Consider the following 60,510-nt stretch of genomic DNA (forward strand, 5'->3'; position numbering starts at 1 on the left):
CTAGCACTTGCACTTACAAAAAATGTCAGGAAAGACAACAGTGACATTCAATGACCGGAACTGTCGCGTGGCACAAAAAAACATTTAAAAAAAAAAATTTGTTCTATTAAAAGTGCATCTCTAATAGAATTCATTTATTACATGCTTTGTCATTAAAACTATGATTTATTTTGTCCATGGATACACCTGTCATTTACACAAGCGCATACATGGTTCTTCGTAATCATGTACATAAATTGCATCATTCCTAAGCTCTCATCTAGTGTATTTACATGTTATCTGTTCCTTCATACATATATCAATTATTAAAACAACCGGGCTGGCAGATATCAAGATTATTTGACAACAGTAGCGAATGACGAATCGCATGAATAGTTTGGTGCGGTCGTCTTTGACTTTGGAGATGAAAACGCTGTATTTGAGACGTATGTTTAAATTTCAAAAAAAGTAGTCATGTCATAAAGTGTAAAGCATAATGCAGCTCTCCACGAATCTGATCACTTTGAGTTCATGAACTTACTGAATTATTAAAATGGGAAGACAACAATAAATAACATGTATACACATCACAACTGGTGACAATTAATTTTTTTTGACGACTGCCCTCTAGAGGGAAACCAGGATACAACACAAGAAATAGCTTGGTAATATTTTTTTAACTGATGACTGTTCTAGAAACAAACCAGGATAAAACAAGACTTTGCACAGGGTATTATTTTTAGCTGATGACTGCCCTCTAGAGGCAAACCAGGTTACGGCACAAGAATTTGCCCAGGGTAATAGGCATGCAAAATTAGCAGTTGCAGAAGACGCATAATTATTGTAGTAGGGCAAAGAGCAACTTTCTCACTCATATTTCATAATTTCGGAATTTCCGCAGTGTTTCACTCGGTGGTTCATTGTTCCAGTGTTCTACACCAGAAGTACCTACAGACAAACAAAAACATTCTGAAATATTATAATAGTGACACACACATATGCAAATTACCAACAATAAATGTGCAGTAAATTAGACCAAAATAATGGTGAATGAAGTTGTAGGAGACCAATGCACAGATGATCAAAAAATTGTCATTTTCAAATGTGATTTCAATTTTGTGAAAAATAAGTTAAGAAAGAAACTATGGTATTAAATTTATGCATTTCAAATGTGATTAAAGCAAAGCAGCATAACTAACACATTGACATCCCCATGCCACCTAAAGAAAAATTCCAGCTATTGACTTATGAACCAGTAAATTAATTACATGTATAACAAAAAAACTTGAAGAGCCATCATATTTGATATAATTTTGATCATAAAATATCTTCATATTCTTTGAATACACAAACAGTTTCACTAGTTCTAGAAGGAATATATTTCTACACCACTGTCACAATGGTTGTAACGCTTTGTGACATTAATCCTCACTCTGGGCTTCGGACAAACCATCGCTCCTCACCATAGGGGAAGTAATTAGAATTGGTTACAACAAATCGTGTTTCTTGCCAATGGCTAAGCCTAATTTCAAACCATGAATTATATTTTAGAAACATCCTCCACAGAGAAATAAATTAAACATCAGGATAATAGTCTCGTGGTGTAATGTTACGGTAGCCTATTTTAATTTACAGCATAAATTAAAAAAAAATTGTAGAATACTGTCTCTCTCTCTATTTGCAAAGTACCTAACCAATTTTGTTATGTAGTATTATGCACAACGCTAAAATTATTTTATCCTTAAAATTAGAAACTAATGCTATTATATACATACATGTACTATCAAGGACTTGTAAGATAAAGGTTTGCAACTTGTACAATATGCAACAAAGCTTTCTTTTTTAATGATGATCAAAAAATCATAAGACAAACATTTCTAGAAATATTAATGTTTTGAGAGTCATCTCAGGTAGTGTCTGTGTGTTTTTTGTCTTTATTTTTTTCAAACCTTTTCAAGTGTACATTGTGCTCTGTGTTGCCAAATGAAATGGTTTGATTGATGTGTGTGGAACTCCCACAGAATGGATTCTTCATCACAAATTACCCACCATGCATTGCAAAGTAATATTGCATACGATTATGTAAGAAACCGATAGTATTATATTTGCCATACCTCGATATGAACTAAATGCACTGGACGGTCCACTCCATGAAAATCTATCAGGATTTGATCGACTTGCATTATCATCCCGCAGACTGGTATCCATGGATACAGAAGCACCCTCTGGTTGCATTCTGTCTTCCAGCATTGGTTGTGAGTTTGTCTTCACTGCCCAGTGCATTGACTGAAATGAGTGAAAATCCTGTGTTTTTACCAGTATTTGAATACAAATTATTTACATGTACAGATTTATTTGTCTGCAATAACTTAGGGAGTCCACAATAACAGCAGCCAACCCTGATAATATTGAAAAAGTTGTATAAGCATGTATTAAAGCTGGTTAACATGGACAGATTTATCTATTCAAATTACAAAATTGATTACTACGTACAACTGTCCAATTTTCAAAAAATCTGATCGAACATGATATTAATAATAAATAAATAAATATAAATAATATTCTGTGGTTTGATCTTGTAACTTGGTCTTCCCTGGGTTTTTTATTTTAAAAATGTTCTGACACAAATGCATTCTACAGCTCAAAGTAATTTTGAACATAAAGTAGGCTAAATTCAAGCAATTTTACTGCAATCTGCATACATAAATACCTTCCAGTGTTATCCCATGTTGTTTAAACAGAGCAACTTTACTGTACTTGGCCATAGAAATGCAATGTTCGAACTTGAAAAATTAATATGAGTCATTGATATGTTGATTAGCTTTATTGTTACAAATTGTATTATTATGTAATTAGCCTGTGTATTCACCTTTCCAACAGTGTTGTAACTCATCTCGTAAAAACTCTGACAAGCAGCAACCAATGGTAAATAATCAGACAGAAAATGTACTTTCAAAAAGTGCTTTTTAGGTAAAATAAACTGAGTCTGTTGTCATTTTATATCATTTGGTAATTCAAAAACTCAGGCTATAATTCATATTTGTAAACAGTAACTCTTTCACAGAACATAAGGACATATTAGTGCTTCGATATATTAAGCAACTTATGTAATGTTAACAAACAAACAAACATGAAAGTACAAGTATGCCAGAAAGTGTTTACCCCGATGCATGATGAAGTGATGGTCAAGTCATATTTCATGATTTAAACTAAGGTGTTTCCATCATGGATTCACAAGATGAGAATATGCAACATGTGCGAAATGTGGTTAAGATTTAAATTCAAAGTAATACGAAATACAAGATGATCACAAACTGCAATACACATCTTAGAATTAATGTGCGAGTCTGAAACTGATTAGTTTTTGTATTGGGGTATTTTTATCTGGACCCCTTCATTTACAATGCCTGTATGGCATTGTGTTTTCTGTTTCTGCAATCAAACCTTTCCAAGCGTCTACTGTGTTCTGTGATGCTACTGCTTACATATATGTCTGATTGTTGCAAGATCTTCAACGTCTATCACCAAACATGGATATCTAAGTTGAGTACCATAGTTAGTACCTTATGTTCCATTCAGAATTATTTATTATTACCCACTGTTTAATAAAAACACTGTTTATGATTCAAAGTAAGATGTACATACCAAACGAACAGATTTCTTCATTGTAATCCACTGTTTATAAGATACTGCAAGTCCACTATTCCTCCACATATCGTAAAACTTCCGACTTTCATCGTCAGTCAAAACATCACGTGCCTTCTGTAGTAAATGGAATTTTTCAACTGTGAAAAAAGAAGCCCCACACAAATACTGGTAAGACCAAACTCTGAGATGAACCATATCTTGGGTATGCGTCACATCACACATAGTGCTTTATTAATTTGTTTCAGACTTCTACATTTATTTTTTTATGTAGAAACTCACCATATGCACTTATTATAATATAAACCACACAACAATCATGTGAACATTTACCATATGTACTCACAAACCACACAGTATGTGGAAATTCACCATATGCACTCACAAACCACACACATTCTGTGGAAATTCACCATATGCACTCACAAACCACACATTATGCGGAAATTCACCATATGTACTCATAAACCACGCACAACAATCATGTGGAAATTCACCATATGCACTCATAAACCACACAGTATGTGGAAATTCACCATATGCACTCACAAACCACACACAACACATTATGTGGAAATTCACCATATGCACTCACAAACCACACATGCGGAAATTCACCATATGTACTAATAAACCACGTACAACAATCATGTGGGAATTCACCATATGCACTCACAAACCACACACAACACATTATGTGGCAATTCACCATATGCACTCACAAACTACACATTATGTGTAAATTCACCATATGCACTCACAAACCACACATTATCTGGAAATTCACTATATGCACTCATAAACCGCACACAATAATTATGTGGAACCTCACCATATGCACTCATAAACCACGCACAACAATCATGTGGAAATTCACCATATGCACTCATTATAAATCACACACCACACTCAATGTAAATTTGTATTCTAAAAACTTGTTGCATTATTACCATATTAACTTGCTTTTCTAGTAGTAAAATAAATGAATGATTATCATCTCTTTCATGCAACAGGCAAAAGAAACTACACAGCGTGTAAACAAACATACCTGCAGCTGGACTGGTTGGATTTTTATCAGGATGCACTGCAAGTACCCTTGCTTTATACTCTGCAATTATCTGTTCAGTCTACAAATAAAATAAACAGAAAAATGACTGGTAATTAAAAGTTATGATGCGGTGAATTCATTAACATAAACTGCAGGAATTAAAAACATTTTCCATACAAATGCCTGGGGGGGGGACCTGATTCACACTTAATAATTACGTTTGTTTTGTTGAAAGGTTGTGGTTATCTCAAATGTTCATCAACCTCTACCATATAGCAATATGCATGCATTTTTGTAGTAATTAAAATGTAATTAATAATTGGTGGTTTTGCTGTGTTTACATTTCATTTTAAGTGGTGTCTCAACACATGTTTAATAGTACCCAAGGAGTGGATACATCAACTCCGGTTTAAGGATCTGTCTGTGAATTAGTAGAGTGTTACCTACATATAACATATCAAAGTAATTCGGTAAATAGTTTTCAAAAAGAGCTCAATAATTGAGCCTGTAGTTTTCAAGAAAAAGTTGAAGATGTCATTTTTTACCAAAAATGGCAAAAATACTCGCTAAAAAAAGATTATAGATTATAGATTGGCGTCTGGAGATATACAAAACCACATGAGATACTATTTAATTTTTCATTATTTTTATTTTTCCTGAACATATACTAGATTCAGGTAGAACGATCAGGAAATCAAACAAGCAGCCTGGTATAAATAGTATCAAAGCAATCGGACTTGCTGTTTTTAACAAGAATTCGAAAATATAAATGTTCACCAAAAATGACAAAAATATTTATCAAAATTAGAGAATTGAATATATCATCATGAAATGAACAAATCTGAGAGAAGTCCACATGTAGTAACCATATATGTAATATCAAAGCAATTGGACTTGCTGTTTTCAGTAAGAAGTTAAAAATATTACTTTTCACCAAAAATGACAAAAATACTCATCCAAATTAGAGAGTTGAAGATATCATGAAATGAACAAATCTAGAAGAGGTCTACCCAAGGTACATATACACCAAGTATTAAAACATCCCGGCATTAGTTTTCACGAAGAAGTTGAAAAAATAAAACATAGACACAGGCGACGGACGCCGAGAGCTAATCACTCATATGATAAGTCTGCATAAATACAAAAGTTTCAAATAATGACTTGTTCAATTTTGTAAAATTTTCTTACAAATAATAAAAGTAGTAGAACCATGCGAATCAGACGATGACCATTTTGAATCAGAACATAGAACAAATCACATGAATGTAAGAGAGTACAGCTGTGAAGTTTGATTGCGATCAAGGATGGACGCATGAGGTCAATCCATATGTCCCCATTTACTGACTCTGTCCGAATTGGGACTGACAATGATCATTTTGGTGCGGCGTCTTCGGGACATGAGGGCAGTCGACATATAACACTTATTTTTTTGGCCTTGAGTGGTAGTTAAACACTTTTGATGAATTGATCATTTGAGGAACTGGTCTTTCAATGCACGAATAGACAAACTTTCATATCACATTCGTCCTAAAATGATTTGCCCTTCAGGTTGATTCATTCCAAAGTCAATTTGACCAGATTCTAACTCAGCAGAAAAATATAGCCGAATTCAGCCAGATGTAATCGCCCTAGTGTGAAGTGGTCAATAATTATCATATCTGTTTTGCAAGTTTACAAAAAAATACAGACATTACATCAGAACATGAAGGTTTTCAAAGACTAAATATTTAATAAACCACTTTTTTATACCAAATTTTTCTGGGTAAGAGCCCACACCGGGCAAACGCCCACACCCCAATTTTGATACAATAAAGAAATTGTGGTCATGCCTAAAAAAAAAATATTTTTTGTTCGTTGTATTAACAGTTTACTTCCTTTAAGCAGAAACGGTAGTTCTCTTTTTGAAATATGTCATAGCCCTGAAAAAGGCCTTTTGGTTTGTGCTTCCTTAGAAACAATTCAAGCAAATCTTACAGTATCGAGAGCCACGAAGCAAGTGTTGCACTCATTAGACTTTAGTGTCATCAACAATGAAATCAATGTTGCAATATTGTAGCAACCCGTACCTGGATGAGTAGTTAAAATCACATTGTTTTGGCTTCATAAAATATTTGGTAGCAGCTTGTGAATCCATAACTGGGGGCCAGCAATTTTGCAATGTCACGCCAAAGACTGCCAACTTATTTTTACCATCTTTCATCACAGCTATTGCATTTCTTTCATGAAAATTATTCTTCTATTGTTGAAGATAAAAAAAAATTTCTATTTCAAGCCCACTGCGATATCCATATAGTGAGACATTCCAACCACCGGAACTTGCTGAATGGTAACTTTCACCATGGTTGATGAACGCCTAGTCTGATAAGAAAGCGATATTGACTTGACACCTATGGTAAAACACTAGTAGTGATGTCATTCTTAGCCAATCAGTAAAGCAGATGATTGAAAGACTGTAAACAAAATTGTGTGCCATTGTAGCAGAGTCTTTTGCCGCGAACCCATTTTCCTTTTTTGTGATTAGACATGAACTAAAAGTGCCAAGCTGACAGATAGCGAAATCCGTGGATTAAAAGTGCTAAATCCAACTTGTGTGTGTTGCGACATCGACGAACTTCAGGATGAAGCTGTAGGGATTTACGTTTTATTTCAACAACAATTAACTTTCATAATTTTTACTGTGTAAATTGGTAAACTATTATTGATGATCTTGTACAATGTATCAAGGGATTTTCCAGAAAAAAAATGCAAGAGGGAGCTCTGCAATTCAGCGGTGCCACCAAATGGAGGAGATAGGGTTCTCCCTACCAGAGTTTTTGATAATTCTAAGTTAAAATGGAGCATTCTATGGCTTCCTTGAAGCCAAAATTACTATCAGACAGGTCACAGTTGAAGACTGTGGCCACATGTGATCCCTGGTCAATCAGAGAATCTGCTTCCCAGGGTAAGGGGCACATGGCCATGGCATGAGGGCGCTGCGCCCCTGTTCCCCTGTTCAAAAAAATCCCTGATGTACGACTGCTGATCCGAAATTTATCAAAACCCGGAAATAATTTTACCCTGGACATTTTAGTTTATTTTGAGTTCATGCATAATGGTCATGTTTGTTGATGGGGAAATCCTAATTCAAATGATTACCTCCAATTTTTATTATTTCTGGTTTATTTGTCACATTATAAGCAATAGATTATTTTTATTATACTTCTAATGTTGCATATTGTTCATTTATTTTCGTTATAAATTTCCCATTCTATTCCCTGCTGCAGTTCGATCTGCATGTTGTCAATTTTTCGCAAATTTTCTTTTTTTTTTTTACAGGGGATATTCGGGTAAGGCCCACCCCTATTTTTTTTTCAATTTTCCATATTCTGGCCCCCGGGCTTTTACCCAGATAAATATGGTATAAAAATAATTTTATGTTACGTTGAAATAAACTATAATGGCATAGTTTTAGTAATATTCACGGGCAATCGTACTTGCCCATTTAAATTTTGAACTTAGCATCTTGATACTACAGGTTAGTTTTGTTAATAATCAAAACATGTAGGTCGTGTAACATTGCCGCCATCTTTACAGCGCTTATGTGTCACTGAAATCAAACACACTGGCAGACCATTAACACCCATTCACAAACCATTAACACATAACCTGGCTGATTTCAACCGCTGGCCGAGTTCTACCGCTGGCCGAGTTCTACTGCTGACGAGTTCGGTGGTCACCCACAAATCGATTCGTCCCGCCGGTAAAGACCGGTCGATTCAGTAGAAATCAACAACACCTTTCACACATACGTCATGGAACGAATCGACTCGTGGGACGAATGTGAATTAGAGCGAATTGGCTGTGAATCAAAATAAAGAATCAACTTAGACTTCCGGGGTGCCTAGTCCCAGATTTTTAAACATATTCCCTGACGTGACTCCGGTCACTGTCGCTGCTACTGCAGACGATCACTGAAAACCAACACAACTCCTCTCATCGACCAAGTGCTACAAGACAAAACCAAATCATTTACCGTTGAACGCTCATCGCATCCTAAAATGTTATAAAAATCTTCTTCATCCGACCTCTTATAGTTGAAAATGTCATCCATTCCTATCCATCAGCAGCATCTAAGCTCGACGTTGCGGGCCGGAAGTATCGGTGGCAGTGTAATTTCTCCCTCCGCCAATCAAATCATTTGTTACAGATTCGAGGTCATATAGAGGTCACCGCATATTTGCTTTGCTGTGTGCTTGTATTGTGGCCGGGGGAGGGGGTTCTTATTTGGGAAGAGGTATAGAACGGTAAAAGAAATACCCACTTTTAGACAATTTTGCGAGAAATGTATTGTTCTATTTTGACATTTATACGGTTTTAACTATTATATTTATTATTTCAGAACAGAATGATGAAATTGTAGACGCCTTTTCACATACTTTTCCTCAAATGAGACCCCTTTTCAGACAATTTTGCGACACATGGTAATTTCTGTTGAAACCGTATCTCAGTGTGGGGTCTTGGTAGGAAATACAACATAGTAACACTTACAAAATTAAAAAAAAAAAACAATAAAAATTATGTGTCGGTTGATGTTTAGTATATTTTAAACACGTACCATTCCTCGGAAGGATTTAATTGATTAGGTTAGAGACAAGTCATGGTCGTCATCAATTCATTGTTGTTACTGCATATATTTACAAACCAGGAATCAACGTTTTATATTCTTTATTTATATTTATAGGATTTATATACAAACAATTGTGTTTCCTATATAATCAGAGAAGTGTGTAATATTATTTACATATTATGCAGTAAAATGCGTTATTTATAAATAAATACCATTATATTTAAGTAAGTATTTGTAAATAATAATACAGACTCGTGTATTTATTATTTCATTGCCAGATAAATGTGAATAAGCGCATTGAATGTAAATAACGAAGCGCGAACATCAAAGTGTAAGAATAATTGCAACTCGACAAAGATAACTTTATTTGCAAACCATAGACGTTGGTGGCGTTTTCATGATTAATAAAAACAATGAGGTTCTCAGTTTGTTTATAAATAAATAAATAAATAAATAATGCATACCAGATTTGCACAGAGTCTTTGTATACAAATAATACCAATATTGACACGGTTTACAAGTTATATATACCGGAATTATGATAACTAAATAATGCAAATTGACATTTTTTGGATACTCAGCGCGACTAAAATCATTGTATAGCAAAAACGGTGAAACGCCGTGTGTTTGATTCATAAATAAATGTCTTGGAATACACATATAGGCATTCGAGTATGTATATTGCAGCACAGTTGTTCATATTATAATCATATTAAAATCTCCGCAGATTAAACTGAAACACGACGGAACTTGTTTTCTACGCATTAAACAGAATAAATCGGAAATACTCTTTCACTTCAATTAATATGCTATGTTTGTTTTACTTTTTCCTAACGTTGTTTTGTGTTACGACACGTCGGTGTAATGCCGATCCGTGGCTAAATCTGTTGCTGACACGTAGTATTGGCCCCGCGTGTAACGTCAGTATAAACTTAGGGTCAGTTTGTTAGAGGGTATTAGACTACAAGAACCCTGGCAAGTTGAGTACTGCGGCCGTAAATCGTTACAATCGAACCTGCTCATTTTAGTAACAATGTCATTTTTTCGTGTGTTTATATTGGCCTGCCTTGTTGGATGTTTCTATGGAGCACCCGGAGTGGACAGAGAAGCTGATCGAGCATCGATGGTAACAATCCATGAAAAACAAGTTAGTATGATGAAGGATATGGCAAAAATGGTGAGTAAAATCTTTGTTGATGTAACTTACAATTGCTAGCTAGCTCCGAAAACTTTTCTGATATGTGTGTGTGCTTTGTCCCTCGAAATCTATTTTTCTAATATACATTCTGTACAGGGTTCCGTATATACGCACCTACGGCTGAAAATAATCCTTGCAAATAAGAAGCGTTCTTCGGACATAAAAAAAAGCATTAGATTAGGCAGGAAAAACAACATAAAGCTGGGGGGTATCATGGCCTGTGCTACACAACACGAACATACTAAAATAAAATATATTTTTCAAAGAGTATTAATTTTTTGAAAATTGTCGCATATTTTTTGTTTACGAGACGGAGGGATGTGATTCTGGTATGGGTGGCACACTTCTATCATATTGCTAGGAGTGTACACCTCGCTAATATTATATGTCTGGTTCTATATCATTGACGTGTCTACGAATTCCACCAGGGAAGACGCTCATTGAACACATATGACACAATTCACTTCAAAATGAGTAACCACGTTATTGTATCTTCAGTATTAAAGGGTAAACAACATTTGTTTAACAGGATAAATTACAGGTTTAAAATTACATAAAATTAAATGTAAAATAGGTTTGTAGCCGCATAAACAACAAAAACAATGGTGTCCAAAGATTGCATTGTTTGTACACACATTCCTCTGGGCACGTTTAACCACATGATATAGGATGGTTTTCTGCTTAGTATAACAAAAAACACTTTTCTAGGTAATCTTTCGACAACATTAGTTTAGTTTTATGAAATCAACTTCTTATACTATGAGAGAAGTATTGTTGTATCCGTTTTCCATCCGACGTAGTTAGGGACGACGTCAAAAGATCGATGTCGGATTTGACCTCAAAAAGTTTCCATCCTACAAAAACGATTTTATTTTTTAATGAAGTCAAAAAAATCTGTGAGTATTTGTAGTTCGTTTTTTTTCTATCCAATCATGGACAGAAATAACCGAAAAGGGGAAAAAAACAGAAAAATGGTTTGGTTCGAGTGTAAATCTGTGCGTCAAATGAGGTGCATTTGTAAAATCTTTTTACACCCACCCGACAACCAACTGCTATGCAATACTACTGTCCGATTATCAATTTGTATTTAATGGTGAATGTAGTCTGACGCCATGACCAATATTTATCAACTAAGTTTCAGTGGGGGGTAGGGGGGTTTGGAAAAAAACGTTATGAACTTCCTATTAAGAGAAGAACATGTCGCCTATATACTGTTTAATTTCAGCAATTGAATAATCCTCGAAGTTGTGTTAGTCTAATTTGGTGCGGTGAATGCAACATTGTACACGATTTATGATAAATTATAATCAAACTTTTCACAGAACGGCGAACACCGAAAATGAGTGCAAGTGACAATTGAATTCCTAATATTTTGTTGGGAAATGTACATAATTGCTTGTTTCATGTACAAACATATACATATTGAGTAACTTTGGTTTCATTCAGATTTGTACATAACTGTCAACACACAGACATGGAACACAATGTTTGCTCATTGCAACATGTACTGGCATGTTACTAGATATTTCAATTTGTACCAAGCATTGATTGGTTGCAGGTCTGCCGATATGTGTTTGTTTCTTATTGGTTGAAACATTATTCAATTCGACCAGCAAACACTGATTTGAAAACGTGCTGGTTTTTAACAGGTTGAAACTATATCAAAAATGCTATTTAAACACGATAAAAAAAATTCCTTATTGGTAATAAGTGCGTAGTTTTTTTAGTTTATCACAATACAATATTATATTATAAATGCAAGCAACATTACGTTTATATATGGTTGCGAACGGTATATTTTAAGTTGGATACAATCCTGTTTGTTTTTTCAATTAAATAAAATGTGAAATTCGTGTTACTGTAAAAGCCGATCTTTTCGGTAACCCGGCTTTCGTCACGGTCTTTTATACACTCACGTAATATTTGTTGTTATTGATATATGACTAAACAAAAAAAAAGCATGTAAGTAAGTCTGGATAAAACCCGCATACTCGGGCGTTATCATATACTTACGCAAAGCGTCTGGATGCCATACATTTTCCCTCCACGACATATCCTTTTTAATTTTTGATGATCAAGTGTACATTATTTAAGGCTCAATCGAAACATTTTTCATATATGATTTTATTAAGGCTAATCACTCAAGGCAGTAGAATGTCAGTTAACGCAACAATAATAAATTTATTGGACGCGTAATTAACGAAAATGCGTTTACTTCTAACAGTATTCCTTCGATTGATATCGTTTGCGCTATTTCGTTTTTATTTTTTCAGGCCGGCCTCCCACAAGACAAGATGGAGGAATTAACTAAGGAACTTACACAACACAAACAAAAACTCGACATGCTGCAAAAAAATGACCGTGATTTGAATGACGTCGAAGAAAGAAAAATAGAAATCAAGTTACGACGTGATCTCCATGGCGAGTTTGAATATAATATAATACAAGAGCTGCGAATTTTAATAACGTTTGATGTATTAAAAAAAAAAAAAACAATTGCTAAAAATAATATTTGACTTATTGTTTCTGTTTCTTGTTCCCATAACAGATATAGCTACCAAATATAAATTAATAGACGAGAAAGCACCCGCACCAGCAGTCCCAATCGGGGAAGGCATGTTTAAGGATAATAGATTGAATAAAATATGGAACAGGGCATCCAAATGTAAGTAATATTTCGAACGGATCTTACATATGTAGAAAAATGAGAGTAAATATGAAAGGTACTGTAGAATGAGCCCACGCTCAATGCTATGCTCGTGAATATACCTTTTTTTTTTACCAACATATGCCCATCCTGCTCTTATTCACAACATCTCGTTTTGCTCATTCCGCGCTTAGCAACCTTGACCAAATCGCGCGTGTTTTCTATCACTGGTATCAAAATGATCGTGACAATTATTACCCCGTGTGTTTGATGTCAAATTTAGTAGAAAAGAATATTTTTATTTTCAGTTTATGAGGCAAATAATATCAAATACAATATAATATATTATATTATGCAGATGAATAACATTTCATATGTTTTATGGTCACGGTACATGTATTTGCACAACGATATAGTTTTTACGGCTAACAAAAAACCGCTCTTCGACACTTAAACTTCAAAGAAAATTCCAAAAAATGTGCAGGACTTGTTGCTTTAAAAGTTAGATCCATGATATTTACACTGGAAATTAAATTACCAAGCGTACTAGAGATTTGCACGGTAAAGTAGCCATTGAGCATATACTTATTTCGCGCGGGAAGCCACACTCCTGAGTTATTTAACGGCGCTCATATAAATATATCAAACTATTCTGTGCATAGAGCCGGAAAAATTATTAATATTATACAAGTTGTCGAAAAAGATAACTTCAATACACCATTTTACTATATCCTTGATGACGAAAAGCGACGAAACAAAACATAACTGTAGATCTAAACGACATTGCTGTCACCCACTACGTCATTTTGACGTCACAGAAACACCTGTCACTTATGGGCGCGATTTAAAGGAATGTTATGTTAAAGGCACATATGCTGCCTGGGAACTAGAACGCAGTACTTTTGGATGTGTACATGTGTAATTACATAATGTAATTGCAAACCTCTGTTTTTGTTTTATTCCTCTCAGCTGGACAGTTCTCTGACTTGGAGTTGGATAGTTTGAAATATGAATTAACTGAACACGAAGAAAGAATCGATGAGTATCGTGAAACGTTGGAACAGTTTGCAACAGAACATCGTAAATATATCATCGACTTCTTAGCCCCCCCCCCCTCCGCTCCTAGAACCTACATATCATTGTCATGGCGACACTTCCGCTTCAATGGTGTGGACGTATGAAAGAGTCGTTCACATGTTACCATTTATGATAACACATTTTAAGGAAGCTCTCAACTTGAACAGTTTTCTGAAACATTCTGCATTCACGCACTTGGTCATTAATATTCCACATCCAGGAACCTGAAAAATCTCACATCAAGGCACCTGGGACATTCCACATCCAGGCACTTAAAACTTCCCACCTCCAGGCATCTGAAACATTCCATTTTCAGGTATCTCAGAGGGGGATTGGTACGAGAGGGCGCCGTCCGATCTGGATGGAACGTTTCGAAGTCAGTCGTCTCTCGGCCACCGTCGAAGCAGCAACGTCCCTTTTACGAATAGATGGAATCATTTCTGTACGAAATAATTCTCAACAAAACATTACATAGGAATATTCAGGCCCTAAAATTATGTCTATTGCAAAACTAGTTAACCGAAAACCAGTTTAACGCTACTAGTTTTTTGCAGCAGTGGGTTACATGCGTGATGCACACGAAATGCGTGATTTTTCGAAATAAATACTAATTATGTAACTTGTCACTAATAATAGTTATTGAAAACATTATGCGCAATTTTGAGCAATAGTACTAGAGTGAAATATCGACGAGCTTCTGCATTCTCCTTGAATTTCCTTGAAAAACGTGTTATAATAAATACCTGAAACCTCACCTATTGTGCGCCCAGGCACCTGAAAATTCCATATCCAGGCACCTGAAACATTCTACTTACAGGCACGTGACAAACTTCACAACCAGAATGCCTGTAAGCCTATTCTACATATATTGTATACAGTCAAAATTACATGGCAACAACAACGCCGTAATAGAATAAATTTATCTCGATATTGTTTATCAATTTGTATTCCTGTATTTGTTTTGTCTCGAAAATTCCACGACTCATGACATCAAGTCCAATGATGTGCATTTCACCCTGAAACCCAAGACTTCCGGGGTGTGCATGGGATGACATGACTTTTGTTTACTTTTATAACTTAAGGTGCTCATTTCTTCACAGCGCCCTCAGCGGAGCAGACAGACGATGACTCTTCTGTGATACTCAGGAAAATAGATATGAAATTGCAATATGATTCTCTCAATAATGAGTTGAAAAGACTGGAGATGCGAGCAATTCCACACAATGAGAAAAGCGGATTTATCGAACCCAGGGTACATCAAATGTGGGTCGAAGCGATTCGAAGCAATTTTACGGACGAAGAATTACAATCACTCAGGGTGAGATTTTGGATCTAATTTCAGTCTCACTTGAACAATACTGTATATTTTTAATATTTTAAATGTATAATTTTTAACATTGTTGTCTTGGTACTATGTTGATGACCAAATTGCATCGTGACTTATAATAAACAAATAACGTTGTTTTTGTAGCACGCTGTGTGAGTTATTCGTCCCATAGAAAATGAAAAACATTACTACGCATATGCAGTGATGTACATACGAAAACGATCAGCACACTACTTTCGTATTAGAGAATTTCATTGTTTCATCGAACGAATACTCAGTTGCGTGCTACGTTTTTAGTTCGTGATTAATCATAATTCAATGCATTCATAAACATTACACTATCAAAAACATTATCGTTCATATTTAATCTTTAAAAAAAAACCTCCCGGGTTGGTGTTTAAAGCTGAGTGGTTGACGTTTGTTTGTAAATAACGCCACGTTATGGTCCTGTGTGGCATGCGCACGTGACGACCGTGACTCCCCCGCTTTAGGACATTGTCACATGTTATTATGAGATTTATGGGAAAAGCTATTTCTTTGTATGGATTACTTTTTACTACCCCTCCACGATACTATTTACGTAACCTAAACATTATTTTGGAAGCGCACACAACATTATATTGTTTTACATATATTGCATGCAACACGTACGCATGGTTCTTGGATTATTAGTACGTACAATGAATGACAGCATTGCGGCTTGTGATTTTTTGCATTAATGAGAGACAAGCCATGGCCACAATTCCCCGTTACATCAGTCTCTGAATAATATAGCAGACTGTTAATCGGATTATGCTAATTTTTTGAACGATGAATGGCAGTTATACGCCCCCTCGTGATATCCATTGATGGGCTTCCCATTCTTTGTGACGTCATAAAGTAGGCATTCTGAATTTATAAATTAATAGCATTATATTTGCTCATGCAGGAAGAGCTGGTTCATTTCGAAGGCAAGATACAACAACATGTGGATCTGAGAGACCAAGCGCACATAGCGGCAATGAAATACCATGCTGATAAATCTGTCGGCGAAAAGGTTGACCCAAAAGCACACGAGGAATTGAAAGACGAGGCTGACAACTTAGGATATTATGTAAGTGTGTAATTTGCCTGAGACTTATTTAATGTAAAAACGCACCGCCTGAGTTAACGCATAACTGTTCGGTGTACAAGTTGTTAATACTACATGTAGTTAATACCAAATTATATCTTAATTCAACAGATGAGCTAAATAATTGTTATTCTGAGGACTTCTTGCTTTCTTTCCTTAGATTGCACAAAACAACATGTTGCTTCGTTTATTTATTCTAAGTTCTGTTACCTCCACAGATCAAAGACTTTGTCGGGGATATGCGATCACGTTTCTCCTCCCGTCGACACACCGAGCTGTAGGGTCAAGCCATCTTACGATATGATTTTTTAAAGTGTCATGAGCTGCGTTTTTGACAAATTTGTTTGTATTTTTATTCATACTACCGGGCCAAATGACTTTTATGTGCGTTTCGTGGTACCAATACAATTACTCGCAAATTACGAACATACAAAAACGTGAGATTCAAACTCGTCGCTGTGGGCAACCGCGCACACTACTGCGCACACTCACCCGTCTCGAAAAGACCATTATCATATAGCGTGTGGTGAACGCGGTCGTACAGTCACTAGATGGTCCTTGGAGAGGCGGGGCCTTGGCGTTGCATAAAACTATATACAGCGCTGTACAAAGCAGAATATACATGTTCAATAAGACCTATTAAGTTAAGATTGCCCTCGGGACAACTACATCAACAGTGACACAAATATAATTGCAACTTTTTTTAAGTACAGTACAGTCAAATGAGAAATTGAGGGTAATCAGACCACATGGCCTATACATATGGTTTTAGCACGCAGATAGCTGGAAATGATAATACACTGTATAGATGTTATTCGCTTGTTATTACCTGGACAATCTAGCCTATAATCCCAAAAAGTTGTCTGTTGATGTTTCACCGATTGTCTGCCTCCATTATTTCAGTGCATTACAATGCACAAGCCTGAATGTAAGAGCCGCCATGCTATTAGATTTTAGACTGATTCACTACTCTCATTCACTACTGATTTTTTGAAGACTCGCGATAATAGATCTAGTCAGAGGTACATTACTTGGGGTTTGCAACTACGGTGACATGATACCAAGATCCCGTTTCAATCTCGCTCTCGCATAAGCGTTCCAACTCAGAAAAATGAGAATGCGCATGCCCGAGGTAACTAGAATACTGGGATGTCCAGGTGGGTCAAAATAGCTGCTCACGATATGACCGATTACGATAACTATACTTTCTGTAGATTTTCGATGTATTACATTTTTTCACTATGAATGTGGTAATACATGTTTTATTGATTATTACAAACCGCCTATGTCATGTCAGAAGGTCGTAGCATCAGTCTCGCTTGAGACTTGAATGGATCTTGACATGATGTCATCATACAGTACTATGCGTGTTGCAAACCCCAAGTAATGTACCTCTGATCTAGTGTACAAGTATCTATAAATCTAACATGTTACCAATGTATACTACGAACACAACAAACCCATTCCTTCAGTATTATAAAATAAATATTCATAAATTGTAACGGTAGTAGAATACAACCAGCCAATCAATGAGCGCAATGGCGTTGGAAGATGTTTAATGTTAATCAATTGTCCAATATGAACCTGTTGTTCCAGTTTGAGTTGTATAAATATTTATTGGAATAAAGAAAATGGATTTGTTGTGTCAATAGTATTGAAACAAAAAATGGCAAAAACGCAGCTTATAGTTATATGTATTAAGGGATTTTTTGCTTAGAAAAGTTTAGGTGTTTTATTTAATTAATAGCGTTGTTGTCATATCGTCACAGTGTTTGCTTAATAAAATATAAGCCAGTCATCATTAACTTGTCTCATATTTAATACTATCACCAGGTAAAATTGGCCACGTTAGGCTACTTACATTAAAAATGTTTAGGGGGAGTCTGAAGAGAATGTTTTTTATTCCTAATTCTTTTCGGGTACCCCAAAACCAGTTGTAGAATAAGCCCCCCCCCCCGTACATGTTTCGAATAAATTCAGGGCCCCCCAACACACATAAGATATCATGCTTAGGACAATAATTCGACTATTTGAGAGCCCTTTTTCAAACATTCTACTATTTGTTTCGAAAAGACAACCACTTAGTTCAAATTTAGTTACTTTGCACGCCATTTCTTATTTCTCACCGTTGTACGTCTAGCTCGTATGACTGTCTAGCAATATATATGAAGCTTTCAATTTGACAATGTTTTCTAAATTTTACCTGTTGGCAATCAGCATTTTAACATTTGGTGCGACGATTAAAGCCATCATTGCCGACTACAATCAACAATAACGGGCGCAAGAAATCAAAACCATTTTTAAAATCAAAATGAAATTACAAATGTAAATTCATTTTCAAAAGTAATAAGATTGCAAATATAAATATATTTTTAAAGTGAAGTGAAATTACAAATGTATAATTGCATTTCAAGGCTTTTAGGTTTGATGACGATTTACATTGTAAAATCTGCAGATATAACAGGAATCCTTCTGCTAGCATTCTTTAACTATGGTTATTCATATAACTGGGAAACCAGGACAGCAAAGAACCATGCAAGCTATACATGCTAAGATTATGTATTGCAAGTTACTCTGTCAAATATCTGATGAAAATCAAGGTAAAGTATATCTGTTTGGCATCTAATTTATAATTTAATAGTTACTTCTAAAACACTTCCAGAGTTGAGATAATGTAGATCAGCCATAAAAGAATACGTGCTAAAGTTGGTGAATCAATGACTTAACTTATACGAAACATCAATTCAAACAACATAATGACCCCTAAAGAAAAAGCTCCACAATTGTAGGAGAATGCAACAGTTTTTTTTATATCACTTTTCATTCTCTAGATATTCAACTTTATATCAGTATTATGTAGTCAGTCACTCGATTCTCAAGCAAAGGATTATGGGTAAAGTATGACATCATGGAATCTGTTGTCAGAAATTGAGAAAATTATTTCATCTATAACTTCAAAAGTTGAACTTCAAATTGGCTGAAAGTTTAGAACATGGTAGCGTACATGTACTGGTGGCAAACATGCTTATAAAATAGTTTGCATGTGTCAGATGGCCATGAGCCTTTGCGTTTAAGCGTGTGTTGTTATCATCGCTTGGGACTCAATTCCCGCGCGTGCACAGGTGACGACCCTCCCGCTTTAACTTTTACAGACTTTATACAACCTGGGGACTGTAACCCGAGGACTCTCAGTAGACACGTGGAATTGGAACGTGGTTCAGTCATATTCTAAAAACATGCCGCTATCAGATTTTGTGATTTTGGTAAAATGTTCACTGTTTACCATTTTTTTTATTTGTTATTACACACAGTGTGCATGTCGCTGATTTGTCGATAATACACTCGCCTCGATTTGTCGATAATACACTCGCCTCGCTTTTTTACCTCTGACTTAAAAAATGTGTGGTTTCGTGAAGGCTATTTGGCATTATGACATTATAACCCAGTTTTTGAACGTGGCTACAGAGTTACAACTTGTTGTGTCGGACAATGACTAATATACTTTTAATCTGCAACTAGTCCTCTCTCGATTGACATAAAATATTCGAAATATATTTTGTGTCAACTCTGTAAACTGATAATACTGATGAAAAGTTGAATATCTAGAGAATGGAAAGTGATATAAAAAATGTAAATTGCATTCTTCTACATTTGTGGAGCTTTTTCTTTAGAGGTCCTTATGTTGTTTGGATTGATGTTTCCTTTAAATTGAAAACGAACGAAGCAGTTATTGTTTGATGAAACTGGCAGCCAAGTGCAGTGCACTTGTATGGCTTCGTTGTATTTTCGTTGAAAATCGTGCCAAAGAGGGAATTCGGCTCGCAAATACCCCATTTTGGATTATTTTAGTCACACCACCACTATGCACGACAAAAAACGCCAGGTTACGGAACTATTTTATTGTTTATTTTTATTGCGTGCCAGCTTCTATTACGCGCTCTTATTGCGTGCCAACTTCACACTGGCAGTTCCGGGAAACGCGCATTTGAGTTTCAGGGCTCATACCACTAATTGAATTTCCATAGACGACAATGTTAACATATGACGAGATTGCTATATGAAAATGACGAAGAAAGTTGAAAATATGGCTCAAAAATGGGAAATCAACATGCCAATAATCAATCATATGAAAAAAAACTAACATGTTGGCCAGCTCAAACTCTTGCAAATCTCAGGTAAACAAGACACACCTACTGTATTTGGATTGCACCAAGATAAATCACTGGAAAAACACCAAGATTAGAACATCCAAATACACACAGAACAAACCCACAGGTACACAGCCGCTAAGTAGTAAACAAAAGACCACAAGTTGGTCTCACCTCTGACCCAGGTGATTACGCCCTCAAACAGGGAGCACCTGAGAAAAAAAAAATTTATAATATTTCATTGGTTCTTGCTAAGCATTTAAATTGACGAGCAGCCATTGGTTGATTAGTGGCATGAGACCTTCACAAGTTGTGTATTGCTTTTCACATACTTACATACAGTAATTATGCGTCTATGTGACACAAGTCGTCCGTGACTACTCGCCTTGTCGCTTAAACATGGCATTTAATTTAAGAAATTTGATTCTGTTCGTATTTTGTTCGGTCGTTTTAGTCTTTAGCTGCAGAGTGATAACTTGTTTGCCGGACAGTGACTAATACACTTTTAATTACTATTAGTCTTCTCTCGATTGACATAAAACATTCAAATATATATTTGTGTTTGATGTGAATGCAGCCGATTTGATTGAATGGTTAACGCATTGTTTGTGCCAAAAACGAGAGAAGTTTTGGACGTGGCTACAGAGTGACAACTTGTTGTGCTGGACAGTGACTAATATATTTTCAATATACTTTCAATACTCCGTCGATTGATATATAACATTCGAAAATAAAGTTGTGTTTAATGCGACAGCAGCCGATTTGATTAAATTAATTAACGTCTATGTTTGTGCCAAAAGCGTAAAATACTAGTATAGGCCAAATTTAGGGCGTGACCACAGAGTGACAACATGTTGTGCCGGACAATGATTGAGACACTTTTAATCTACTGTTAATTCCCAATCGATTGATACATAACATTCGAAAATAAATTTGATTTTGAAGTGGCTGCAGCCGATTTAAATTATAAATAACATAGCATATTTGTTGCGCGAAAAAAAGAAAGAAATATTGCTCGTACATGGCATCGAAATTCAATATATATATATATATATATATATATATATATATATATATATGTTTTGTTTTGTTTTTGTTCGCCTTCAATTGGTTTATAGTGCGTAAAACTAGAATTGTCTTTTGATATTGAACGAGCAGTTTAAGTTGAAAACAAACGAGGCAGTGCGATTGGGTTTAGCATTTGTATGGCTTCGTCGCATTTTCGTTGAAATTTAATGCCAAAAGGGGAATTCAGCTCGCAAGTACCCCATTTTGGATTATTTTAGTCACACCACCACTATACACGACAAAAACGCCGGTTTACGGCACTTTGTATTGTTGATTCTTATTGCGTGCCAGCTTATATTGCTTGCTCTTATTGCGTGCTAACCTCACACTGGTCATTGCACCACAAGCAGTTCCGGAAACGCGCAGTCGAGTTTCGCAAGTTGCGCTTGTCACATTTTTACATACAGTAATATTGCGTCTGTGTGACACAAGTCGCCTGTGACTGCTCGGCTTGTCGCTTAAATATGGCATTTAATTTAAGAAATGTGGCTGTGTTCGTATTTTGTTCGGTCGTTTTAGTCGTTCTGGCTTCAGCTGGAAAATACAACGAGGACGCGCAACAGAAACCTGATCATGGGCAAAAGGAATGGAAGTATCGACAGAGAAGAACGAACCAAGTCTGGGAAAAGGCAGAACGTGTAAGTGTATATTTCTACGTTGTACACTGTATCAACAAAGTCACATTTCAATGTGTGGTGTCACAACTCCTCTGACTATATAGTAGAACACGTGCATTTACCATTTCAACCTATAGGAACAAAACGCAGGGCTTGGCTTAGCCCTGTGTCCATGAAACTGACTTGTACACAGGGCTAGGCTTGGCCATCTAATTTTACGTTTGATTGCCGAAGCGTAAAGTGTTGCTTTAGAAATGATACAAATTGTGGCTAATAAGATTTATGTATAATACTGCGGTAAAAAGAAAGTCAGAATCGATCAGCGAGCGTGAACGTAGTGTATATTTACATGAGTCCGAAAGTTCTGAAATTTAAGGAAAGTTCGGGCAGAACTGAAACAGTAATTTGACACTGGCCTTTCAATTTGGTAGTGGTGTGCGACCGGGAAATAAAACGTACCCCAGACCCCATCATAGACCATTTTCGCCTCAAAAACCATACCCCATTATATAGACCAAATAGTAATTTTGTATCCCATCAAAGACCAAATTGTTACAACATTTATTCAGTTATAGGTTGAATTGTTGATGACTTCACCATGCATGCACTACGCATTTTAGACCAAACAACTCAAAATGACGACCCCCAAAGGGCGACACGTCCCCACAATGTGATATGCACTAAGTGCCCCTCCCCGGAGTTTACATTGGATTTCCTGAAGTAAATACAATTCTTTCCACATTTTGTCCCCAATATAAAACAAAGATTGCTAATACGTTACGCCTCAAGGAGGTACAAAATAGGATGCAGACAGCAATCTGCATAATTTCCTACAATTCATGCCGCTCGAAGGAGCAAACTTATTTTCAATAAACATACCAATTGGTAGTTCTGGTCTAACACAAAACGATTTACATGACTTCCATTCTGCCGGCAGAGATGAAAGTAATCCTTGATAATATCCTTGTTATAGTTCTGTGCGTTGAAGATACCCACTAGCATCATACAAGTCGGCAATATAGGTAGTACTTTTATAAACTGCTGTCATTTATGAGTATTTTAGATTTGTTCTAAAGTACAATACTTTCTACTGACTGAGTTTGCCTTTGGAACATATGAAACTTTGACCAACTGAACAGAAAGCTCTTATAAAAATATTGCAGTGAGGTAGACAGTAGAGAAATTTGATAATTACTTCTGAAGATAATGCTACCTCCAAGGGATCAAGAAAGAAAGAAAGAAAGAAAGAAAGAAAGAAAGAAAGAAAGAGAAAGAGAATTTTTTTCAAAGGATGGGTGACAGTTGTGTCTAGGAAGCATTAAGTCAACTTGATCCTAAAAGCGTGATACAGAGCGAAAATATCTAATAAATCAATTTCCCTCTAAGCAATATTGGTAGTCATAGTATTTCTTGCCACCCTGTCTGGCCCAATCGAAATAAATTTGTGGATAAATTTGTTTATTGATTTAATATCGTCAATTTTACAACTATAAGATTAAATTATAAATAAAGAAATTTTGGAAGAAGCAGTGATTTGACTATTTGAGTTTTACCATTGAATGACAGTTTTCGAACAGACCAAGATTTATATTAATATTTAGACAGGACAGGGGAATCATTGTCTCATTCATAAACCATGACATTATATTTGAACCTGTGTAATTTGAAAGGGCAATGGAGTGTATGTTTTTGTAGAGTGCCATACTTACTAAACTTGTTCTAATCAATAACAACAACAGTATGCCATGAACATCATTCAAAACTAAAATCTTGTGTCATCCAATCACAATCTCTCAACCTTAGGGACTGTGATCCAATCAGAATCTGACAAGTGGTTATAACTATTTTTGTGCCTAAGGATTTAGGGGTTTGCCTTAAGAAGGGGGGGGGTTATGGAAGAAAGATTATTCAATTATTCAAAGTTACAATGTAGTTCTATCATTCCACCCCTACGGTAGTATTTCTAATAATCAACCCCTTAAGGTATAAGCCTGTTCATGTATTCAATTACCTAGAATTTATCCGTTTTCCAAAAATTATACTTCAGGGTAATTTAAGAATATTGACTTAAAAAGTTGGGGCCACAAGCTTAACTTTCGAAAAAATGATAGTTGTATTTTAGTGGATAGTGGCTATTTTGGCAGTATTATACTGCTTTTACCATAGGTTCCCATTGAATCGTTGCTGGACAAGACTCAGTACTTTACAGATATGTGGAAGTACAAAATGTGATATGCACAAATTAATTTCATAGACATCGAGGTGTTGTTTGCATTTAAGTACATGAACATTCAAACATTTTTGTCCCATTTCAGACTCAGTATTACAGTACAGTCCAATTACATGTATAACATAAAATGTAAACCGAGCTTACTTAGTTTGCTTTCAAAACTACCACATATCTAAATTGGGAAGAGTAATCTGTATAAACATATCTCGTATAAATAACATAGGTACTGGTAAATACTAAAAAGAATATGTTGAAATGGATGACAATAATACTCACTTTAAAAATTGTAAGTTTTTTTGAGAAGGCAAAGCCATCTGGTAGCAAACAAGCATGGAAACTAAGCCTAGTAAGTAGTGTACATTTACATTAATAAAAAAAAAATGACAAAAAAAGGAGACTATGGCAGGGTTTGCGCTAGTGTCTTAGCAAGTCGAGTCCCACTTACAAAATTTTAAGAAATTGAAATTTAACCCTGGATAACTTTATTAGAGATTGCCTGAAAAACTGGGTCCCTCTTCAATTATTGGAGTCCAGGATGCAAAATATGGGGTTAACGCAATCTCTGGACTATGGCCCTTTTGAGAGAGTACAATTCCATAGAATTGTTAGCTACATTTTGAAATATGCATCTTGAAATATGCATTACAAATGTTTCTGCTACTACACAATACGTTTCATTTTCCCCAAGGACAGTAAGGACTATCTGAATATTTAAGGTAGAGTATTGTTAACGTATTAATTATTCACTGTGTTATAATTTTTCTATTTTTTGCTGATAAGTATAATCTGCTGATTAAAATCCTCATGAACATGCAAAATAACAATAAAACTAATTTCTTTTCATGGCTAGTTCACTAATTTGAAACCCAGTGAATATATGATTAAAACATCATAATAATGAAAATAAATGTTGGTGAAAATAAATTTTACACTATCGTGACAATTAGTTGAATATATCAACAGTTCTTAAGCCATCGATATTGGATAAATTCAAGACCTGGTGAAAATCAGTCATTCCTGTGGGATTTTAAACTACAAGAAAATATGGTGCTGGGATTATGTGTGAAATCTGTTTTCTAACCAGTTTTTCCTCTACTTGTACACTGCATACTGTTATTGAAGAAATACAGTAAATTATTTTTTTCGTGGATCAAATTATGCGTGCAATTACGAGTAAATTAGTTGTGATTATAAAGGAAATGAAATACCTTATTTAATAATTCATAAAAGTTCCACATAACGCAGTCCACGATAATAGCTCACATGTGTACCAATTTGATTGGCTGATTTTTCTATTCATTAAACATTAAATACGTAGTTCCAAATTAAAACATATTCTTTGTGTTTGCATTATGCTTTATTTTCAATAGACTTTTTTAATTTACCCAAATAATTACCCTTTTGCACAAACATATACTTCATTATAAGGCCATACATACTGCTACTAAAATTTCAGTGCTATATGGTATTGTTCTCATTAATAGTGTCAAGCTAACCATATTGTGAATCCGTAATTTATTGCACATCGGTAGAAAGTCGCCCAACTCGCACAGAATTAAATGCAAAAAAAAATTTAAATGTGAAATTTTTTCTAGATGTAAAATCATCACGTTTTCATGAAAAGAACTGAAGCATTTTATATTAAGTTTTTAGCTCCGCTGTCGACTTTGTCATATGAGTGATTGTCCCTTGTCGTCTGTCGTCCGTCGTCCATGTCAATGTTTTGGTGTATATGTACCTTTGGTAGATCTCTCTTAGATTTGTTCATTTCATGATGATATCTTCAATTCTCTAATTTTGGTGAATATTTTTGTCATTTTTGGTAAGAAGTGATATTTTCGACTTCTTGTTAAAAAGCACAAGTCCAATTGCTTTGATATTACATATATAGGTACTACATGGGGACCTCTCTCAGATTTGTTAATTTCGTGGTGATATCTTCAATTATCTAATTCTGATGATTATTTTTTCATTTTTTGTGAAAAGTGTTATTTTCGAATTCTTGTTGAAAACGGCAAGTCCTGTTGCTTTGATACTATACATATTGTTCATTTTCTAGTGATATCTTCTGTTCTTTAATTGAAATGTGCATTGCTAACAGCGGAGCTATCTCAGCCGACAGGCTGCTTGTTTAAGGCATATTATTTGTTATAACAGGACTGAGTAGGGATGTTAAAATAAAATCCCAAAAATCAAGCTCTGTCAGATTGTTGACTGCTGGAGAATCTTCAAAAAAAAAAAAATTCCATGCAGCTTTGTTAGTGACTTGTGGCACATATTGAAATGTCCTCTTTCTCTTTTTTCACTTATTTTGTTTACAAAAAGTCAGTTTCATTTTTATCAAATTACAAATTCTATAAGTCTAGTAAGTATAGTATAATATATCAGTGTTCAATTTTCTGTTGCTTCAATAAGGTGCCAGTGAATTAGCATAATTAGTTGGGTCACAGCAAGTCTCTGTACAATAATGGTGCATCATATCAGCAATGAGGGAACACTATACACAAATTCTAACAGTCTCCATTGTCAAGCAATGTACCTAAAATTCGGCCAAGGAGCTCCATGGTGACCATGGACCATTATTTTAATCTCTACATTTGTTTTTCATCTATTTAGATTGGAATGAGTCCTAAAAGACTGGATCAATTAGAGAAGGAACTTAAATTGTATGATGAGAGTGCTATGCGATGGAAAAAAACAAAACGAGATGGTGGAGATCCTACTGGTGAAAAGGAAGCAAGTTTAAGGCGAGAACTTTCAGGTAATTTTTAGAACCAGAAACTAACAGTTGGAGCATCTCAAAGGATGAAATAAGATTGTTCAAATCATTGTCACAAAGTAATGTAAAATGACAAAAATTCACTGGGTTTAAATTTCGCTGATATACCATTTCAGGAATATTCAGTGGGTTTTAAATTCATGGTTTTATCATTTAGATAATGTGTTCTATGCTAAATTTTACATATTCACTGGGTTTTAATTTAGCGCATTTTTCAGTCAGCGAAATAAGCTAAATTAAAACCCAGTGAATAATTAACCCTTTTACAGTATTAAAAAGTTTTCAATACTTTGTGAAAAGATTGGTCATTGCTGTGTATGTATTGATATGGTTACATTGAATATAAAATGAGGTAATTGATTGTTGTGCCCTGGAACTGCATAAGAGTGGTGTATAGAGGTTGTCACTAATGCATATTTAGCTGTACATCTGAGATGGTGTACACATACATTGAAGAAAGCAATACTGGAAACGCATTAATTATTTGCTAGTTTTTAATCTCTTTTAATAATTTTTAAGTAAATTTCGCTAAATAAAATTCTTGTGAAAATGTAGAATAACAATAGAACTCATCATGAACTTTTAAAACCCAGTGAAATTGTTCAAAATAGTGAAATTAAATACCAGTGAAAATGAATGGTTTTACAGTATTCAGGCATTAGGGTAAGATTATGAAAGAAAGGGATCGAGGGCGAAAAAAACACAAAATAGAGCGCGAATCCATAAACAATGGAGGGCAGACACATTAACACAATAGTGTGCGGTTGGGACAAAAAATCAGAAGAATGACTTCCAAAAAAAAAACTTGACTGACTTAAATTACTGTTCAAAACCGCAGAATACAACTTGAAGCTCATGATAAAATTAAAAATGGGGATTGACTAGCGAGTGCTCTTTAAGAAATGACAATGAGCCGTAAAACATCGACTGAAATTACTAAAAAATAACCAAATGCACGTCATTTTTTACGAAGCAGTCTTGTAGACAACATTGTAGCATGCAAGTATTTCTGAGCTTGATTTTGCAATGCAATGCCAGTGTATGTAGAGATTGTCATTTTATGTTGTTTGTGGTTGTTGTTACTACAATACACATGTATGTGTCAAACGTGTGTAGTAAGTAGACAATTAAATAATGAAATAAAGTGTACCAGAGTGTTTTATTGCTCCAAATAAAATAAAATCTCTTTTTAGGACTTTGAAGTAATAAATCTATTTAAAATGCTTTCGTTGTTTAGAGTGAAGTATGTAAGTGTCCTAGGTTTTTTTTAAGTTACTGCGATTATAATTGCTTAGATATAGATCTGTGTTGCGATGCGTCTTTTGTTGAAGTGTGAAACTTGTTTGTGGAACCGTCTGTCATGTGTTTATCATGATGACAATCTGTCCGTTCATCCGTCAGTCCGTGTGTGCGGCCGTCCGGATCTTTACCTTAGACATGCCTAGACCAATCACAATCAAACTTCACACATACATCATACATAATATTATACATATGCACATATATTTGTTTCACGATCTGATTCAAGATGGCTAAATTGTGGCCATTTTTGTGCTAAAAATCATCAAAATCAAGCATTTATTTATGGATTTTGTTCAAACTTGGTACATACATTGGACATTGAGACCTTGATGCACGTTTTTTATTTTTCAAATCAGATTTAAAATGGCCGACTGGCAGCCATTTTGTTTTAATGAATGCATTTCTAGTGCCATATCTCTGCAATGCTTTGACTATGTTCAAATTGTATATATTCATTATACATCATGACATAGATATATTGGTTTTACTATCTAATTCAAAATGGCCAAATGGCAGCCATTTTTGTGCTAAAAAATCTTCAAAAATCAAGCATTTCTGGCATTCCAGAACTGGATCTTGGCCTTTGTAAATGGATTTTGTTCAAACTTGATACATACATTGGACATTATGGGACCTTGATGCACATCATTTTATTTTTTGAGATTGAATTCAAAATGGCTGACTGGTGGCCATTTTGTTTTAATGAATGGGTTTCCAGACCCATATGTCTGACTTGTTTTGACTGATTATGTTCAAATTTTTAATATTCATTATACATCATGTCATAGATATACGGATATGTTGGTTTAACGATCCTTTTCAAAGTGGCCAAATGGTGGCTATTTTTGTGCTAAAAAATCCTCAAATATCAAGCATTTCTTGCATTTATGAATGGATTTTGTTCAAACTTAAAACATACATTAGACATTACAGGTTCCTGATGCACGTCATTTTATTTTTCAGATTGGATTCAAAATGGCTGACTGGCGGCCATTTTGTTTTAATGATTGGGTCTCTAGAGCCATATCTCTTAAATGCTTTGACTGATTATATTCAAATTTTATATATTCGTTATACATCATGTTTATATATATATATATATATATATATATATGTATATAATATGTATTCAAAATGGACAAGTACTTGTTTGACGATCAGATACAAATGTCAATCATTTTAATGTTAAAAAAATCATTTTCCTAACATGGTTATATTCCAGCTATATTGCTATAAACAAAACTATATATCTTAAATTTGATAACGGGGACTGTGCCATGCATGGCTAGTTTATTTTAAATTCTGTCATTTATTGTAGTTTGTATTTACACCTGGCTATTTTTCTTGTCAGTCATACTATAGCCTGCTTTTAATTCTTTTAATTTTATCATTGGCTTGTAGTCTGTGTTTTGACCGTCCATTTTGCAAATCAGTCACCACCTGCGTTCAATTTATTGACTGACCATTTGTTAAATAATTGTTTTTTTGTGAAGAATTATGATAATAAATTATAAATATATATGTATACCTGGAGCTTATTTTGTTGTAGAAAGAAAATAAATTAATTTATTGAACATAAAATATTTATTTGTTGTATTATAATATACTTTTCTGAAATTTTTATGATTAAAACATTAAGGTGTCCATTGTATATTTAGTAGATCGTTTAAATTAAAATTTCATGAGCAATAAATTGCCTAGATGACAAGAAAATAGCTATACTTAATAGTTGTAAACAGTCCCTGGTCCACTGTTGAACACATTTCGTTAAATATGTACATTAATTTTTTCATTTCAGTGTGCTCAGTTTTCAAAATTCTACAAAAATCCACCACTGTTAAATATTAATAAATCTGTCAAATATAATAATCCCAAGCTACCAATTCGCCCGGTATTCACTCAGTGATGATAATATCACACTCGTTATGAATATGGAGAGGATTAAATATAAATATCGCCTATCTAAACAGTAGAAAGAAGGATATAATGCTGGTGACCAAGCTGTTTGGGTTTCATACTCACTACATGTTCCTTGAATGGGTCTCAGACCTTCAATTTCCCAATATTTTTGTCATTTTTGTTAAAATTTGCGAGCAAATTTGCTTCTTTACTTTTATTATATGTATGCAAGTACATTGGGTACATTTCTGTCAGGTTTATTGTTTTCGTGATGAATGTATTACCGGTATTCAGTAAAAGTCCATTTTTGACTTCTTATTAAAAATTACTAGCCATAGGTTTGATATTTCACATCTAGGTGCCTTTAGTGGACATTCATCAGATAGTTTTTTTTTGGTGACATTAACTTCATTAATTTGAATATTTTTTAATAATAATTCTGACGTGTTTTTGAAAACTAATAACCCAATTGTTTTAAATTTTGATACTATTATGTAGGTACTTTAGATTGACAACTGTCAGACTGATGAGCTTCATTCCTTAATCGGAATAATCATTTAGTATTGATAACTTCATTTTAGTGAATAGATTGAACAAGACCTTACACAGGGTCTATGATTGGCCAGATTGATAATTTGTTTTAGCCAACTGCTCACACCAGAGAAGCTATGGATTTGATAACCTCAGCCAACTGCTTACATGAAGGAAGCAATGAGTTTGATCACCTCAGCCAACTGCTCACATCAAGGAAGCTATGGGTTTGATAACCTCAGCCAACTGCTCACATCAAGGAAGCTATGGGTTTGATCACCTCAGCCAACTGCTCACATCAAGGAAGCTATGGATTTGATAACCTCAGCCAACTGCTCACATCAAGGAAGCTATGGGTTTGATAACCTCAGCCAACTGCTCACATCAAGGAAGCTATGGGTTTGATAACCTCAGCCAACTGCTCACATCAAGGAAGCTATGGGTTTGATAACCTCAGCCAACTGCTCACATCAAGGAAGCTATGGGTTTGATAACCTCAGCCAACTGCTCACATCAAGGAAGCTATGGGTTTGATAACCTCAGCCAACTGCTCACATCAAGGAAGCTATGGGTTTGATAACCTCAGCCAACTGCTCACATCAAGGAAGCTATGGGTTTGATAACCTCAGCCAACTGCTCACATCAAGGAAGCTATGGGTTTGATAACCTCAGCCAACTGCTTACATGAAGGAAGCTATGGGTTTGATAACCTCAGCCAACTGCTCACATCAAGGAAGTTATGGGTTTGATAACACCAGCCAACTGCTCACATCAAGGAAGCTATGGGTTTGATAACCTCAGCCAACTGCTCACATCAAGGAAGCTATGGGTTTGATAACCTCGGCCAACTGCTCACATCAAGGAAGCTATGGGTTTGATAACCTCAGCCAACTGCTCACATCAAGGAAGCTATGGGTTTGATAACCTCAGCCAACTGCTCACATCAAGGAAGCTATGGGTTTGATAACCTCAGCCAACTGCTCACATCAAGGAAGCTATGGGTTTGATAACCTCAGCCAACTGCTCACATCAAGGAAGCTATGGGTTTGATAACCTCAGCCAACTGCTCACATCAAGGAAGCTATGGGTTTGATAACCTCAGCCAACTGCTCACATCAAGGAAGCTATGGGTTTGATAACCTCAGCCAACTGCTCACATCAAGGAAGCTATGGTTTGATAACCTCAGCCAACTGCTCACATCAAGGAAGCTATGGGTTTGATAACCTCAGCCAACTGCTCACATTGCGAAAGCTATAGGTTTGATAACCTCAGCCAACTGCTTACATGAAGGAAGCTATGGATTTGATAACCTCAGCCAACTGCTTACATGAAGAAAGCTATGGGTTTGATAACCTCAGCCAACTGCTCACATCAAGGAAGCTATGGGTTTGATCACCTCAGCCAACTGCTCACATCAAGGAAGCTATGGGTTTGATCACCTCAGCCAACTGCTCACATCAAGGAAGCTATGGGTTTGATAACCTCGGCCAACTGCTCACATCAAGGAAGCTATGGGTTTGATAACCTCAGCCAACTGCTTACATGAAGGAAGCTATGGGTTTGATAACCTCAGCCAACTGCTCACATCAAGGAAGCTATGGGTTTGATAACCTCAGCCAACTGCTTACATGAAGGAAGCTATGGGTTTGATAACCTCAGCCAACTGCTCACATCAGGGAAGCTATAGGTTTGATTACCTTAGCCAACTGCTCACATCAGGGAAGCTATGGGTTTGAACACCTCAACCAACTGCTCACATCAAGGAAGCTATGGGTTTGATAACCTCAGCCAACTGCTCACATCAAGGAAGCTATGGGTTTGATAACCTCAGCCAACTGCTCACATCAAGGAAGCTATGGTTTGATAACCTTAGCCAACTGCTCACATCAATGAAGCTATGGGTTTGATAACCTCAGCCAACTGCTCACATCAAGGAAGCTATGGGTTTGATAACCTCAGCCAACTGCTCACATCAAGGAAGCTATGGGTTTGATAACCTCAGCCAACTGCTCACATCAAGGAAGCTATGGGTTTGATAACCTCAGCCAACTGCTCACATCAAGGAAGCTATGGGTTTGATAACCTCAGCCAACTGCTTACATGAAGGAAGCTATGGGTTTGATAACCTCAGCCAACTGCTCACATCAAGGAAGCTATGGGTTTGATAACCTCGGCCAACTGCTCACATCAAGGAAGCTATGGGTTTGATAACCTCAGCTAACTGCTCACATCAAGGAAGCTATGGGTTTGATAACCTCAGCCAACTGCTTACAGCTACTAATTCATGAATGTTGGTTGTTCAACACCTACTATAGTTACTCGTGAATTAAAATATTGTTGATTAAAAAAATAAGTATTTTTAATTGTTTTTAATGATTTTATTGTATATAAATACTGAGCCAAATAAACAGTATATTTCATCCGGGCATATACCTACATACTTATGACAAAAAGTGAAAAAAAAACATTAATCTTGTGTGTATATGGGTGCTGTTACCTTTTGCATAGACTGTTACATGTATAACTGTTAAATTTTACACAATGTTCATATTTATAATATTTATTAACTCTCAATATACATACCCTTGTCATACAATAATAAAACAAAGAAACAACAATTAAAGCTCCAAACTCATTCAAAACAGTTACTGTCTGGTATTTAGACTGACCTTACAGTAATGAATCGAGCTATGGGAAGTGTTGTGCATTTTTGTGTATTTTCATCAGGTAGATCAGTGTTTTTTTTATATATAGACCAGTCTTACCCGTAGTAAAAAATTCCCCCAAATCCAAAAAATGATCTCCAATACCTTTTAATTCAAAGTACTAAAAAACAATTGCATCGAACAAATTAATGCATGCCTCTAAAATGATTATAGTTTATGATAATTTAATGATACAATAATGTAATAATGTACAATAATGCCAATATTGGAAAATTAATATAATTTTTTTGATTGCAGAAATTATGAAGAGATATGGAATGGGGAAAGATGCTCTAGCTGAGGAGGGTCTGGCTGCCACTGGCTCTTTTAAAGGAGATCGTATATTTGAAGATATGAGACTTAATAAATTATGGTCAAAGTCTTTAGCATGTGAGTTATTTTTAGTCCATGTTTCAGTTTGTATTGAGATTTGATTCAAACAGATGTCCTTGTTGGTTTTTCAGACATACTTTGACCTATTTTGTTAAAAAAAGTTGTCTGTATTCAGTCAGTAGCCCATTTTCATGCTGATTATATATTCTCTTCTAATATTTAATCATAATCTACGTCTTTAAAAAAACAATTTTGAATTTGACTGTGCCCTTACTTGTCTCTGGCCATCTGTCCTTCAGTCCAGCTGGATGGGTGAATGACTTGACTTAGTCCTTAGTGTGTAGCTGCAATGAAAAGGATACAGGAATTTGTCCATGAAAAGGATATAGGAATTTGTCCATGAAAAGGATATAGGAATTTGTCCATGAAAAGGATATAGGAATTTGTCCATGAAAAGGACATAGGAACTTGTCCATGAGAAGGACATAGGAACTTGTCCATGAGGAGGACATAGGAAATTGTCCATGAGGAGGACATAGGAACTTGTCCATGAGGACATAGGAACTTGTCCATGAGGACATAGGAACTTGTCCATGAGGAGGACATAGGAACTTGTCCATGAGGAGGACATGGGAACTTGTCCATGAAAAGAACATAGGAACTTGTTCATGAGGAGGACATAGGAACTTGTCCACGAGGAGGACATAGGAACTTGTCCATGAGGAGGACATAGGAACTTGTCCATGAGGAGGACATAGGAACTTGTCCATGAGGAGGACATAGGAACTTGTCCATGAAAAGGAAATAGGAACTTGTCCATGAGGAGGACATAGGAACTTGTCCATGAGGAGGACATAGGAACTTGTCCATGAGAAGGACATAGGAACTTGTCCATGAGAAGAACATAGGAACTTGTCCATGAGAAGGACATAGGAACTTGTCCATGAGGAGGACATAGGAGCTTGTCCATGAGGAGGACATAGGAACTTGTCCATGAGGAGGACATAGGAACTTGTCCATGAGAAGGACATAGGAACTTGTCCATGAGGAGGACATAAGAACTTGTCCATGAGGAGGACATAGGAACTTGTCCATGAGAAGGACATAGGAACTTGTCCATGAGGAGGACATAGGAACTTGTCCATGAGGAGGACATAGGAACTTGTCCATGAGGAGGACATAGGAACTTGTCCATGAGGAGGACATAGGAACTTGTCCATGAGGAGGACATAGGAACTTGTCCATGAGGAGGACATAGGAACTTGTCCATGAGGAGGACATAGGAACTTGTCCATGAGGAGGACATAGGAACTTGTCCATGAGGAGGACATAGGAACTTGTCCATGAGGAGGACATAGGAACTTGTCCATGAGGAGGACATATAGGCCTATATGCCCTTCTCATGGACAAGTTCCCATGAGGAGGACATAGGAACTTGTCCATGAGGAGGACATAGGAACTTGTCCATGAGGAGGACACAGGAACTTGTCCATGAGGAGGACATAGGAACTTGTCCATGAGAAGCTAATCTCTCCAATACTATGCAAATGAGCTCACAAAACTATATAAACATTTTTTAGTTTTAATATTAAAACTAATTTATTTAGACCAGGTTAGTCCGTACAGAGTGCATTACCCAAAGAGTAAGATCGGATATATTGGCTACGAGTTAAATAATTTCCCAAATTACTAGTTGATAATGTTGGTAGTTGTATTCTATTCTTTTCTATTTCATTTCATTTCATTTCGCTTCGTCACGTTACGTCACTTCACGTCACGTCACGTCACGTCACGTCACGTCCCGTCCCGTCCCGTCCCGTCCCGTCCCGTCAATAATTAATATATAATAGCTAATGTATATCACCTTTCAATTTATTTATAGCTGGCCAATTCTCTGACGAGGAACTCAAGGAATTAAGAAGAGAATTTGAGCATCATCAAGACAAAGTCAGTGAATATAGATTATTAATGGATGAAATACAGGGCACAGATGGTAGGTTGTTTTGTCATTGAAATTCTTTGTTTCAAATTAAACACCAAGTATTTTTCAAAATTATAAGAGTCTTTGAATTTTTCATAAGTTCTCAGTGTTGTTTTTTTGACTTGTACTTTTTCTCCACAAATTTATGTATTTTTGTTTGACAACTTTGCCAGTTTGTTGTATATGTTTTGTTAGATCGTGGTAGTCTGTATAACTCAGTGACTGTGCTCGACTGGTGTCTGGGTATTTTCATTGCAGTAGGGTATGACTGGTGTCTGGGTATTTTCATTGCAGTAGGGTATGACTGGTGTCTGGGTATTTTCATTGCAGTAGAGTGTGATCGGTGTCTGGGTATTTTCATTGCAGTAGGGTGTGATCGGTGTCTGGGTATTTTCATTGCAGTAGGGTGTGACCGGTGTCTGGGTATTTTCATTGCAGTAGGGTGTGATCGGTGTCTGGGTATTTTCATTGCAGTAGGGTGTGATCGGTGTCTGGGTATTTTCATTGCAGTAGGGTGTGATCGGTGTTTGGGTATTTTCATTGCAGTAGGGTGTGACCGGTGTCTGGGTATTTTCATTGCAGTAGGGTGTGACCGGTGTCTGGGTATTTTCATTGCAGTAGGGTGTGATCGGTGTCTGGGTATTTTCATTGCAGTAGGGTGTGACCGGTGTCTGGGTATTTTCATTGCAGTAGGGTGTGACCAGTGTCTGGGTATTTTCATTGCAGTAGGGTGTGACCGGTGTCTGGGTATTTTCATTGCAGTAGGGTGTGACCGGTGTCTGGGTATTTTCATTGCAGTAGGGTGTGACCGGTGTCTGGGTATTTTCATTGCAGTAGGGTATGACCGGTGTCTGGGTATTTTCATTGCAGTAGGGTATGACTGGTGTCTGGGTATTTTCATTGCAGTAGGGTGTGACCGGTGTCTGGGTATTTTCATTGCAGTAGGGTGTGATCGGTGTTTGGGTATTTTCATTGCAGTAGGGTGTGACCGGTGTCTGGGTATTTTCATTGCAGTAGGGTGTGACCGGTGTCTGGGTATTTTCATTGCAGTAGGGTGTGATCGGTGTCTGGGTATTTTCATTGCAGTAGGGTGTGACCGGTGTCTGGGTATTTTCATTGCAGTAGGGTGTGACCAGTGTCTGGGTATTTTCATTGCAGTAGGGTGTGACCGGTGTCTGGGTATTTTCATTGCAGTAGGGTGTGACCGGTGTCTGGGTATTTTCATTGCAGTAGGGTGTGACCGGTGTCTGGGTATTTTCATTGCAGTAGGGTATGACCGGTGTCTGGGTATTTTCATTGCAGTAGGGTATGACTGGTGTCTGGGTATTTTCATTGCAGTAGGGTGTGATCGGTGTCTGGGTATTTTCATTGCAGTAGGGTGTGATCGGTGTCTGGGTATTTTCATTGCAGTAGGGTGTGACCGGTGTCTGGGTATTTTCATTGCAGTAGGGTGTGATCGGTGTCTGGGTATTTTCATTGCAGTAGGGTGTGATCGGTGTCTGGGTATTTTCATTGCAGTAGGGTGTGATCGGTGTCTGGGTATTTTCATTGCAGTAGGGTGTGATCGGTGTCTGGGTATTTTCATTGCAGTAGGGTGTGATCGGTGTCTGGGTATTTTCATTGCAGTAGGGTGTGATCGGTGTCTGGGTATTTTCATTGCAGTGGGGTGTGATTGGTGTCTGGGTATTTTCATTGCAGTAGGGTGTGACCGGTGTCTGGGTATTTTCATTGCAGTAGGGTGTGACCGGTGTCTGGGTATTTTCATTGCAGTAGGGTGTGATCGGTGTCTGGGTATTTTCATTGCAGTAGGGTGTGACCGGTGTCTGGGTATTTTCATTGCAGTAGGGTGTGACCAGTGTCTGGGTATTTTCATTGCAGTAGGGTGTGACCGGTGTCTGGGTATTTTCATTGCAGTAGGGTGTGACCGGTGTCTGGGTATTTTCATTGCAGTAGGGTGTGACCGGTGTCTGGGTATTTTCATTGCAGTAGGGTATGACCGGTGTCTGGGTATTTTCATTGCAGTAGGGTATGACTGGTGTCTGGGTATTTTCATTGCAGTAGGGTGTGATCGGTGTCTGGGTATTTTCATTGCAGTAGGGTGTGATCGGTGTCTGGGTATTTTCATTGCAGTAGGGTGTGACCGGTGTCTGGGTATTTTCATTGCAGTAGGGTGTGATCGGTGTCTGGGTATTTTCATTGCAGTAGGGTGTGATCGGTGTCTGGGTATTTTCATTGCAGTAGGGTGTGATCGGTGTCTGGGTATTTTCATTGCAGTAGGGTGTGATCGGTGTCTGGGTATTTTCATTGCAGTAGGGTGTGATCGGTGTCTGGGTATTTTCATTGCAGTAGGGTGTGATCGGTGTCTGGGTATTTTCATTGCAGTGGGGTGTGATTGGTGTCTGGGTATTTTCATTGCAGTAGGGTGTGATCGGTGTCTGGGTATTTTCATTGCAGTAGGGTGTGACCGGTGTCTGGGTATTTTCATTGCAGTAGGGTGTGACCGGTGTCTGGGTATTTTCATTGCAGTAGGGTGTGACCGGTGTCTGGGTATTTTCATTGCAGTAGGGTGTGATCGGTGTCTGGGTATTTTCATTGCAGTAGGGTGTGACCGGTGTCTGGGTATTTTCATTGCAGTAGGGTATGACTGGTGTCTGGGTATTTTCATTGCAGTAGGGTATGACCGGTGTCTGGGTATTTTCATTGCAGTAGGGTATGACTGGTGTCTGGGTATTTTCATTGCAGTAGGGTGTGATCGGTGTCTGGGTATTTTCATTGCAGTAGGGAGGTATGTAAGGGTGCATAAATACGCCAGTTGCGAGTGGTGAGTTGCGAGTAGCAAGTAGCAAAATGTGTCAGTTGCGAGCGCTCGAAAGTGGCAGTTGCGAGCGCTCGAAAGTGGCAGTTGCGAGCGCTCGAAAATGGCAGTTGCTAGCGCTAAAAATAGCAGTTGCTAGTGGCGATTTGTATGTAGTTGCGAGTGCTAGCTACCTCGGCATTGTGTGAAATAAAATTAAGTCCAATGTCCTACCCACTTGTTTTCGAGTTACATGTGTTGAAAGATAGCGAAATGTTGAATGTCTACGAGACTACACTAAGCCAGTGCGAGCGAGTCTGGCCGCTAGATCAATCGGAACTATGTGTGGTACGTACACTAAACCACCGTCCCTCATGTGTTGAGGGACGGTGACTAAACGTAGCAGTTGCGAGCGAGTCGGGCCGCTAGAACTGTGTGAATAATAAAAATAACCCCTCGCCTCCGATGTCTTAGCGGCATATTTTCTTGTTGCGAGGATTTAAAGCGGACTTGTCTGAGATTGTTTGTGGGAAAAACAAATCTTCACTCGAGATCTTTGTACTCTCGTTCCCGTAATCGCCGTTTTTTAACCGAGAAAAATACAAAATCACTGTAAACAGTGTCATATCGTCGGTTCATTCGAAATATCAAATTGACCTTTGTTTGAGTTTTATGTACAGCAGACGGTACAATGCTCTGATTTTAGGTAACAGTGATATTTGTTAGTACATCCATGTTCTCACTAACAGTCTTATTTTGCGTTAAAGTGACTGTGGTCGAATGTCATTTTTATGTCAGAAACGAATCATTGGAATGCAATTTTATGGCGGCCCTGTTACACATTCAGAACGTACAGATAGGTGTCATGTTCGGGAAAATATAACAGATAAAACTGATCCCATGCTAGTCCCTTGGTGTGGTATTAAACGCATCCTGGTCTGAGGTCGCGAAACAACGAGACCGACGGCATTTTATCTTGGACCAGCATGCACATTATTGATGAAGCCGCTATATTGGTCTTTATTGTTTGTCACCAGTTGACGCCTTCACAAAAGATTAAAGTGGCAATCGGTTAAATGCTGAATAAAGCTAATTCTAAACAGCACAACAATAACAAACGCGATGTGCTGTCAATCTCCACCCGCGCTTCGCCTGCAAAATTTTGCATGAAGTGACAGACGACTCATCAAACTTTAGGAATAAACATTAAACTCCAATTGTTGCAGTAAAAATAACGCGAGGTGTTTTTGAATACAATTTATATACATACATGCATATTTATCATACACAATTTTGCTTTTGGGAGTGAACCTACCACAACGGGAAACAATCGTTCCACATTGCGTTTTTTTAATGTATGCCCTTTTTGTAATGAAATGCTTTGTCACATTAGTACAGTGTATGTAAACAAAGAATATTATTTTGACACACTTGAAGTAAAACGTCAAAGAGCGACATACTCTAAACAACGACAGTGGGTGACTTGATTACGCTTCATTGCGTTCAATATATATTTTTCGCCGGTCATTGTATTCAATCATGGTCCTACATATTTTTGTGACAACATTATTTTCTGTTAACGAGTTGAACTTGCCATATTCCATTGTATCCAGTCGATAATTATTCTCTTTCAACAACTGAAGCCGCCCACGCCCCATTGTATTTATTCGACAAGTGCTTTCTGTCAACATGTGTGTATTCTCACACACTTATTAAATGCTTTAAAGTTTCCATTAAACCACGGAAAAAACGTGCATTATTTCATTGATATTACTGTCATCCTACCGACGACCCACTTGGACTTGGCAACATCGACGCAAATCGCACGGACTAAACGCATTTATTTATTATTCATTGTCTGTTTCTGTCCTATAGACAGGTCGTGAGACTGCTATCTCTATTCTGTGAAGACATTCACATTGACCGCGTTTGGACACACATTCAGAATGTGTTTTATACACCTTCGTGAGACTCCATCCGTTTGCTGACTTCGCTGTAGTTAGTTTTTTTCTTGTCGTCTCAAGATTATTGCAAGTTTACAATTATCAAAACGCTTACATTATTGGTTTAACCATTTAGCTCCATGGTCTAACCCCGCGTTTAACCGGATGCGTGTCACACAATTCTCGATGAATGGAGACACCGGGATTTCACACCTAGAGTCGGCTTCACCTCCATCCCAACCGACCTCGTGATTTAGACAAAACATATTGACTCAGTTCTAGTAGGAATTACATATAATTCCCTCACTTTAATACTTGAAGATGCAATTCAGAATTTCCATGTAACAGCCGAAAACCTGAACACAGTCGCCCGACCGTGAATAAAGGCAATCGATTTATAGCATGTCGGGGCTATCGGCGATTTCGGGTACTGGACATCTCGACCCCCAAAAATATCGACCCATTTTTCGTTGGACATCTCGACCCACCTACACCTATAGCCAAAACAAAGTCAGATTGAACATTCAGTTGTGATACATGTCAAAACAATCGCTGCCAGTGATATATTTCGGGAATAAAAAAACAACAAAATAAATGCAATCAAAGGCGCCGACCACGCGCCTTGGAAATAAATAGAACACGTTGTGACACAGTCTCACCAGCCTCTTTCGCTCATGCAAACGCACAGACACGCGTGCTATTTTCGTATATTGAATATGATGGTAAGGGAAAAGAAACACTGGAAAAGACAAGTTTAAATCATGTTTGTATTGACACAACAAGAAAGCAACAATCTACCAGTGAATGCGTATTTATCAATCATCAAACTAAACATTCAATGTTATATAGTATAGTATAGTATATTTTATTTGACTCAAATTAATGAATTGGAAATACATTAACCATGGTCAATAATCATACACAAAAAACACACAATAACAAGAAATACAGATATAAAGAATAAAATAAAATGTTAAAACAGATAACACTAACAACTATTAGGTATTACATTTGTGACGAGCTGTTTGGGACACCCCTTTAATTTTATTTATTATTATTTATACAATACCAAAATGCAAGGAATGAGCGTACCGCAACGGGACAGAATAATTCCCTGTACACTCATATAGAACAGAGTAGTCCACCCCTGTTCTATTTTCGATCCGCCTGCAACGCTATGCGGCCGGAGGTGTTTGACCTGAGTCACGTGGTCAGGGAAATCCCCTACTTGGGCCTCTTCCTGCTCGACGGCGTGAAACTCAGGTTGGTGTTACACTATGACCGTTCAGAAACTGCTTTATTTTCGCTTTTATTATTTGCATCTGTAATTCAGCCTTTCAGTATTTGTACAGTATGTTTTTAGGAATTGATTTGACGAGATTGTAGTTATTTCTAGTCAGTTTCTATCAGTTAATCGTTATTTTTAGAAGTCATCATGCCATCGCCGCTACATGCTACACGCTGTACTGTGTTATCAATGAAGCTGTCGAACGATAACTTTCATAGACATTGAACTTTATTTGCTTCGTGATACTCGCTTTTTATGCTGTTTTGATCATGTTTTCAGTACCAGTTATATTCGATTCAATGTCACTTGTTACTCAACTCGGGATGTAACTTTTGCTATAGTGCAGGTTACTATGTAATGAACGTGATTGTGTGAAATCGTGGGCCGACGTTATCAGTGGTTGCTATGACGATGCACATTCAACTCTTACAACCAGCGTGTTATCGATGCTTATTTTTTGCTTTTGTTTTTATTTCATGTGAACCCATTGTGTATTGCTCTTCCTGCTCGACGGCGTGAAACTCAGTCAATAAAAGTTATACGTAAGCACAACCTGGATCTAGAATCTATTATTTTTGCTGACACTCCCCATTTATGTCGGAAATCCGTGTCACATCTTTTGGTGCCGAGACCAGGATCTAGGATTATTTGTGCAGGACAGGCGGAGCCAGTTCGACTTTGTATGAAGTTCAACTGTAATGTTATTGGAGCCAGTGTGTGGTAAACTGTTGTAGTATTCTTCATTACATGTGACTGACTGTATGGTATCATCATGGAAAATGGAAACCCACACGATTTGCTAACTATGGATGGTCCAGTACCAATGGGTGAACAATATACTCCACCACCTACTGGCAGCATACCCACAGCGACCCCGGTGCACTATAATACACACCAGAGGTATGCACAGCAACAATATCAGAGCCAGCCACCCATTCCATACAACATGTCAGATTGCTTACCAGTGGCAACATCGACACCATACCACCCGGGCAATCAAAGCACAGGACAGTATTTGCAACCACCTTTAATTCCAGTACCACAATTTAGTCAACCTGTAGTGTTAAACCCACGGGTTGAACCACATTATAACATTACGTCATCACATCAAGTTCGTAATGTCCCTGTTTTTAATGGTCAGCTTGATGGTAAAATACTCATAGAGGACTGGATAAGAGATATACAATACCTGATGGATGCTGGAGCTATGCCTGAAAAGGTAAAATTTTCAACAATAGTGCGACATTTGAGTGGGGAAGCCCGCAAACTGGTGCTGAATATGCCCAAAGAGCAACAGAGACCACAGAATGCACTGGATGAACTGAAGGCGGAATATGGTGATGGGTTACTTTCACTTGACCCAATGGCTGATTTCTATGAGAGAAGACAGAAGTCTGGTGAGTCTGCTTCAACTTATGCAATCATGTTAGAGGACATTATGAGAACCATCGAAGAAACACAAAATTGTGGAAACCCCTTCCCTGACAGGGATTACAAATTGACCCAACAGTTCATGAAGGGCATAAATGATACTGACCTCTACAATAGACTAGCACCAATGGAGCCGAGGCGAATGACATTCCATAGATTACAACAGGAACTCAGACAAATAGCCAGAGAGAAAAGAGCCATACCTGCTGCATCGAAAGTTAAGAAATCACAGAGTCAACCGCAAAAGTCTAAAGATAGTCATTACACAGACAGCAGTGCTGCTGCAGGTTCAACTACCCATGATCTTGCAGAGGTTACATCATTACTACATAAAATAGTCCTGACTCAGGAGCAGCAATCCAGTCGGCTAGATAGGTTAGAATCCAAAGGTCAGTCTGCGTCTGACAAAGTAGACAAACCAGTTCAAAGCACTCAGTCATATAGTTCTGAGATAATTTGCTTTCGATGTAAACAACCCGGTCACATTGCTATTGGATGTCGTAATACACCACAGGATGGTGGGGCAGCAAGGAAAGGAAACAGGCCTTTAAACGAGTAAAGCCTGTGGAAAAGGGACTATCCACAGGTGACAGTGTTAAATGTCCCCCAGTTCAAGTTAACAGAAATTCCAGCTGGAGTGCAGAGACAGTGCAACAAGTTGTTGGACCTTTAAATGAGGCAGAGGTCAAAATTAATGGCAAAATATGCCGTGCATTGATTGATTCTGGTTCTCAGGTTACCACTGTGACAGATGAATTCTGTCAAGCACACCAAAAGCTTAGAAGCCTGGAATGTGAACCGTCTGACGTGGAGATTGAAGGAGCTGGTGGATCGGATGTGCCTCATTATGGAGTTATTTATGTTGATTTGATGTTTCTTGGGCAACAATATCTCCATGTGCCTACCTTTGTTGTCCCTGTGACTGAGTACCGCAAGGATGTTCCCTTGTTAATAGGAACAAATGTGATTCGTAGAAGTCAGAATGCATTGAGAGCTGTGTATGGTAAATGTTATGAGAGTGTTGTACGTAAGAAGTCGAAGGTGTGGTACAACACATATCAGACTTTACAGAAAACTGAGCTTGGAGGTAAGACTGGTTGTATTGGGCCAGCCAGAAGTGTTGGACGTGGCCATATGGAAATACCTCCAGGGCAAGAGGCTCATGTATTGTGCACAGTACCAAGAGGCCCAAAGGGGAAGTCGTATACTGCGCTGGTAGAGAACCCTATAGATAGTCAGTTACCCCATGGACTAGTGGTTGGCCGAATGTTAGTTAATGTAGATAGTGGTTTGATTAAGGTTAGAGTAAATAACCTAAATCAGCGACCAGTGACCATCCGGCCTAGAGTCCATGTTGCAGATCTACATGCAGTTAGTATGGTTCAGGACTTCCCAGGCACCCCAGAAGAATCTGAGAATGATTTTACCGAAAGGGGTAGTACAGTGGAACAGAAAAATGCACACCATGGTTCAGGTCATGAATATGGTAGATCACATAGACATGTTAAGTCAGCTGCTTGTCGTAGTTCAAATAACACAGAAGCCAATCTACCTGACGTTGACTTGAGTCAGTCAGCAGTGAGTAATGGGGATGAGTTGGACCAGCTAAAGGAGTTACTGAGAAAGAACAATGATGTGTTCTCACAGCATGCCCTTGATTATGGTAAAACCTCAACAATCCAACATGAGATTCCATTAGTTGATGACCACCCATTCCGTCTACCTCCTAGACGGATACCACCATCTCAATATCAGGAAGTGAAGAAACACCTGGAAGACATGCAGTCTGCTGGCATTATCCGTCCAAGTAAGAGTCCATATGCCTCTCCGATAGTGATTGTTCGAAAAAAGGATGGAACACCGCGAATTTGTATTGATTATAGGCAGCTAAATCTCCGCTCAATACGAGATGCATTTCCACTCCCTCGCATTGACGATGCATTGGAATCTCTTGGTCAAGCACAATATTTTTCAACACTTGACCTTACTGCTGGCTATTGGCAGGTGGAGATAGCGGAGAAAGATAGAGCAAAGACAGCATTTACTACCCCAATGGGTTTGTTTGAGGCGAATAGAATGCCCTTTGGCCTCCAAAATGCTCCAGCTACATTTGAGCGCCTTATGATGACATGCTTTGGTGACCAAAACTTCAGTACTTTGTTGATCTACCTTGACGACATAATCATTTTTTCAAGAACATTTGAGGAACATGTAGATAGGTTGCAAATGGTGTTCAATCGGTTACGTGAACATGGGTTGAAACTTAAACCTCAGAAGTGCCATCTGCTGCAAGAGAGAGTGCATTATTTAGGTCATGTTGTTTCCCGCCATGGTGTATCAACTGACCCAGAGAAGACTGACAAAGTCAGGTCTTGGAAGACACCAGCAGACAGAAAGGAAGTGCTTCAGTTCCTTGGGTTCGCAGGGTATTATCGGAGGTTTGTCAAGGGATATTCAAAGTTGGCAGCACCTTTGTTTCGGTTGACTTCAGGAGACCCAAGGAAGAAGAAGAAGGGTAGTAAACAGCCAAAGAGTATCCCAACCGCTTTTGTATGGTCTGAAAAATGTGATAGTAGCTTCAGACAAATCAAGGAGAAGTTGACTACTGCCCCAGTGCTTGGTTACCCCGACTTTAGTAAACCCTTTATTTTACAGGTCGATGCTTCAGGAGAAGGTTTGGGGGCAGTACTAGCACAAGTACAGGAAGGGAGAGAGAGAGTAATAGCTTATGCCAGCAGAGGTCTGGCACCCGCTGAAACCAGGTATCCAGCCCATAAACTGGAATTTCTATGCCTAAAGTGGGCAGTCACAGATAAGTTCAGGGAACATCTATATGGCAACACCTTCACTGTTTTAACGGACAATAACCCGCTCGTCTATGTTCAGACAACGGCAAAGTTAGACGCAACAGGGCAACGATGGGTGTCGCAGCTTGCATTATTTGACTTTGACATCAAATACAGACCTGGAAAAAATAATGCAAACGCCGATGGACTCTCGCGAATGCCACAGAGTGAAGTCGCAGACACTTTTCGTGGAGTTTGTGGTATGCACAAACATATTGAGCTACCTACAAAGAGCGCAGAGTATGATATTACTTCTAATGATGGGACGAACACATTACCTGTCATGACCCCTGTGGAGTTAGAATTAAATCAACTGGAAGATGTTGAGGTCGCCCCTGCACTTTCCTACAGAAAACTACAGAGAAAGCCAAATAGGAAACAGATAGACAGTTTGAACAGTAGGGCTAAGATGATCGTGAGACAATGGGATAAGCTTTGTGTGAGAGAAGGTGTACTTTACCGTGTGGTGAATTCGTCTAATTTAGACCCAGTCTACCAATTGGTCCTGCCAGTTAAACTGCGTAGATCTATCTTTGAAGCTCTCCATGACCATATGGGACACCTTGGTTTTGAGAGGACACTGGACCTTATTCGTAGTAGGTTTTATTGGCCACAGATGTACACACAAGTGAAAGTGTGGTGTGAAGAATGTAAACGATGTTGTTTGCGCAAGGCTGCACCAGCGGCAGACAGAGCACCACTTGTGAGTATTCGTACTTCTGCGCCCTTGGAGCTGGTATGTATGGACTTTCTAACTTTAGAGCCATCTAAAGGCGGCATCGAGAATGTACTAGTTCTTACCGATCATTTTTCGAGATATGCACAGGCCTACTCAACACCAGATCAGAAAGCTAAAACAGTGGCCAAAATACTGTGGAAATACTTCTTTTCTCAATATGGATTCCCCAAGAGACTACACTCAGATCAAGGTAGAAATTTCGAAAGCGCAGTCGTCAATGAGCTTTGTGAGATGGCTGGGATGTCCAAAACCCATACCACACCTTATCATCCAGAAGGGAATGGCATGACCGAAAGATACAATCAAACTCTCATGAATATGCTAGGCACCTTGGATCAATCACAGAAAGCAGATTGGAAGGAGTATCTTGAAGCAATGACTCATGCATACAACTGCACTCGTCACGATTCAACAGGTTACTCTCCGCATTATTTAATGTATGGTCGTCACCCAAACCTTCCCGTAGACCTGATTTTCCACACTGACAAAGCTAACAGCCAATCTAGTGTGGGTGTAGATCCATCAGATTATGTCAAATCTCTGCGAGAAAGACTAAAAATCGCCTACAAAACAGCAACAGAACATGCAGATAAGGCTAGGGATCGTCAGAAAACCAGATACGACAAGAAAGCTAAGGCTATACCATTCAATACAGGAGACCGTGTGCTAGCTAAACTAAAACAAACTGGCAAGCATAAGCTTGGTGACAAATGGGAATCTGAACCATATTTAATAGTCAAACAACTGGAACCAGACTCGCCTGTATATGTTGTACGGTCAGAAACTAGTTGCAAGGAGCGAACCCTACATCGCAATATGCTTAAAATTTGTACATTCCTACCTAGTAATCTAGATATTCCACATAAACAACAAAAGGAAACAACCTGCCAAGAATCAACTCCAGACATAGATGATCTGAGTGATAACGAAGATGAACCTAATGGAGATGTTGTTGAATTCTCTGTTAGCCAGACACCACTAACATCCATTCAAACAGATATAACCCCACACTTCTCTGTAATAGAAACTACCTCAACATTGAACAATGTCATTCAACATCAGCCAAACCCAACTATACAGGCTGAGCCACCAATTGTCACAGGTAGCCCAACTGCTTTAACAGAGCAACCATCATGCTCACCCACAGGAACACAAATAAATGTGACAGAATCTTTACACATTCCAAGGGAAGTTTCCACTAACTCAACTCAAGATCTCTCACGTACACTAGCAAGTAATACATCATGCCAGAACTCTGAATCAACCTCAGAACCAATTCAACGTTATCCACAGCGAGTTAGACAACCACCTGCGAGATTTGCAGACTACCTCATGTCAATGTTCACAAAATCAAAGGAAGAAGCTAAAGTGCAAAGTGTTTAGCCTTGGGATTAGTTAAACGCCGAGGACGTCGTTTCGACAAACAGAGGGAGGATGTGACGAGCTGTTTGGGACACCCCTTTAATTTTATTTATTATTATTTATACAATACCAAAATGCAAGGAATGAGCGTACCGCAACGGGACAGAATAATTCCCTGTACACTCATATAGAACAGAGTAGTCCACCCCTGTTCTATTTTCGATCCGCCTGCAACGCTATGCGGCCGGAGGTGTTTGACCTGAGTCACGTGGTCAGGGAAATCCCCTACTTGGGCCTCTTCCTGCTCGACGGCGTGAAACTCAGGTTGGTGTTACACTATGACCGTTCAGAAACTGCTTTATTTTCGCTTTTATTATTTGCATCTGTAATTCAGCCTTTCAGTATTTGTACAGTATGTTTTTAGGAATTGATTTGACGAGATTGTAGTTATTTCTAGTCAGTTTCTATCAGTTAATCGTTATTTTTAGAAGTCATCATGCCATCGCCGCTACATGCTACACGCTGTACTGTGTTATCAATGAAGCTGTCGAACGATAACTTTCATAGACATTGAACTTTATTTGCTTCGTGATACTCGCTTTTTATGCTGTTTTGATCATGTTTTCAGTACCAGTTATATTCGATTCAATGTCACTTGTTACTCAACTCGGGATGTAACTTTTGCTATAGTGCAGGTTACTATGTAATGAACGTGATTGTGTGAAATCGTGGGCCGACGTTATCAGTGGTTGCTATGACGATGCACATTCAACTCTTACAACCAGCGTGTTATCGATGCTTATTTTTTGCTTTTGTTTTTATTTCATGTGAACCCATTGTGTATTGCTCTTCCTGCTCGACGGCGTGAAACTCAGTCAATAAAAGTTATACGTAAGCACAACCTGGATCTAGAATCTATTATTTTTGCTGACACTCCCCATTTATGTCGGAAATCCGTGTCACACATTGTAAAAATTATGTTAATATACATGAAGCGGACTGTGGCGTTTATGTACTTTCGTTGTTCATTTCACAGCACGCAACCCTTGAACATTTTTTGAATTGATCCATTGCACTAGATTGCTCTCTGTAGCCGGTGTTTCAAATCAATAGATGTCGATCAACTTTGAACTAGATAGATGTTTGCGTCGCCACATTGAGATAGGGTCGCCTCGATGCGAAGGGTCGAGATGTCCAGGGTGTCTGTGTCGAGATGACCAATTTGGGACGAAGTGTCTTGGGTCGAGATGTCTAGAAATCGGCGATTTCAATGAATATAGATTTAGAATATCAATACATGTCAACACTCGCCACAAGAAAATATGCCGCTAAGACATCGGAGGCGAGGACTTATTTTTATTATTTCACATAGTTCCGATTGATCTAGCGGCCAGACTCGCTCGCACTGGCTTAGTGTAGTCTCGTAGACATTCAACATTTCGCTACATTTCAACACATGTAACTTGAAAACAAGTGGGTAGGACATCGGACTTAATTTTATTTCACACAATGCCGAGGTAGCTAGCACTCGCAACTACATACAAATCGCCACTAGCAACTGCTATTTTTAGCGCTAGCAACTGCCATTTTCGAGCGCTCGCAACTGCCACTTTCGAGCGCTCGCAACTGACACATTTTGCTACTTGCTACTCGCAACTCACCACTCGCAACTGGCGTATTTATGCAACCTTACATACCTCCAGTAGGGTGTGACCGGTGTCTGGGTATTTTCATTGCAGTAGGGTGTGATCAGTGTCTGGGTATTTTCATTGCCGTAGGGTGTGACCGGTGTCTGGGTATTTTCATTGCAGTAGGGTGTGACCGGTGTCTGGGTATTTTCATTGCAGTAGGGTGTGATCGGTGTCTGGGTATTTTCATTGCAGTAGGGTGTGATCGGTGTCTGGGTATTTTCATTGCAGTAGGGTGTGATCGGTGTCTGGGTATTTTCATTGCAGTAGGGTGTGACCGGTGTCTGGGTATTTTCATTGCAGTAGGGTGTGACCGGTGTCTGGGTATTTTCATTGCAGTAGGGTGTGACCGGTGTCTGGGTATTTTCATTGCAGTAGGGTGTGACCGGTGTCTGGGTATTTTCATTGCAGTAGGGTGTGATCGGTGTCTGGGTATTTTCATTGCAGTAGGGTGTGATCGGTGTCTGGGTATTTTCATTGCAGTAGGGTGTGATCGGTGTCTGGGTATTTTCATTGCAGTAGGGTGTGACCGGTGTCTGGGTATTTTCATTGCAGTAGGGTGTGACCGGTGTCTGGGTATTTTCATTGCAGTAGGGTGTGATCGGTGTCTGGGTATTTTCATTGCAGTAGGGTGTGACCGGTGTCTGGGTATTTTCATTGCAGTAGGGTATGACTGGTGTCTGGGTATTTTCATTGCAGTAGGGTATGACCGGTGTCTGGGTATTTTCATTGCAGTACGGTATGACTGGTGTCTGGGTATTTTCATTGCAGTAGGGTGTGATCGGTGTCTGGGTATTTTCATTGCAGTAGGGTGTGATCGGTGTCTGGGTATTTTCATTGCAGTAGGGTGTGACCGGTGTCTGGGTATTTTCATTGCAGTAGGGTGTGACCGGTGTCTGGGTATTTTCATTGCAGTAGGGTGTGACCGGTGTCTGGGTATTTTCATTGCAGTAGGGTGTGATCGGTGTCTGGGTATTTTCATTGCAGTAGGGTGTGATCGGTGTCTGGGTATTTTCATTGCAGTAGGGTGTGATCGGTGTCTGGGTATTTTCATTGCAGTAGGGTGTGATCGGTGTTTGGGTATTTTCATTGCAGTAGGGTGTGACCGGTGTCTGGGTATTTTCATTGCAGTAGGGTGTGACCGGTGTCTGGGTATTTTCATTGCAGTAGGGTGTGATCGGTGTCTGGGTATTTTCATTGCAGTAGGGTGTGACCGGTGTCTGGGTATTTTCATTGCAGTAGGGTGTGACCAGTGTCTGGGTATTTTCATTGCAGTAGGGTGTGATCGGTGTCTGGGTATTTTCATTGCAGTAGGGTGTGACCGGTGTCTGGGTATTTTCATTGCAGTAGGGTATGACCGGTGTCTGGGTATTTTCATTGCAGTAGGGTATGACTGGTGTCTGGGTATTTTCATTGCAGTAGGGTGTGATCGGTGTCTGGGTATTTTCATTGCAGTAGGGTGTGACCGGTGTCTGGGTATTTTCATTGCAGTAGGGTGTGATCGGTGTCTGGGTATTTTCATTGCAGTAGGGTGTGACCGGTGTCTGGGTATTTTCATTGCAGTAGGGTATGACTGGTGTCTGGGTATTTTCATTGCAGTACGGTATGACTGGTGTCTGGGTATTTTCATTGCAGTACGGTGTGACTGGTGTCTGGGTATTTTCATTGCAGTAGGGTGTGATCGGTGTCTGGGTATTTTCATTGCAGTAGGGTGTGATCGGTGTCTGGGTATTTTCATTGCAGTAGGGTGTGACCGGTGTCTGGGTATTTTCATTGCAGTAGGGTGTGATCGGTGTCTGGGTATTTTCATTGCAGTAGGGTGTGATCGGTGTCTGGGTATTTTCATTGCAGTAGGGTGTGATCGGTGTCTGGGTATTTTCATTGCAGTAGGGTGTGATCGGTGTCTGGGTATTTTCATTGCAGTAGGGTGTGACCGGTGTCTGGGTATTTTCATTGCAGTAGGGTGTGATCGGTGTCTGGGTATTTTCATTGCAGTAGGGTGTGACCGGTGTCTGCGTATTTTCATTGCAGTAGGGTGTGATCGGTGTCTGGGTATTTTCATTGCAGTAGGGTGTGATCGGTGTCTGGGTATTTTCATTGCAGTAGGGTGTGATCGGTGTCTGGGTATTTTCATTGCAGTAGGGTGTGATCGGTGTCTGGGTATTTTCATTGCAGTAGGGTATGACCGGTGTCTGGGTATTTTCATTGCAGTAGGGTATGACTGGTGTCTGGGTATTTTCATTGCAGTAGGGTGTGATCGGTGTCTGGGTATTTTCATTGCAGTAGGGTGTGACCGGTGTCTGGGTATTTTCATTGCAGTAGGGTGTGACCGGTGTCTGGGTATTTTCATTGCAGTAGGGTGTGATCGGTGTCTGGGTATTTTCATTGCAGTAGGGTGTGATCGGTGTCTGGGTATTTTCATTGCAGTAGGGTGTGACCGGTGTCTGGGTATTTTCATTGCAGTAGGGTGTGATCGGTGTCTGGGTATTTTCATTGCAGTAGGGTGTGACCGGTGTCTGGGTATTTTCATTGCAGTAGGGTGTGACCGGTGTCTGGGTATTTTCATTGCAGTAGGGTGTGATCGGTGTCTGGGTATTTTCATTGCAGTAGGGTGTGATCGGTGTCTGGGTATTTAGGTTGTGGAGTACTCTCTAATTAGGATTGCATTGTGGTAGTATGGGATACTTTCATTCATCTAGTTCACACTACTCTCATGTCTCAAATAAACATAACCCCTGGAATAAACATACCCCTTGGACAAATCTTCAAAATCTAATAAACATACCCCCCCCGGAATACACCTACCCCACAGAAAATTTCCAAAATGACCGGTAAATTGTTCCCTTGCTTCTAAAATGTGCTGTTACTGGTGAATATGCAAACTTTTAACTGTCCCTTGTAATAAGGAATATAAATGGACAACAAATGATGCATTTCTAGCAATATACTTCAAATCTCTGTTTGCCAGGCCGCAAGATTTAATCAAATTGCAAACAAATAATCTTTTAAATAGGTGTCAAGGAGGAGTGAAAGACCTTAATTTGGTTCTATGATAGGCGATTTTGACATTAGTCAATCAAAAAAACTGTTCACATGACAAAAAATAAAAATATTTATATATATTTGTATATTTAATATGCATTATTTTTTTTTAATTTTGTTGGTAACAAAAAGTATATTCTAAAAGAAGTTTCAAATCAAAACAAACATATTGCTTAGTAGCAACTGATCTCGGTCATGCTGAGTTTTACAAGTGAATAACTTACTGTTTTCGAAGTGTTGCAATTGATGATTAGTACTCAGTAGTGATTATTATAATGTACAAAAAATAAATTTGTTGAATTGTTATGAAATTCAACTTAGTTTCATCGTTAACGAGTGATTTCGGTCATATGTAAACGCTCGATGCAAATATGAATGTAGAATCTCTTGCGCAAGCATTGTCTACTTTCCCCTATTGTTAGTGTTGTACTCCCAGCTTCCATAATGTCACTGCGTATCATGAATAATTAATAGTAAAGATTATGCCTCAGAATAAAACAGTCCTGGTCATTTTGCATTGGGACAAGATTGGGCCAAATATTAATTTGCCACAGAAACCATAGAAACCAATTTATGTAAATTTCTCCATATGTGCATGCATACATAAATGCATGGGGTATGGTATTTGCTTGTAACTTAAAATCCAAGTAGGCTGGAAATCTTAGTCCAATAACTAAATTTGCTGCAAGATTGTCATATACTGTAAAATACTTCATTTTCGCTTGGAATAAATTTTCGCTGAAGGAACGATTCAGTGGAAATGAAATCCAGCAAGTATACATTTTTTCCTATTTTTTACATTCAACTTGTCAAACATCAGTGGAGATAAATTCCATACAAAATACCCAAAAAGTCTTTTCAGCGAAAATTAATTCCAGCTAAAATAAAGTATTTTACAGTGTTTCTTTTATTCAATCTGTAGAATTCTACATTCATCCCTGTAACATTTTTTTTTATAATTATAACTTTGTAATTTTCAATTTTCTAGATTTCAATCGGATTGATAAGTTTAATAGACTTGATGTTGATGAAGCCAAGGCAGGCAAAGACCGGAAATTGAAAGAATTAGAGTTAAAATTGAAACACAAGTCATTGAATGATGATTATAAACGATTAGAAATGAAAATGTTGCCAGAAGAAGAGCGTGGAGAATTCGTAGAACCGAGACTTGTTAAGATGTACAAAGATGCTTTGGCTTCTAACTTCACAGAGGATGAGTTACAGTCACTTAAAGTAAGTAAAATGTTTATGATGGGACGGGACGGGATGGGATGGGATGGGATGGGATGGACGAGACACTAGGAATGATGACACAGTTTACACTGTAACACAAATACTGATGACATCACTTGCATCGTGACAATAGGAATGATGACACTGTTTACACTGTGACACAAATACTGATGACAACACTTACACTGAGACATTAGGAATGATAACACTTTACACTGAAATACAAATACTGATGACATTAGGGAATGATAACGGTTAACACTGTAACACAAATACTGATGACATCACTTGTACTGAGACATTAGGAATGATGACACTTTACACTGTGACACAAATACTGATGATATCACTTGCACTGAGACATTAGGAATGATGACACTTTACACTGAAACACAAATACTGATGATATCACTTGCACTGAGACATTAGGAATGATGACACTTTACACTGTAACACAAATACTGATGACATCACTTGCACTGAGACATTAGGAATGATGACACTTTACACTGAAACACAAATACTGATGACATCACTTGCACTGAGACATTAGGAATGATGACACTTTACACTGAAACACAAATACTGATGATATCACTTGCACTGAGACATTAGGAATGATGACACTGTTTACACTGAAACACAAATACTGATGACATCACTTGTACTGAGACATTAGGAATGATGACACTTTACATTGTAACACAAATACTGATGACATCACTTGTACTGAGACATTAGAAATGATGACACTGTTTACACTGAAACACAAATACTGATGACATCACTTGTACTGAGACATTAGAAATGATGACAGTTAACACTAACACAAATACTGATGACATCACTTGTACTGAGACATTAGGAATGATGACACTTTACAGTGTAACACAAATACTGATGACATTAGGAATGATAACGGTTAACACTGTAACACAAATACTGATGACATCACTTGTACTGAGACATTAGGAATGATGACACTTTACACTGTGACACAAATACTGATGATATCACTTGCACTGAGACATTAGGAATGATGACACTACACTGAAACACAAATACTGATGATATCACTTGCACTGAGACATTAGGAATGATGACACTTTACACTGTAACACAAATACTGATGACATTACTTGCACTGAGACATTAGGAATGATGACACTTTACACTGAAACACAAATACTGATGACCTCACTTGTACTGAGACATTAGAAATGATGACAGTTAACACTAACACAAATACTGATGACATCACTTGCATTGAGACATTAGGAATGATGACTCTGTTTACACTGAAACACAAATACTGATGACATCACTTGTACTGAGACATTAGGAATGATGACACTGTTTACACTGAAACACAAATACTGATGACATCACTTGCACCGAGACACCTAGGAATGATTTTTGGTTGCAAAAATAATAAAAGAAACAATTACATTGTATGTATCAAAACACAAGAAATGATGACATCACTTGCCAATGAAACACAAAGATTGATGACGTCACTTGCCAATGTAACACAAAGATTGATGACATTCCTTGCATAGACACTCGTTCAACTTTTATATCACTGAAACATGAATGTTTTAATGTAAATCACTACATTGCAAATATACATTGTATGCACAGAAATATAGATTCATAATTCTTACACTGCCCTCTATTGGTCAATGTTATAAAAACAGAAGATCATTTCATACCACCGTATGATGGTGCCACATTTTCTCTGCTCATTGATCACTTTCCCATTAGTAAAGCAACTAACAATGACCAAACTTTTTTGAATAAAGTTATTTATATGAGCGAATAGTATTCATTTAAGGTACATGAAAGTGTATACATTTTGTTTTTTCTGCAAAATTTTCAGCAAATTTAGTTTTTTTCTACAATTGTTCAGTGATGAGTATTATGGATTAAACTTACTGTGAAATCTCAACATACTAAGATGTTTTTTTTTGTGTGTGTCAGTCAGTCAGTCAGTTAGTTCATGTTCAATTATGTGGAATAAGTAAAAACACAGATTATAGGAATGTTATTTTTTTTCTAAACAGGAAGAATTGAAGCATTTTGAAAGAAAGCTTCAAAAACATGAGAGTCTGCAACATGAAGCACTGCAGGCAGAGATGCACTTTCAGTCAAAAAGAAATTCTGGTGAGAAAGTTGATCCACAGCATCAAAGTTTAAAAGATCGAGTCAAAGATGTGTCAAAAACAGTAAGTACAGAAAAAAAACTTGTATATTGGTATCCATGGCAACAATTTGTTTGCCTTGGCCATGTTGTACTCTTATCGAACTTACTTGCATTTCTTGCTATTTGATTTTACGCATAAGGGGCTGATTATTTTAGTGTTGGATAACATGCCATTCTGCGATCAGTATTCTTGATCAACTGTCAACAATTCTGGAGTTACATGTCACTATCTCTCACTGAATGCAAAGTTCCACTCTACAGCTGTTCTATTTTAGAGCATTAGTTAATGATTCACGACTGCATTCATATTCCAAGTTGTACATGCACAATTTTTTATTAGATTCTACATAGTATAAAGCTCAACAATTTTTGTCAATTTTTATCATGCCATGTGGTGTGTCATGTCTGATTATATTTGATACAAGCCGCTATTCGCAGTGTAGGTCACATGTCATTTGTTTACAATAATTTTGAGCATGTGCTGGGGCATTTTAATATTATAATGCTTTTTTATCTTCCTTGCAGGTTAAGAAATACTTTGCTGATTTCACAGATCGCTACGAGACTCGGTAAACTCGTACTGAATGCTCTATCGGACAAATTCAATATAACTGAACATTTCCTGTGGTCCGACAGTCAAGCGACCTTGCATTGGATTAATAGCAGTAAGAAGTTGCCAGTATTTGTTCAAAATAGAGTGCAAGAAATACGCGACTTCACACAAGAATATAAATACTGTCCAACCGTGGACAACCCCGCGGACTTACTAACGAGAGGTATATCAGCTAATGACCTCCGTTCAAACCCCAAATGGAATTATGGGCCGTCATGGTTACCAGATCAACAAATGTGGCCAACATGGGATGTGAACAATGCTACTCAACTACATGTCAACATCACGAAGGAAGATGACGACCTCGTCAACCCGGATACTACTTCGCCACTCATCAACGCACAAACCGCTCGTCAAGAGACTGATGAAAGTGACAACTCCGGTGTTCAACGTATTATTGACATTTCCAGGTACAATTCACTCGATAAACTGTTGCGTGTGACCGTCTACGTACTGCGATTTGTTAACCGTATAAAACAAATCACTCGCCAGCCAAACTCGGACAATAACAATGATATAATCACATCAACAGAACTTAAGAACGCTAAACTTCTGTGGACAAGAAATGTCCAATCTGAACATTACGGGGATACTATCCAGGCGTTACGCGAACAACGACGCAAGTTCGGACCGCTCATTCGTCAATTGAACTTATTTCTAGACGAGAAGGAAATACTTCACTGTGGAAGTCTTATCCACAACGCACCGCTCGACTATGTGACGAAATACCCGATACTGTTACCGTCATACCATGCATATACACGACTAATTGTGATGAAAGCACACAAACTAAATAAACATTCTGGTGTCCAGTCTACAGTGATCCAGATTCGGCAACAACACTGGATACCCAAAATACGCCAGGTTGTACAGAGTATACTGAGAAGTTGTGTGACGTGTCGCAAGGTCGATGGAAAACCGTTTTCCAACCCCGTTCAAGCACCGCTACCATCATATCGCGTAAATATGATGCCCCCATTTGCCGTGTGTGGAGTTGACTTCACTGGAAGTCTCATAACCAAAACACCTGATGGAAAAATAAATAAAGCCTACGTTTGCTTATTCACTTGTGCAGTGACACGCGCCGTCCATTTGGAAGTTATACCCGACCTGTCAACAAAGACATTTCTACACGCTTTCCGTCGCTTCGCTGCAAGACGTTCACTACCCAGTCATATGTTGTCCGACAACGCGTCCACTTATATATCCGCCGCGGAAGAAATACGCAATCTACTCGATACTTCAGAAGTTCGCGAATATCTTGCTTCGCATCGCGTCGAGTGGACGTTCATCCCGAAACGAGCTCCATGGTTCGGAGGATTCTGGGAAAGGTTAATCGGCATAACCAAGAACGCCATCAAAAAGGTATTGGGCCGTGCGCTAATCACCTTTGATGAACTTTCTACCATAGTTACCGAAATCGAAGCTACTGTTAATGATCGTCCATTAACATACGTGTCTTCCAGCATCGAAGACAACGTCAGTTTGACACCGTCTCATCTGCTCAACGGCCGGTCATTAACACAGTTACCGTACATAAACATTACCGACGATGAACTTTATGACCCCGATTATGACAGTCATACGAAAGTCAACAAACGATATGAACATTTAGTTCGTCTACACATACAATTCTGGCGTCGATGGCAGACAGAATATCTCACCGCACTACGCGAACGTCACCCTACTACCGGTACAAAGAACAATACTATTAAAGTAGGTGATGTTGTCATAGTACACGACGACATTAATCGCCGAGTAAAGTGGCAACTTGCTATAGTAAACAGTCTAGTTTACGGCAAAGATGGACTTGTCCGGTCAGCTGAGGTGAAAACTTCCAATGGTCATATGTCCCGCCCTATTCATAAATTGTTCCCGCTGGAAATTGTATCGAAGGAATTGACATCATCCAGCGATGACACAACACAACCCACTGCCACAGATGGTATCACTAACATGCATGATGAAATCAACATCCCTACCAGTGGAAGTACAGATGATGACACACCATTGCCACAACGCAGACCACATCGTGACGCCGCAGCTGCCGCCAGTGTCAGACTCAAAGATTTTATCTGAACTTTAGTAAAAATCACACTAGATCAGACGTTTACAAGTTCAATTTGTGTTCCCCGGAACTTGAAAAAATGAACTAATAATTATTAGTGAACTCTTTTATCAATCGTTATTCGTTTATTCTCATATATATATATTATTCCTGAATGTGTACTTTTTCTCAAAGTCGGGAGAATGTCGGAGATTCATAATATATATTTGTATTCGTTTTCATATTGCTAATATTATTATTACATGTCATTTCGCTATAGTTAATTCGTTTACCTTTCGCATGAAGGATTCCTCTGAGTAATTCTCGACCAATTAGAATCATTTAATTTCAGCCAATCATTTTACTCTGTATTGTATCTTTTTCTCCCGCGTACTTCATTTTGTATTTCCCGCTTACGTGTTTTCTCTCACGTTCGATACGCACCTATATAAAGGGCTAGTTTCGGAGTTTCGGGGCTCCTTATTCATGTGTTATATGTTTCTATGCCAGTTTATCCAGCAATAAACCATACCGTGTTTTGCATCCACATTGACTGTTTTATTCTGCCATCAAGTTCAACTGAAGCGTATCATTATACCCCACACCAAATGGGGGAGATAGGGTTCTCCCTACCAGAGTTTTTGATAATTCTAAGTTAAAATGGAGCATTCTATGGCTTCCTTGGGGCCAAAATTACTATCAGACAGGTCACAGTTGAAGACTGTGGCCACATGTGATCCCTGGTCAATCAGAGGATCTGCTTCCCAGGGTAAGGGGCACATGGCCATGGCATGAGGGCGCTGCTCCCCTGTTCAAAAAAATCCCTGATGTACGACTGCTGATCCGAAATTTATCAAAACCGGAAATAATTTTACCCTGGACATTTTAGTTTATTTTGAGTTCATGCATAATGGTCATGTTTGTCGGTGGGGAAATCCTAATTCAAATGATTACCTCCAATTTTTATTATTTCTTGTTTATTTGTCACATTATAAGCAATAAATTATTTTTATTATACTTCTAATGTTGCATATTGTTCATTTATTTCC

The 60,510-nt window shown here is 38.0% G+C and overlaps 3 protein-coding genes across 4 annotated transcripts; 2 read left to right on the forward strand and 1 right to left on the reverse strand.

Annotated features, from left to right (window-relative positions):
* Positions 1 to 637: 637 nt before the first annotated feature.
* Positions 638 to 8,819, reverse strand: LOC100369649 (J domain-containing protein-like). The gene is made up of 5 exons (XM_002730875.4): positions 8,685 to 8,819; positions 4,673 to 4,751; positions 3,625 to 3,764; positions 2,094 to 2,265; positions 638 to 927 (listed from the first exon to the last, which is right to left on the reverse strand). The coding sequence occupies exons 1-5, from the start codon at positions 8,760 to 8,762 to the stop codon at positions 851 to 853; spliced, it is 546 nt and encodes a 181-aa protein (XP_002730921.1). The 5' UTR covers positions 8,763 to 8,819; the 3' UTR covers positions 638 to 850.
* Positions 8,820 to 10,148: 1,329 nt separating this feature from the next.
* Positions 10,149 to 18,443, forward strand: LOC102800792 (alpha-2-macroglobulin receptor-associated protein-like). Its single transcript, XM_006811682.3, has 7 exons — positions 10,149 to 10,455; positions 12,750 to 12,897; positions 13,025 to 13,141; positions 14,093 to 14,203; positions 15,301 to 15,518; positions 16,456 to 16,620; positions 16,857 to 18,443. Exons 1-7 carry the CDS (start codon positions 10,312 to 10,314, stop codon positions 16,917 to 16,919), a joined length of 966 nt encoding a protein of 321 aa, XP_006811745.1. The 5' UTR covers positions 10,149 to 10,311; the 3' UTR covers positions 16,920 to 18,443.
* A 3,683-nt stretch (positions 18,444 to 22,126) lies between these two features.
* LOC146730298 (alpha-2-macroglobulin receptor-associated protein-like) lies at positions 22,127 to 60,008 on the forward strand. 2 transcript variants are annotated; one of them, XM_085493988.1, is made up of 7 exons: positions 22,127 to 22,492; positions 27,318 to 27,462; positions 34,177 to 34,308; positions 36,134 to 36,244; positions 54,354 to 54,598; positions 56,662 to 56,823; positions 57,327 to 57,389. In XM_085493988.1, the coding sequence occupies exons 1-7, from the start codon at positions 22,319 to 22,321 to the stop codon at positions 57,372 to 57,374; spliced, it is 1,017 nt and encodes a 338-aa protein (XP_085350114.1). In that variant the 5' UTR covers positions 22,127 to 22,318; the 3' UTR covers positions 57,375 to 57,389. The 2 variants fall into 2 exon arrangements, with proteins under 2 accessions (XP_085350114.1, XP_085350113.1); XM_085493987.1 differs by lacking the exons at positions 22,127 to 22,492; positions 27,318 to 27,462; positions 34,177 to 34,308; positions 36,134 to 36,244; positions 54,354 to 54,598 and having other exon boundaries at positions 56,694 to 56,823; positions 57,327 to 60,008.
* The last annotated feature ends 502 nt before the right edge of the window (positions 60,009 to 60,510 follow it).

The sequence above is a fragment of the Saccoglossus kowalevskii genome, chromosome 19, assembly GCF_978046115.1.
Source record: "Saccoglossus kowalevskii chromosome 19, keSacKowa6.1, whole genome shotgun sequence".
Taxonomy (NCBI): Eukaryota; Metazoa; Hemichordata; class Enteropneusta; family Harrimaniidae; genus Saccoglossus; species Saccoglossus kowalevskii.

Bases quoted from the DNA above. Each gene is read 5' to 3' on its own strand.
- LOC102800792 (XM_006811682.3), top strand. From the start codon at position 10,312: ATGTCATTTTTTCGTGTGTTTATATTGGCCTGCCTTGTTGGATGTTTC. The intron at 10,456-12,749 runs GTGAGTAAAATC...TTATTTTTTCAG, and splicing joins TGAAGGATATGGCAAAAATG to GCCGGCCTCCCACAAGACAA. The intron at 12,898-13,024 runs GCGAGTTTGAAT...TTCCCATAACAG, and splicing joins GTTACGACGTGATCTCCATG to ATATAGCTACCAAATATAAA.
- LOC100369649 (XM_002730875.4), bottom strand. From the start codon at position 8,762: ATGGATGACATTTTCAACTATAAGAGGTCGGATGAAGAAGATTTTTAT. The intron at 4,752-8,684 runs GTAAATGATTTG...TTTTATTTGTAG, and splicing joins GATGCGATGAGCGTTCAACG to ACTGAACAGATAATTGCAGA. The intron at 3,765-4,672 runs GTATGTTTGTTT...CTTTTTTCACAG, and splicing joins TCCAACCAGTCCAGCTGCAG to TTGAAAAATTCCATTTACTA.